A 72,089-nucleotide genomic window follows, 5' to 3' on the forward strand; every position below is an offset into this window, starting at 1 on the left:
TAAGCTGGGCTTCAAAGCTGCAGAAAGTGGTTTCACTTTCTACCACGGAAGCAGAGTATGTAGCAATGACGGAGGCAAGCAAAGAAATTTTGTGGCTTCACAGATTCTTAGAAGAGCTTGGATTCAAACAAGACAATTGTGTCTTGTACAGTGATATCCAAAGCTCTATCCATCTTGCGAAGAACTCAGCCTTTCATTCAAGGACAAAGCACATTGAGGTGAGATATCACTTCATACGCACTCTTTTGGAAGAGGGACATCTCAAGCTAGGAAAGGTGCATACAAGTGAAAATCCTGCAGACATGTTTACAAAGGTGGTCAACAAGGAGAAGTTGAGCTTTTGCTCATCTTCAATCGGCATTCAAGGATAAGAAGCCAGAATGGAAAGCAGTCACAGGTTTGGTTTGGAGATCAGTCTCCAAGTGGGAGATTGTTAAGTATGGAGCCTAATTTACCCTCGTAATTTTCTGTGGTAAAAGCGCACATTTGTAAGGCCCCCATTATGAGGAGAAGCCATCGTGCGTGAAGGAAAATCACTCACCGGAAACCAAAATTTTCACGGACAAAAATCAGGGGCAACTTTAGAGGCCTCAGGGGCGGAGGCCCCCGAGACTTTTTTTCATCGGAATATTCCTTTTCGCCGGAAAGTGGTCGTAAAACAACCGGTCGGTTGGCCGGTGGCCGGTAGTCAATGGCCGATGGCCGGTGGTCGGAAGTCAATGGTCGGTGGCCTGTGGTCGGAAGTCAATGGCCGATGGCCGGTGGCCGAATTCAAAAGCGGACTAGTCTTCTCAAGGGCGGCCACACATGGGCGGATTGGAGGGTCCAATTTGGACTTATTCGCACAAGGGCGGCTACACATGGCTATCTCTCATTAGAGAGGGCAGCCCTTTTGGCCTATAAAAGGAGGCCATTTCTACACACATTTCATAGTGTGAAGTTGATGCAACAAGGTGAGTGTGAGGTGGTGAGAGTGAAGCAAGGCGGGAGCTCTATCAAGGGTTTAATCCCTTTGTAAACTACTTCTTCTTTTGAAGTGCTAAAGCCATTGAGTGGCTTCTTTCCCGTGGACGTAGCCCACATTGGGTGAACCACGTATATCGTGTGTACTCTCTCTCTCTCTCTCTCTACTCTATAATCTCTTGTGTGTGAAATCTATCTCTCTCCATTAAGTAATCTACTCAAAAATCTATTTAGCTACGTCTTATTTTCTTACAATCGATTTCGAACGTGATTAGGCCTAAGGCTTAGATTGTCTCGCTGTGAACACGTAGATATATAACAATAATGAAACAGACACACGGATAGGGAGAAAACTCACCTTGAAGCTCGAGGAAGAGCTCTTCGTGAGGAATCGAGAACTGCACGTGCTTGGCGTTGATGCGTAGCTCTCGCTGTAGCTAATGCCTTGATGGATTCGCCTTAGCAATGTCTCTCTTGTAGCATACATAGATAGAGAAGGAAGAGCCACTCACACACGGCACACCGTACATAACATAGTTGAGTCCAAGATTGATTTAAAGAAAAAATCTATCTCAAGGTTACAAGGGTTTTGCTTATATACCTCAACCCTAAGTTGGGTATTTTAGCTAAAAGAGGTACTAATTACAATTATTGAGTGAATTTGACTCTCCATCCACTTTCATCATTACACGGGTTTTCTGAAATTTACAACATTAAAAGGACTTCCCGTAATCAGTGAGCTACAATAGCCGGTTTAGGCAAAATGATATAATTTATTAATGTGCCTTCGTTGACCGCTTGGATTTGGCGTGTGTTGGTCAACCGCTTCAACACTCCCCCTTCCCACATTCTTGTTGTCCCCAACAAGACTTGTTGTCTTTTGTTGGGGCGTCCTTTGCTTTGTTTTGAAGGTCACTATCGATTGTTGGAGATGAGCCTTCGCTTGTAATTTTTCACTCTCTTTAAAGGATTCTCTTGTGTACAAAGGGTAATGGCTTTTGTTGATGAGGCTTTTGTACAACTTGTTATAAATGTCGCTTTTCTGATGATTGTTCCTTGTGTCTTTGTCTTTGAGTACTTAACTTCTTGTGAGACTTTTGTTGAAGCTTGTACTTTAGTGTTTTGTGACCATAATTGGTGTGAAGAAGTTTGCACAACTTTGCCACTTTGTCTTGTGAGACAACCATTCTTTGTATCTCCTTAGTAAGATCCTTGTTACCTTTTGGGGTCTTTCCTTATTGTCTTTGATGGTGAACATCCGTTGAATGCTTGGCCACACATAGCCTTCTTGAAAAAATTTATACAACATGATCTTCATGGCAAAATGGCCTCCACAAGATCCTTCACGATTTTCTTCCAAAATCTTGTAGATTTCCTCTTTCCAGGGCACACGATGCAAAACAAATGACTTTCTTTCATGTAAAGCACATCCTCAAGCATTTTATATTTTCTAGATTTTCTTATAAAAGCATACTTTTTGGAGGATGGTAAACCTTCAGCTAGAACAATTGTCAACAAAAAATCCATCTTCTTTGATAACACTTCCCTCCCATGATATGAAGGGGCATTTGCCTTCAACCCAAACACACGTGATCGTTTCTTGGGCAGCATCATGAGCTTCTTCATTTTGAGACCTTTCAATGTGCTACAAACTCCATGCTTCAAACTTCTTGAGCAACAATTTCACCTTGAAGCATAAATTTTCCAGTTTAGGATTCTTATTCTTCCATACTACCAATACTTGTTTCACGACCAACAAGGCATCTCCTTTGATCCGTAAGCGTCTAATTCCCAATTGTAAACAGATGTGCAAACCACCTTCAAGAGCCATGTACTCTACTTCATTGTTACTTTTTGCATCGAGTTTTCCTTGTGCATCATAAATGACAATGCCTCCCAAAGCAGCATCATGACTTCTTTGATAAGAGCCATCAAAATATCTATTAGGAAGGGAATGGGGTCTAAGGGGGCCTCTATATTTGCCATGGGATTAAGAAGGAGATCATGGAAGGGGCAAATGGGTGGACACCATGTGGACTGAAATAGTGGGTATGGCAGGGCCTAAAAATAAGTGATCAAACTTGTACTCTTTTATAAAAGATAAAGAGAAAATCTCTTATAAATTCAAAACACAAAACTTTTCTCTAAATAGTTGAGTAAAAACCAATCCTTTCTCTATCTAGTGGCTGTCAGTTTCTCCCCTCCTCTCTCCTAAAAGGGGGTCCCTCCAAAACTGTGTTGATCATTCCCTCCCTCTCTCTCTACTGTACCATCTCTCACTTCTCTTCACTTCACCTTGCAAGAGTTTCTTCTCTTTCCTTCCTTTCAGTTTTCCCTCCTAAAAACTCTGCAGTAGAAGTTTGAACCTCCTTTCCCTCCTCAAGCTTTCTGGTCTCCTCAAGCTGAAGTTCTCCATTTCTCCATGAGCCTCACTAAACATCTCTACCTAAAGCTGAAGATCTGCAACATATCTTTCTGCTAGATCATCCCTCTTTCTTTCTCAGCAGGTTTTTTGCTCCTTCTCCATTGTGCTCTCTAGAGAGAATCTACATTCCTCTCAAGCTTTGCAACATTATCTTCCCCATTAAGCCAACAAGCAAGTGGAGCAGTATAGCAGTAAGTGGCATCCTTCGTCTTTGTGTACCATCAAGAATCTTGCTCTATATAGCTGAGAACATGGATGTGCAATGTCTAATCATAAGTGTTTGTATGCAGGTTGTGCCACTATTCCCCATGGCATCATCAGGTCTACTCGACGACCTAAGAGTGTCATTGACTCCATTTCATGAAACAATGTACAAGACAACAGTGGATGTTGGGTGAGGATGGAGTTCAAACAATTGATGTGGGTGACAATGCAACCCGGCTCAAGAGGTGCACACAAGGCCTCAAGGAGACACATGGCTTCTTGAGCACATCATTGGAAGGGAAGGATCATGGAGGTCAAGCAAACCCATGACGGCAAGCAACTTGCAAAGGTGCAGCATGTGTATGTTGCTTCACAACTGAAGCTAGAGACAGTAGTGGCTCCATCGAGTTTTCCTGCAAACTGTAATTTCACTCCTCTGTCAAGTTTTTAGATTGTATATTTTGTATTTTTGTTGTATATATTGCTTTGATGTCTATAAGTTATTCATTGCTTGTTCGTGTTTGCATATGTATTCCCATCCAATTTTGTAGAGTAGGAGCCAATAGAGTCCTTCACAGGAACTTTTGAGGCCATCCACGTTGACCTTGGCAAGCTGTTGTATGTTGGTTATCCATCCGTGGAGCTTGTCTCACGAGACTTTTTTTTTATAACCATACTTATGTAACGCCTAGGCAAACTGGGTATGGTAATCTTTCTTTGTTCATCCACCAACCTTGCAGAGTATGGAAAGGCCTAAGCCAGATAGTGCCTTGATCATAGTAACCAAAAGGAGCATTCAGCAATGAAGTGCATATGGTTCCCACAAAGATTCCCTAACTTGGTTTATGTCCTTCATGTGTTTGTGTTTGTGTTTGTGTTTATCTTTTGAATGCAGAGTGTTCACAAGACACCAACAATGTGGACTTGCAAAGGGATAAATGTGATCAATGGCTTCCTTGCAGTTCGATGGGAGACTAAGGTGGTCAACCACCAGGGAGATACAATCAAGTGCTCTGTAGTTGCTGAGAATTGGCATGTATATACCATATTGCGAAGAAAATCTTGTAAATTGTCTTTCCCTACAGAAGATGGAAGCTGACGAAGGGAGAATGGGAGGCACTAGACTCTGATGTTGCTACTAGAGAATCAATTGATCTACAAATATGCCTCCACGATAATGCAGTGCACGACATCTTGGTGAATAACGATTGGAATCTTAGTCACCTTCACGTGTATCTTAATCTTAGATATACCTTGCCTAATCAATATATTTTTGTAATCAATGAAAAGGTTGTTCGTTTCAAAAAAAAAAAAAGAGCTTTTTGTGTGAAAACATTGGTTTTCTGCGATGTACTAATGCAAAAGCTTGTAACTGAAGCGATTTCGCTCCCATTAATACATATGGCATTTTGAATCTCTTTTTCATTTTTAATTTGTTCAATATTTTGATTGAAATGTGCAAGTTTTTTAATTTGGAGCGTGAATACTTTCAATGTTGGTGACTTTCAATGGCTTGTCGCGTGATTTTGTTTATAATTATAGTTTTAAGTTAATTTGACGTTAATTTTAAATGCTTTTAAAAAGTGACATTGAGTATAAAAGTGACTTTTTAGGTTTTAAACTTCATTTCTCACATTCACAAAACACTAGCCTTCGGCTCTCTTCCCATCTTCTTTGCGAACAGACCTATGGCAACATCATCTGATGTACTTCTCACTCAACTAGAGAAGACAGGACTTGCAGATCATGCACATGAACTAGTCAGTGTGTTTGAGGGGACGATTGACATGCATACCACTTTTAACCTTCATGTAGAGGGATTCCAAAGTTTTCTTGACTACATGATGGAGCACATGGAAGAATATGCAATAGTCTTGGATCTGACATGGTGTGGTTGCCAGTGGATTTTCTCAAACACCTCTATGCAATCGACAAAAACTTTTGCTATCGCTTGTTGAGGTTTATAAAAGGGCTTACTGAGAGGGACTACAGGACAGAGGATGAGGATGACCTCATAGATTTGATCATGGGGTGCATAGGTATCCAATTCATCTCTTGGGACATGGTTTTGGTTTTGCTTGTGCTTGAGGGCATGGAGAAGGGAAAATCAAAGGAAAAGGCCAACCAAAAACCTCATGTAACCATTATGGAGGAATCAAATGAATTTATTGAAGACGTTGATGAGCACACTGAAGCATCTATGGCACTCGTCCTCCTGCAAGATCCCAGCTCCACTAGGGAGGAAGATCGGATGATAGAGGGAGACGAGGTGTTGGAGGAAGTTCCTGACCTCCAAATTCTCACTTTGCATACAGTGGTGGTGGATGGTCATCACTTCTTGTTCCTTGATGACATTGCAAAGACACTAGGACTCAGAGAAGATGAGTCGCTCTCAGTGCTCGCTATCTATGCGGGCATGAAAGATACCAGTGGAAAGCAAGAGAAGGTCAACTTTCAAATTGACTTTGAAGACCAAGGCCTCCCACCAAGCCTCTCTTCCCTCCCTAGTGAAAACGAACAAAATTTGGTACAAACCGTGGCAAATACACTTATGGAAATCAAATCATGTGCCTCATTTTATGAAAGCACCCCGGAAAGCACTTTTCATCCACACAAACCGCTGATCATTATGGGTGGAGAAGATCGCTCTAGCATCGACCTTACAAGGAAAACTCTTAGAGAGATGGATGAAGAAACTGAGGTAACCACTTTTGAACCTTATCGATAGTCTATTGTACCCTATAGCAAGTGTTGAAGTTGTTTAAAATGTTTTGCAGATCGCGTACCATGTTGATAAGTTTTCAATGCAAACTAGAGGTTCGCGTAACGTTTCTATGGGTAGAGATAGCTCCCTATGTGACTACCTTGGCCATCTGGGGCCATCCATTCTTCAAGTTGCTCACACAGAGTTCTCCAAGCATGGTTCTGTGGAGCTGCTCAAGTGCAAAGCATTAAGTGTCATCCTTGATGAAGATTCCCTTACCCTTAATGCTCACAAGTGTATTTTGGTGGACTGGGAAGCGGCATTGTATGCCTTTACAGGAAAGCACCCTGGGTCAATCCTCTCCCATTGTTCCTTAAGTCTAGGTCAAGGGGTGACAAACCCAGAGGATATTGTAAAAACCTTTGGTGTCAAGTCTGCCATTCGTCCTATATCTGCCGATATAATTTACAAGAAAACCAACCAGCCATGATGTAATATCTAAAGCAATATACAATAATTTTGTCCTTTGTATTTTTTTGTTTGGTCACTTCTTGTACTTTCTTTTTCTATCGCGCATATTGGCCAATAGATATATATTTTTTCAATGAGTTCACACCTCCTTAACCATCCAAGCATTTTGGCGATCCCATCGCCTCCGTAAGCTCCCAATATGGCTCTGTTTTGCAAAATGTTCACCGGTAGGCATCCCATGTCTGGCGGGTGCTTGGATGGTCGAGGAGGTGAAATCTAACAACTTGATTGATTCAAATACTTCAACAACAAAAAGTACACAATTAACTACTATAGTTACACCAAATGGTAGAAATTCGACTCATTCATATTATATGGAAAGATTACAAATCTCATAAACAGAGGTTACTTGGGGAAACTAATTCTTATGGAGGCACCGTTCATTCCTCAGATTGGTCGCTAGAGCTAGATCTGTGGCATCCTGTAAGGCCAATAGAGCTGCACGTTAGATACGTGTAACAGAATCTGAATATTCGTCCATTATTTCTCTCACCGCGCGAGAGAAAGCTGCCTTTGGTATTATTGGCTCGGTGCTCTTTTGATATTTTCGGATCTCACGTTAGAGCAATTGTGCTTGGCTTCCATCGCCGTTTCTTCTGCACTGTTGGCGGTGGTGGAGGAGCCTCTTGTTTGGCCCATTGAGGGTTATTTATGTACTTTTTTCTCCTCTCCTCTTGGGCTTGTTGCTCTTGTGTGAGCTTGTCCTTTTTCTTTTTTGCACATTGCTTTGCCATCTGAGGATTTTTTGAAGGTGTGGAGCTCCCAACCTTTGCTTGTTGGGTGGCCTGAGCTCTATCCTCTTCCACTTTCCTCTCTGTCTCTGCTTGTGCTTGTAAATTAGCCAAGTGAGCTCTCTCAGCCTCGGCGCTCTGCCATTCTTCTTGCTCTCTCTGCCTTCTTTGTTCTTCATGCAATCATTGTGCTTCTTTATCAAGTGCCTCTTTCTTTTCTATCTCTCTCATTCTCTTCCTCCTCTTGCTTTGCCATCTGAGGATTTTTTGAAGGTGTGGAGCTCCCAACCTTTGCTTGTTGGGTGGCCTGAGCTCTATCCTCTTCCACTTTCCTCTCTGTCTCTGCTTGTGCTTGTAAATTAGCCAAGTGAGCTCTCTCAGCCTCGGCTCTCTGCCATTCTTCTTGCTCTCTCTGCCTTCTTTGTTCTTCATGCAATCATTGTGCTTCTTTATCAAGTGCCTCTTTCTTTTCTATCTCTCTCATTCTCTTCCTCCTCTTGCTTTGCCATCTGAGGATTTTTTGAAGGTGTGGAGCTCCCAACCTTTGCTTGTTGGGTGGCCTGAGCTCTATCCTCTTCCACTTTCCTCTCTGTCTCTGCTTGTGCTTGTAAATTAGCCAAGTGAGCTCTCTCAGCCTCGGCTCTCTGGCATTCTTCTTGCTCTCTCTGCCTTCTTTGTTCTTCATGCAATCATTGTGCTTCTTTATCAAGTGCCTCTTTCTTTTCTATCTCTCTCATTCTCTTCCTCCTCTTGGCATCTTGTGCTATTGAAATAGGATCACGTGGTATTACTTTGATCACCCTTTGTTTGACGCGTGCGGGGGATTTTCGCGGCATAGTAGCGGTTGCTTGAGCTTCAAGTGTAGCCGTTGCTTCAGCTTCAGGCACTGTCGTTGCTTGAGCTCCAGATGCTGCCGTTGCTTGAGTTCCATGTCGTGTTTCTTATGTGGGTCTGTTTAGAGCTACGAATGGTTTGAGATCCGGCAGAGGTGTGCGATTCGCATGATGTAGTGGCTGGAGATTACCAAAAATCTATCGCATGGTGTTTTGATCCTCTGGATGTAAAGGTTAGGGGAGTGGTTGGGTATTTGGAGCTGGTTACTGTGTTGGGTTATCCACTTGTGGTTGAGGATGTGGATTTGAAGCGGTGGATTCTGTATGAGGTGTTGGTTGCGGATTTTCAGTGTTGTCAGTGGCGATCGTGTCATTGGTGCATGGTGGTGTGCTCTTGTGTATCGTCCATGTTGTGCAAGATATGAGTGCGTGTACGTTTGGGCTCGAGAGGATCTTCTAAAACATGCAAACAAGAAATGAACTTTAAGTTGTGAGTTTTGAATTATATAGTACTTAAAGTTTTAAAAAATTTTAAGAACTCAATAAAATCACTCAAAATTAAAAAAGACTCCAAAATAGACTAAACTTGACCCATGGGACTAATAATTGTCGCCTTAACAAATCACTTTGCACGACAATGCATGTTTACAATAGAAATGGTTAGTGTAGAAAAAAACTAAATTTCCACCCAATGCCTGTCATCACACCCCCTTGTCTCCAACCAGTGTCGGAATCGATCTTTTGCACTCAAAGCATGATATGATTGTGATCGCCTCAAGCTAACCACTTTTCCTATTCTACATTTCAAACTTCTTTGTTCTCTAGTCTTCTTTCTCTCTATCCCTGCTAAAACTCTGTAGAACCAATTCAACATCTCGTGAAGGGCATTGCTCTTTTTTCTTCCACCTCCATGTCGTGTATTTTTAAAATACATTGGTTTTGCTTGATAGTGTGAGCGCTCCATTTCTTGGCTGCTTCAAATGCCTAATGAACCATAAGTGTTGAGAAAAAATTCACTATGTGCAAAAAAAATGTGTTTAACAAAAAACAAACTTTAGTTTCACATACAGATGTATTTCGATTAAAAAAAGCAAATGTTCAACACACCATGTAATGTGTTATGTGTGTCTCCCCCCGAGCATCCACCATTTGTGCTATAACTATTGATTACAAACTTTAAGGTGAATATCTCATCATCGGTTAGCTTTGCCTTTTCAAGAAGACGAAAAATATCATCAGTAGACTGCCACACACAAGCACGCTTAATTCCTAGGGCTGCTTCATTACCTTTGTAGGTGGTAATGTCACATACATTTTTCCACAATTGAAACTCAAAGTTGGGACTTTGGGAGTCAAAATAGTTTGAAAGCAAATGCCTAGCTTTACTGCCACCTAGACATACTTTATTAGGGCAATCTTGTGTACTTCCAGATGCCTTCTTGTCCTTTGATAGCTCAACTGCACCCCCATGTAGACCAACGCTCGATAGAATAGATTCGAGTTCTCGTAAACACTCTTCTCTTCTATTTGCAGACTCCATATTCCAAGCGTAATTAATATGGAGCATAAGCAACTTGTCAAGAATTCATAGACGGGCATGAAGGGTGCACACATGCACATTTATCAGTGGTATTGGAAGAATAGGATCCCAATTTGGATCATCCATGTTTCGATTAGGGAGTACTTATTGCTGGTCACAACTGAGGATACCTTGAAACCATTGTTGTAGTGCTTTACCCACTGCTTGTGTAGTGGGTACACCTTTTGCGGAGTTGATTGTAACTTTGCCACCTTACCCTTACCACCTTTTGACTTGCTAGCCTTTGCACCCTTGCCCTCAGTTCCCATTGAGACTTTACTGTGGCAGCAATAAATGCATGGAAAGAGGGTCATTGCACCTTGCTTGCACCCTAACATACACTTGAGTGTTTTCAAGTCTCCTGCCAAATTCCACTCAACTTGGAACGTTCCAAGCCCTAAAACATGCAATCTCTGTCGTCTTATTGTTGCCAAATGATATCAACGATTGCGGTGTGATTGAAATACCATTTCAGGGTCTCATGTGTCTCATGTGGGAGATGAAAAGCTGTCAGCCACCAAATCTTTTTCTCTGACTGAACACCTAAACACGTGTTTCCCTTCTCATTGGCATTTAGCTTGACAGCAACACCCACCAAGGCCCTGCTCATCAACGTAACGCTTACCCTTTCGAGTCGTTGACCTTTAACAACTTGGCACTCATCAAGCTGCATAGCAATTGTCACTTTGCCGTCACACTCTTCTTGTGTCAGCCCATAAAATCTTGTCATTGAATCTTGGAGCTTCAACAAGTCAACATACACATTGTTGAACTCATTGTAGCGAAGAATTTGTTGTCTTCTGATGGCATGTCATCCTCTACATACTGAAATCCGCCCAACAAGCTTGCAACATCATTATTGGCACACTTTTTTGCAACGAAGATACTGTAAGGCATTGGCAAAAATTGAAACAAACCTTTTGTCTGATGACCGAGTGTGACACTTCCATACAAATCTTAATAGGCCTTGAAACTTATTCTTGCACTGTCACACACCTCCATCATCTCTTGAGGCAACCCAATGCTCTTTAGCTCACTGAAATACTTCTGCTACAAAACATTAGCAATGTCAGCATTGGATGGATCATCTAGTAGCTCAACCAGCTCCTTTGGCTTGATGATATGCTGCAGCTTTGAGCATCGTGATTGATTCCCATCATCATTCAAGCCAAGTTTCTGCATATTGAATTAGCGTTACACTAACCTGCATAACATGTAGGAAATCAGAAACTTGAATCCGTATACTTACCAAGCTTGACGGACACGTTTCTTTTGAGCTCCACCACTTGAGGATAGAAGGACATCGCTTGTCTCTTGCACTTACGAATGTGGTAGCCGAGGGGAATGTGTATGAGATGATCGATTCGCCGATGCATATTCCGTGAAGTGTGTTGTAGTTGAACATAATTGTCTAGTCGACGCTCCTGCTCTTTTTTTGTACTTTTTCATTGAGATTCGCCATCTCATTGGTCAATTGCTTTGTCTTCTTGTTGGCTTCCTCTCTAACTTGCTGGAGATCTTTCGCGGATTTCTCTTGCAATGATGAATAGGCAGCCAAGAGATGTTTACTTGCTTCCCTTTTATTGACAAAAGCTGAATACAATCTCGAGCAGTAGCCAAATAGTCTGTCTCTTCCATCTCCAATAAAATGCAGAAGCTCGGTGACACTACAAAAGGGTAGTGGTGCATTGGTCATTGGATCACCAGGGTAAACGTGGCCATTAACCCATAAGTTGATTGCCTTGCACCCAATGCTTTATAGCTGATCTGCAGCATTGGGATTCGATGTGCCAAGTTGCACAGTAGCGACTCTTGCTCCAAATCAGCATTTAATTGATATCGTTATGGCCTATTAGTAATGTCTTGTAGTGGAGAGCGATTGAATGACATGTTTGTTAGCTAATCAAGCAAATTAGAGAGAGAATATGTAATGATGACTGCTGCAAGCAGGGAAAGCTAGTTGTGGAGGAAAAAAGTGAAGAGTACTGAGAGATAGTAGAAAAGGATTATGTTGTGGAGGGAAGAAAGAGAGGAAGTGTAGCTCAATCTCCTTTGAATTCAAAATGTTGATCATGAGAGCTTTAGAGAGAGAAATGTTGTTGCACACAGAGGTAATGGAGTTTTCCATTGCTCTCACCTAGAGCTGGAGTGGGAGAAGCATGAGAGAGAGAGAGAGACATTAAAGGAAGAGAGTGGAAGAGAGTATAGATCTGCAACCTTGGAGGATCTGTACTTTCTGTTAGATGTAGGCAGCATAGAATGTCCTCTTGATGATTGGGAGGTGGAAGTGAAAAGAGAGAAAAGGGGGGAAAGAGAAAGACTTGGATCACATTTTAGAGAGAGAATGCAGTGAGAGAATATGCAAAATCTACTTTTTTGGCATGGGGAGCTGAAAAGTGCTTCTTTTAATGAGAACTAAGTGAGAGAGAGTGTTTTATATGTTAGAGAGAGAGGAGAAAGATGGGGAAAAGACATTTTAAAATTCAGTTACCCACCTCTCTTTTGAGTTAAAATAGCCTATTTTTAAAATACAAATATACAAATAGTATTTTTTTAAATGTGAGCATAGGCCTTTTTGCCCTCTCTTTTAGGCTTGGTCAAACTTGGCTTAAGCTTTAAGCATTTCCTTAAACTGCCAAATAAAGAGGCCCTCCTATACCCCATTCCCTTCCTAATGAGCAGTGAAGCATCAGATATAGCAAGAGTCTCGGCTTTCTTCTTTTGCACCACTGCCTCCTTAACCAAAACAGGAGTATCTTTATAAGTGAGTAAATCTTGTAGGTTAGCCCGAGTACTCTCTTCCACAAAAAGGTGAAATGAAACTCCTAAAGTTCAATAACCCATTTCATCATTGGTTTTTATATATTTGAATTATTGAACAGCTGAGGAAGCAATGAATAACTAGTGAGAAAAGTGAACAACTTTTGCAACAAGTAATGTATGAATCGTTTGCAAGCATAAACCATGCTCGTCACCACCAATTCAATTTCAGAGTAATCTCTTTCATGAGGAGTCTTCACTCTGCTAGCATAATGGACAAGCTTCATATACTAAGATTCCTTCCCCTTTTGAAACAACATGGCCCCAATGGCATCATCTCCCACTGATGGATTAACATAAAACTCTTTTTCCCAATCAGGAGCTTGCATAATGGGTAGTGTACTCAAAACTTCTTTGACTCTATCGAAAACATCATCATAGTCACGAGAACACTCCAAGGGATTATTCTTAACTACTTGTTGCAATGGATACAATAGCTGTGATGCCAAAGGTATGAATCGAGACAAATATTTACCTTCTGTATGAAAGTGGCGAACTGTGTGGTATCTTTTGGAGATGACAGCAACAACAAAACCTCCACTTTCTCTGGATCTGCTTCAATCCCATTTTTTGAAATCACATGTCCAAGAAGCTTCACCCTTGGCTGCGCCAAATGACATTTTTTAGGGTTCAACTTGACCCCCGCAAACATCATACCTTGCAAAAGTCATTTCAAGCTTTTGAACATGCTCTTTCCTTGAACTGTACAAACAAAAATCATATATGAATCCTTTGACAAACTTCCCAAGGAATGGGGTAAGGACCCAATCCACTTTTCTTTCAAAAGCTCTAGGTCCATTTGTCAACCCAAAAGGAAGTCAGCAAAAGCAAAAACAACCCCATGGCATAGTAAAAGAAGTCTTTTTCCGGTCTTCAGGAGCAAGGATAAGCTGAAAATATCATGAATAACCACCAGAGACATAGTATCTTTCAAAGCCAGCCATTGCATCTAAAAGTTGATCAATGAAAGGCAAAGGGTAAGGATCTTTCTTGGTCACTGCATTTAATGGCTTGTAATCAACGCAAACACTCCAACGCCCATCTTTCTTTGGAGTGACCACTACAGGGTTCACCCATTCAACATTGTCAATTGGCACAATGAACCCTGCATCCAAAAGTTTGTTCACTTCTTCCTTTAATGCATTCATTTGCTCCTTACCCATCCTTCTTAATTATGTCATATTGGCTTTGCTCCTTCAACTAGTTCGATTTTCACAGGATCTCCAAAAAAATCTCTTATTTCCTGATATGAAGTGATGAAAAGATTTGGAAACCTGCCCAACATTGTTAAGTACTCCCTTCTTTCTCCTTGCGTTAAATCAGTACTCAACATATTTTAAATCAATTCTTTCTTCACTGGCAATTCCTGTTTAGGTTCCATCAACTCCTCAAGTTGCTCTAAACGGCTTGACGCATTTATAATCCCTGACACTTGCAACATTTCACCCGTTTCTCTCTTCTCCTTGTCCAACAATAAGAATGACACTTCACCCTCATCACTGGAACTGGAAGCAGAGCTACTTTTTGAATCTTCAGAACTATCTTCACTGGTAACTTCGGATTCATCATTCTCATTCACATCTTCTAGTGCCAAAGGTTGCTTGGTAGTCATATCAAACTCCCTCTTTTCACCCTTCCTTCCATACACACAAATTGTGCCCTTGCCCCAATCTTGCACAACACCAAAATCTCTCAACCAAGGTCATCCCAAAATGAGAGGAAAGGCTCCCAGGCCAGCTGGCATAACATGAAAGTTTACTATAACCTTCACGTCAAAGACTTCAACTTCCAAATTCTTAATCAGCCCCAAACACTTCACTTTGACATGGTTTGCTAGTCGAATCTGAAACCTAGAGCTTCTGCATGTAATGAGACACAGTCTCTTGACACATGACTATGTGATCACACAAACTTGAGCACCTCCATCAATGTGGGCCTCTCCCATGCCCACACCTTTGTGCCAAGCGTTCACCATAGGACAAATGTCAAGTAGCTCTCCCAGAGCCAACACTCTGACTTGTCCATGCTTCGGCTATTTCTTTGGATTCACTTATGACTTCCATTGCCTTTAAATTTTGGGCACCATATTCATCAACTGTCCAAAAGTACAATCTACTCTCCTCCCAATTAGGTCTTCCTTCAAACTGTAAGTTGTTTGGCCTTCTCCCAAAGGTAAATCTACTACTTCAAACCGTCTATGAGTTCTTCTCTTCCTCTTGGCTTTTGCATCTTTACCCTCTTTCTCTTTCCCTTTCTTTTTGTTGGGGCCTGAAGCAGCATAGCCCTACCTCTCTCTTTTGCCTACGGGCAGCATATCTGCTTCTTTCTTTTCAGCCCGTATAATACCCACATGACCACCAGACATTGAGGGCTGATTTTCCTGTTTAGTACCTTGATCTCCCCATATATCCAATGCATAATTATTAGCCCTATTAAGAATCTGTTGGGGAAGTGGGAACATATCACCTCCCATCCTTGTTGGCTTTGAACAATAAGTATTGATATGACCAAGTTCACCACAATTATAACAAGTAGGGATGAACCTCAAAGACGCCTTGTCCATGACTCGCATTAGCATTAGACTGAGCTTCACATGCCACGGCCATTCCTCTACCACGTCCACGACCACGATCACCTCCATCTCCAAGAACACTGAGTCGCAATTCCTGCATCATGGTCATCATATCTTGCATATTTTGTTGTAACTATTTAGTAGTAGCAACCCTTTGAGCATGTTGTGCTCCAACCTTTGTCTGATTTTCCTCCTTTTGGCCACCATTACTTTGCACAGGGACCGCTTTCCCATACTCATTAAGTCTTTGAACCTTCCATTCTTTCTCCCTGGCGATAGTGGTTGCTTCCTCGAAGGTAACGGGCCTTTTTAGCTCAACTTTGAACTTCGAACTTTCTTTAAAGTTTGCCACAAAGTGGTCCTTCTTTAACATGGATGGAGGGATTTCATTTCTCAAAACTTAGGCCCATTTATCTAATAAATGGGTGAACTGCATATGACAAAATCATCAACACTTTGATTAACCTTTTGAGTGTACCCCAAAATTTTATGCCAAACTTCATCAGGTACTTCAATGGATTTGTATTGTGCCAGAAAAGCTTGCTTCACATGATTGTAGTCCAAAACCACCCCTAGAGTTTGTGCCTGCACCAACTCTTCATGATTTTGTAACCAAACTTTTGCCTCATCCTGTAAATTGTATTGCAGCAGCCACAACTATATAGCTTGGTCTAGTATATTTTGTAGTAAGCAATTGACTTCCAATTTTTCAATAAAAGTTTGTGCATTCTCATTAGGCAATCCATGAAACTGTAGGAACTCGTCCGCCATGTTTGATTGCCACAAAAACACTTACATGTGACGTTGAAAGCTCAAGGGATGTCGATGGATCACTCCAGTACCTAATTCACCTCACACTGGGTAACCCGGCCCACAGTTCTTGGATTCACAAAACCTCACGACCCTCCAAAGGCTGCAATCCAATTATACGACCGCCTCAAGTGCTATCCACAATTTGCACATACATAGGCGGTTGTCCATAAGGACCCACGTCTCCTTTACATCCTCTGCCTGCACAATAGACATATTTCACAAGAATTGGAGCATGGGAGCACTTGCTCCTTAGTGGGTTTACCAAAACGATGTTAGCGTGCAAACGATAAGAAAAATGAGAGCCTCTATAGCCTTGCACGAATCACACCATAAGAAGGAAGAATAATTACGCCGCTGAAAACACCTTGATAAACACCTATAGAGATTTATGGAACACACTTAAAATTAGAAGAAACTGAGGACATCATGACAAAGCTCGTCTTGTGGAGATGTCCGTAGAGTATCCATTTCCAAAAAACAGATGAAAGGAGAAAGAGTTATGGCTGCTCAAAACCGGGGGTGTACTCCTTCTTGCTCAAAAATGAGCTCTCTGGAAGTTGTGCAGGTGTTGCAACTATAAAAATGGGGGGACTTCTTATCTTTTGTCCCAAAAAAAATCTCTCTCTTCTCAGCTGACATGGCTTTCTTTGTAGACATTTTTTAATTGGCTCATTTTTTGCCTTTTTTGGGCATAAAATGAGGTGTTGGTGACCCTTTGGCCAAGGGAATGGGGTGGGGGCAAGTGGCCGGGGACCAAAACTTGAACTAGGCACCTGTCCATCTGGGGAACTCAAAAAATGCACCCTTTCTCCCCCATGAAGCCCACGATCCCCTCCATGGCAAGCCTTGAGAGCTCCTCACAAGGTGATACACCTAATGAGGGTTCCCCCTTTATGCTATATACCCCCCACTCTCCCCTTTTTCCTTCTCATGTGGGATAATCCCCTGCCACATGGCACTTCATCCTCAATCTTCCCAAACCCCTTGTGCCCAATAAATTTCTAGATTTCCTCCCAAAGCAGGAGAGCTTCTCGGACAACTTCCCCAAAGCATAACTTGCTGCTTCGGTCATCGAATGACACACCGTAACACATGGCTTGGAGCCCAAATCCTCGGCTACTTTTAAAATTTTCAAAACTTAACATTTTTAATTCAAATTATCAAGTTGACCCACTTTCCCTTGTCACATGCACCTGCAATCACTTTCTAAGTTGAGACTGCCCACTTCGGATGCCCATAACTCATGATGTACAAGTCCGATTCACGAGCTATAAAGCATGCCTAAAAATACTTATTGAAAACCATGATTTGGAGACTTGAACAACCAAAAAAATCAGCAGGCAAGCCTGGAAAAATCACACCTTTGTACATGAGTTTTTACATGGTCACTTCCAAGATTTGGACGGCTATGTACACATATATACATAAGGCTAGTGGGCAAGATTTTTGCCATGACCTAATGATTTTATGCTCATCCAAAAAATGCATGACAACAGGTATGGTGTCTTTTTTCTCCAAATGAGACAAATCTTGCTCCAGAGGTAGTCCACCACTTAAGGAACTCACAGCTACTTTCAAAATTGAATTTGAACCAATTTTGTGCAAGTTAAGATCAAATTGGGTGTGCAGTCTGCCTAGATTGTTTCTTGGTCTTTTCAAGCTCAGAACTTGGTCCAAATGCAATGAAATTTAGATTATGGACTCCTTTAATGCTCTAGGACACTAGGGAACACTCACTTGTACAAGTTGAGTCTATTCTGGGCCAAAACACATCATACGCATATGATGTCTTTTCTCTCAGATTGGACTTCTGTTTCTACCCAAGGTTCTCCTCTATGTGCACACCAAATATATGTGCTTCAAATCAGTGTTTGATTTCAATTTTACACCAATTCACAACTTTTCATTGTTATTGGTAAGAATCTGCAAAATTCTCTTTTAAATGCCAGATTGGGTGTCCAAATGATGTAAAATCTTGCAATCAAGCTTAGAACTACCTTCCAAGTGCTTTGGTGATGCCAGATATGAAGGTCAATACCCAAATCTAGGTTGGAGACATCATACACGTATGGTGTCTGTTGGACAATTTTACACTCTGATCATACCCAAACTGGTCTTCAAGGTCTTTATCCTTGTTTTTAGGCCTTACCAAGTGTTTTTGTGCTCTTTCCAGCTCAAACAAAGCAATTTTTAAAAATTTCCCACTTTGGTGTCTCTCTTTAGTGTTATGAGAGTTTTAGACCGACCAAAACCCTTGTTTAAAGGTGATTCTAGGGTAGAACACCCCTTTTAAACACTTTGGTGCAGTCAAATTTTCAAAATTTTGTCTCAAGATGGTGCAAGAGACATCATACGCGTATGATGTCTATCATCTCAGATTTCAGATCCGTTTCCATTCTAAGTTCCCCTTATCATAAGCAACATGTACATGTGTTTACAGCAAAATTTAAAGCTCAAAAGTGCTCACAAACACAAGTTTTTGCTTTTTTAGTCACAACCACTCCATCTTTTGGCTTTTGGTCCCCAAATCTATGCCAAAACTCCCCACTCAAGGTGTTCCTAGGGTAAATGATACCTTTTGAACACACTGGTAACCTTAGATTTCGCAATATTACCTTCCTACTACCCATAGAGACATCATACGCGTATAATGTCTACTGGACAATTTTCAACTTTTTGCTTTTCCAAACTGTTGTTTGTGGTCTCTATAGTTGTTTTGATGGCTTGTGCAATGTTTTTATCTTTTTTTAAGCTCAATCAAGGCTGTTTTCAGTTTTTGTGCTTTTGACTTCTCGACTCTTGTGTTTTGAGTGTTTCAAGGCGTTACTAGGGTATAATGACCCTTTTGAACACACTGGTACAGTCAATTTTCACAGTTTTGGTCTCTTTTTAGCCCTTGAGACATCATACGCATATGATGTCTAACTTTTCAAATTTTAGATTTTTATGTGCAGAACCCTCCCAAATGTCTTCTTATGTTCTCAGCAACCCTCAACCATGCAGAACTTTTTTTTTGTGAACTTTGTTTTTGCACTGTTTCGACTAAGAAGCAAATTCTTTTCAAGATTTCAATGCAAACAAACAAATCAAGCATCTTCATTGATGCACAGCTCTAGATCAAGATCAAATCATCTACCTAAAGCTACTCCTAAACATAAAAAAGGGATTTTGCAATTGTGAGTAGAAAAACACTTAACTGCCACACACTGACTAGCTAATGCTTTTATCACCTCATCAACCACTCAAACTCCAAAACATATACAAATCTAAACTAAAAACCATCTACACGGGTGACTCGGGCAAGACACTTGCTCCCTAGCACCTCTCTATGGATCCTAGCTAAACTAAGATAAAAAGAATACTCTGGCAAACCAGAGGGACTCTCACATCAAGGTCACCTCCTTAGGTGCTCGTCCCCCAGCAGCAGCGCCAATGTTGGGACGGAATCCGCCGTCTCAGATGCTAGCACATCGAGAACTAGACCAACATAATGTCAGCCAAGGATGGAGCAATGGCCCGCAAGCGCATGGAAACAATCAAATGGTTGTCAATCACCTACTAGACCTTCTAAGACAATCACTACAAAGAAATGTATCCTAACCCACTATGTACATGGCGGCTACCATATCTACAACACATCTACCTCTTGAAACATAACCTAACGATGTCCAATCATTACAAAACTTGAGGGCTGGTCTCTACACACCTAGAGGACACTACCCTAAAGTCTCTACCCCAATATAGTATCTACACACACATGCAATCACAATCATGTATGACGTCTGACAATAAAATTCAGGTCACCAATTTCGAACGTGATTATTCCTTAGGCGTAGCTTGTATCGCCGTGAATGCGTGGATATATAACAATAATGAAACAGACACACGGATAGGGAGAAAACTCACCTTGAAGCTTGAGGAAGAGCTCTTCGCGAGGAATCCAGAACTGCGCGTGCTTGGCATCGATGCATAGCTCTTGCCATAGCTAACGCATTGATGGAGGAAGCCCCACTCACACACGGCACACCGTACGTAACATAGTTGAGCCCAAGATTGATTTAAAGAAAAATTCTATCTCAAGGTTACAAGGGTTTGGCTTATATACCTCAAACCTAAGTTGGGTATTTTGGCTAAGAGAAGTACTAATTACAATTATTGAGTGAATCTGACTCTCCATCCACTTTCATCATTACATGGGATTTTTGAGATTTACAACATTAAAAGGACTTCCCGTAGTCAATGAGCTACAATAGCCGGCTTTACGAAAAATGATATAATTAATTAATGTGCCTTTGTTGATCGCTTGGATTTGGCGTGTGTTGGTCAACCGCTTCAACAATGATAGATTCTCTCTCTCTCTCTCTCTCTCTCTCTCTCTCTCTCTCTCTCTCTCTCTCTCTCTCTCTCTCCGTGCGTTCGTGTTCGATTGTTTCCTGGCAGCTCCCCCATTTATACGCACATGTATCATTGCTCTCCTTCAAAAACTCGCAAAATAATGATCTTCTTGACCATCAGACATGGGATCTCTCCCTCTGTCTCCGCGTCCGAGCTTAGATACACCAACGTGTTTGTCATCACCAATCTCCTCCTTGCATAGCAATGCACAAAAAACTCCCATCCTCGTTGTGCTCGCAGATGGCATCTCTCTCATCTCTCCCTCTCTCTCTCTCTTCCACATGCCACCACCTTTATCCTTCTCTTCTTCCCCTCAAAATTTTTTCCTTCCATTCAACCAACAGGATCTCGAAAGATTCCATCTAATAAAACCACTTTCTAAGATTGAGCAGACCTACTCAAGGCATCCCACAAGCATCTTGCTTGATTAGCTCAAAACAAATGTTTCAAAATCATACCACACATACTTGCATCCACAAGTTGTATGTATTTAGCCTTGAGTATGGATAAGGATTTCTATGCTTTGTGCAAAGCTTTTTTCTTGGGAGCTTTATAAATCGCGCTGAGAGCGGAAGCAATGCATGTAGGTGCACGTGCATGCAGAGTCATTGTGTGGGTGGAGTAGAGAGCAATGATCCCTTACTCCATATTCTCTATATCTACTAAAGAATATGGAGTCAGTGGCAGTCAGTGGGTGGCCAAATACTATGTTTGTGACCTGGGGAACAACACACCGCCTTTACCTCAACAACCTCCAACTTAAAGGCGAGTGTGCCGATGATAAGTGGATCTATGATAGGACTTAGTAGAATATAGAAGTTGGAGTGACCATTCTCTTGTGAGACACAATAAATTGACCCTCTTAGGATAGAGATGCCTTTTACTACAAAGATGGATGATATGGAGTTATTCAATATGCTCACGCTAGAGGCTGATATGGTAGTTAGGACATGTGACGAGTAGTCATGATGATGCAATGTATGCAGATAGCATGGCTAGTACAGCCAAGATTGCACAGTGTTCTCATGTACGACCTTTTAGAGTCAAGACACGAGGTAGCAGTTGCAGTGGGAGCATTTGCAGTTAGGGTTGATAAATGACTTTCACTAGCATGATGCATTATATAGTTGTACCACTCATCATGGGTTTTACCTATAAGAGATGCATGCACACCCTAGTGGAGAACGTGTTTTTGTGCATTGCGATAGCCTATATGATAGCATGCATGTACTCTAAGAGAGCAAGTGGGCATAGGCTAAGCAGATTTTGATACCAACCAATGAGCATACCTGGAGTAGCATTGATGGATGCGGGTGTGCATGTGTGATAGTACAGTGGGGGTGGAGTATAGGGCAATGTCCCCTCACTGCTTACATTTTCCATAGCCTTTGGATCTAAGTGCAACGTGGAAAAATCATTCTCTGTTAAATAATGACTCGTTTGACCCTTTTGAATGGTCAAGAGAGACTATTTCAAAGGAAAGGTCTTCTACCACAGGGCAACCCACTAGGGGTAGAAGTACCTTGCAAAAAAAGGTTCCAATGGGCCATGTATAAATTTTAGAGCAAGATGCGAAGGTGGGAATACATGCTCCTCCCTTTTCGTAGAAGGGTGAAGGTAATCAATTTGTTTATGATCCTGTATCTGCCCATCACCATGCCTCTCCTCAAAATAGAAAAATGCAATTGGAAGGAATTCCTAAAACCAGTGAAAAGATTCCTATGGAAAAATAACGCCAAAGATATGGTACCCTAGCAGTGGGCTAAATGGGAGTGTGTTGCTAGACCCAAGGAGCAAGGAAGTTTTGGGATCGTCAACCCTGCAATCCATGCGGAAGCCCAGTGTGCTAAATTTATGGTCTTAGTGAACAAACAAGACTATTCATGGCGACTATGACATGGGACATGATTGACAAGGTGAAGATGATTTCCCAAGGGTGCTCATGATGCAAAAATGTCGAGGTCCATGACAAACTGATGGCACCTCGATGGGAAAACCTGAAACTGGGATTTGATATAGGCAAAATATACCAAATCATTAGAGGCACTAGAATGGGAAGAGGCAACTAAATATTTTTAAAAAACCCAACAAGACCTACTAGCGTTTTCTGTTTGCAGATCAGCCCCATTGTCTTTTGTTGCAGATCCTTCTAGCGTTTTGCAGCCAAATCAGCCAAGTCAGGTAGCGTTTCCAGTTTTCAGCCCTTAGCCATTGCAGATCCAGTCCTTAGCTTCACAGATCTCACCTACCCACAACAGATCCTCACCGTACCGTCGAATCAACCAGCGTTTTTAGAATTCAGCATTTGCGTTTTTCAGTGCATCGTCGTCGAGTCGTCGTCATCGCCATCCTTACCGAGACAATGTCAGTATTCATAAAAAAGTCAACGTTTTTCAGATTTCAGCATTTCAGCCCTAGCATTTTCAATTTTCAGCCCGTCATTGTCGTTGACATCGTCAACAAGTCCATTGCATCTAGACCATTGTACCAGATTTGTGCAATCTATATCATAGACCTCTCTCGCCATAGAGAGGGGGGCCCTTGGAGGAGGGTTTGAGAACCATCTGGTGTCGTATTCTTCTCTCTCTCTCTCTCTCTCTCTCTCTCTCTCTCTCTCTCTCTCTCTCTCTCTCTCTCTCTCTCTCAACACTTTCATTCACATTAGCATTCACTTTGCATCTAGAGCAATATCAACATTGACTTCCGTCGCACCTTACATATAGAGCCAGAGACAGAGTTACATCACATATATCATTGTCCAGGATACTATGAGATACGAGGTCGCTTTCACTCCTATTCAGAAAGGGCTTTAGACCACTTGCTGCATAGAATTCAAGGAGTGAGTGCTTCTTGCCCCTCCACTCCCTCCATACTTTGTCTTGCTCTCTTGCAACACACACACTCATGCGCACACGTCGCATGCCCTTCAACAAGTATCAAACCAATGAAGGCAAAAGGTGGCTTCTTGACCCCCTTCCCTCTCGCGTGAGATGACCGGAGTGAGGGTTTGGCAAAGCTTTGGAAAGCTCACAGAATTGGGATCTGTAGAATTGAGCACAAAGCGAGAAATCAACAAAAGAAAAGGCTTGCAAAATGCAACGTTTTCAGGATTGGCAAAATTGGGCATTGTGTGATCTATAGAAAATAGACGTGTCCTGAATATAGCTAGAGCTTGTGGTGGGCATATTTTCAAATTGGATAATTCTTGAAGTATTACAGAAGCGTTGGACTAAAGCTTGGGAGGAGCCTTATCTAGTGCTAAATGAAAAACACCAAGTTATCACTATTTGAAGATTCTTTTGGGAGAGAATAGTCAGAGGTTGTTGAAAGTAAATGTCATGCTTGGCACTACCTTGGTCGACATGTATGCCAAATGTGGTGCACTTCATAAAGCATGTTAGTTAGTATGTATGTCAAGTGCGGTGCGGTCCTCAACAAGCTTCAGCGGATGCGGAGAGAGGACAACTCTCCAAATGCAATCACATACACTTGCACCTTGAAGGCATGTGTCATTACACAAGATGTTGATATGGGCAAAAGAATTCCTGATAATATTGATAATCAGGGGTTGTTAAAAGAAACCTTCGTGCTTGGCACTGTCTTGGTTGACAGTTATGCCAAATGTGGTGCACTTCATAAAGCACGTTAATTAGTATGTATGTCAAGTGCGGAGCGGTCCTTGACAAGCTTCATGTCCGTAATGTTGCCTCATGGAGTGCATTGATATGTCCAACGACGTCAAGGTTAGGAAGCTCTGGGCTATTTTGAGCGGATGCAGCGAGATGCCCTTGCACCTTGAAGGCATGTGGAATTACACAAGATGCTGGTATGGGCAAAAGAATTCATGACGATATTGTAAGAGAAAAAGTATGAGTGAGCATGAGTGAGTTCGAGAAAAAGTATGTTTGAGTTCAAGAAAAAGTACAGGATTTGCCATTTAAAACCATTGGTAAAAGCGAGTGAAATCCGCCGTAGGTGGCTTGTGTGAGCTCGTTGAGCACAAAGCGAGAAATCAACAAAGAAAAGGCTTGCAAAAGGCAACGTTTCAGGTTTGGCAAAATTGGGCATTGTGTGGGAAATTATGGATCTATAGAAAATAGACGTGTCCTGAATATAGCTAGAGCTTGTGGTGGGCATATTTTCAAGTTGGATAATTCTTGAAGTATTACAGAAGAGTTGGACTAAAGCTTGGGAGGAACCTTATGTAGTGCTAAATGAAAAACACCAAGTTATCACTATTTGAAGATTCTTTTGGGAGAGTGTGGGTGCATCTCTCTCTCTCTCTCACTCACTCACACTCACACACACACACACACACACACACACACAAAGAAAGGATCGACGGGAGTGTCCATCATTGACACACATCAGCAAGGGTTGAAAGTTCTCTGCAAGGAAGTGTGTGTGAAGCTTTTTCTTTGAAATCTTGGGAGTGTGTGCCAAGAAACACAAGCGGAGATTGTGTGTAGCTTGCTCGCATACACATAGACACACATTATCTTCAGGCAAAGGTGGTATGAGAAAGTGAGGACAGTGCAAGTATTGCCCAACGAGGGCAAAGCAAGGAAGCTATGGACTATTTTCAGCTACTACAAGAGAGGACGTCTCTCCACATGCAAAAAGGCATTGTACTTGTCATTGCCTTGGCCATATGTATGCCAATTGTGGTATACTATAGAAAACACACATAGTGCTTGCCGAGCTTCCTCTCTAGGACATCGTCTCATGGAATGCATGATTGCAAGATATGCCCAATGAAGGCAAGGCCAAGCAGCTCAGGGCTAATTTTAACGAATTTGAGCGAGGAGGGAGCGACAGTACTTTGGCTCTCTTCTGGCATGCATCATGGTGTTTTCAGCTTTGGCTTTGGGATTGTGTGTAGCTTGCCCTCATATACACATAGGGAAGGAGAGAGAAAATTATCTCCAGTTTTGACATAGAGAGAGAGGAAGAGACTCTCTCCACATCTCTCCAACACCCCACCAACTTCAACATCGATGGCTTTCCTCAATGTTCAACACCCCCTTTTTTGGCATTTTTGGCACTTCAGTCTAGCCAAGAAGACAACATTGGTATCCTCTTCTCAACATCGGCTATATATATATATATATATATATATATATATATATATATATATATAGAGAGAGAGAGAGAGAGAGAGAGAGAGAGAGAGAGAGAGAGAGAGAGAGAGAGAGAGAGAGAGAGAGAGAGAGAGAGAGAGAGAGCACCCTCGGCTTTCCTTATTGGCATCGACGGCCCCACCTGGCCTACCCTCCATCCAACATTGACTTCTCCGATCACATCATCTTTGGATTGTTCGAGAGAGCACCCTGCTCTTTTAAGTCTCTTGAGAGACTTTTTTCCCGAGCACCTTGCTTGGACACAAAGTTTTGGCATCAATAGCTGGCATTAATAGCATATGTGGAGAGCGTTGGAGTTTTGGCTGAGGTTCACATTATAGCTAAGTTGTAGATTTTTGCATCGACGTCGCATGTCGAGTCTTTAGTCTTTCAAGGACATCTTGTATCTGTGATTTGTGCAGTGCTTGCACACACATGTGTTCACAGTCTCTTCGCCTTTTTTTGAGAGCAGTTTTGTATTTCCATATGCACGCTGGCATGATGTATGGAACTTGTGGATTGCTCATGGGATTTTGATTCGATTTCCTCCAGCTTGTCAGCTACTCATACCCAGGTTAAATTCTATGTGTTTACTATGGCCGACACAATCATTCTGATTGAGGTTTTTTTGTTGACAGGTTGCACTTTTTTGCGAATAATATGGCATGATTTGTGCTCAAATTTTGCAAGAGGATTTTGGCACTAGTTTTGTGCGGATTGGCTACTGTATATGCATATGTAGATACACTTTGAGCTTTCAACAATCGGTTTTTGGCAGGTTTATGCGCTGTGAATTCTTTATAGGTTGTCTTGCACCTCTTCATGGTTTTGGAGAGATTGTTGGTCACGGTATTGGCCTGATGTATGGCACTTGTGGATGAGAGACCGAGTCTCTCATTATAGCTTAATTGGCTTCGGTGATGCTTTCATGCGTTTTTTGCGTTACCAATTTTATGGTTGAATTTTTTTGAGATTTTGCTCAAATTACAAGGAAAACTATGCCATATTTTTCCTAGGCTCTCGCCATAGTTTCTCATGTTTGTGTTGTTTACTCTCTGATGGTTTAGTGGTTGAATGTGACCCCCACTTTGACAGTGATTGAGTTTGACTCTCACTTTTGATAGGTTTTTCCAGTTCGGACACGGCTTTGTGTTCTTATTGTATACATGTAGTCACATGCTTTACAAATCCTACAAGATTTTATGCCATTGTCACATCATTGCATGCAGTTTTTGTGAGATGTGTTTTGAGCGCTTTGAGTGCTCACTACATGTGTATATGGTTATCTGCTTTATGCTTGATTGAGAGATATTTGTCCCTAGGGTGCTTGGAATAGTATGCTAAAACAAAGACTACCACTCCATGCAATAATTAGAAGTTATCAAGGTGGATGTCTCGTCTTGAAATCTCTCTTTCCAAGAGAGTGATTGTCATCAATATTCTCTTGTCCCTTACATTTGAGTGTGGGTGGATGTGTGTGTGTGTGTGTGTTTTGGACTCACTTGGTTTAGTGATGCTATTTATGCTTGAAAATCTCATGTTGGTGCTTGCTTATGCATGTTACTCTGTAGATTTACATTGAGTTGTGGATTTTACATTGTATCCCAATTGTAGAGCCATTTTACGCATATGCGAGCATCAATTTGATGTGGTTGATCAAGTTATGATTGTGTAGTGGTCGAGGTGATCTCCCACTTTGGAATCTGTGATGTGGTTTCTTGACATCCATCTAATAGATTTGTGTGACGCTTTGGACTATACAGAGATGAATTATGAGAGATGGAGATCTTGTACACGTCGATACTTACATTGTTGGCATTGTGGTCACATAGGGCATATTAAACATCATTGCTTTCGACATATGAGGCAATGGCAGCAATGTATGGAAGATGCAAAGACATTTTTGATACATGCTATAGAGGTGACTCAGTATGCTAGTGAAGGTGATGTCACATTTACCTCTAGCATTCCTCGTGTTTATATGTTTTTCACAAGTGACATTTCTTCCCGTTGGTTGTTAGATGAGGGTGCAGTTTTCCATGTCACACCATGTCATGAGTGGTTTAGTACTTTTTCTAGTGGGAGTTTTGGTTGAGTGCAATTGGCCGATGGTTCGACGTTCAATATTGCAAAAGCAAGAGATGTATGTATGTCATTGCCTAGTGGTGCATCATATACGCTTCAACATGTGCATTATGTTCCTCAGCTAAGACATAGTTTGATATCAATGATATAATCAACAGAGTGTGAATGTCAATACTAATTAGACACTAGTCTTTCCAGATGCATTACAGATCCATTCTATGTATATGAGGTACAAGACGGTTTTATCTCAATTTGGTTGTAGACATGTGAGCAAGAGACAAAACGAGTCTCTTTTGTAGATCTCCGGATTGTTGTGCAGAACATGTTTGTAGAAACTGAGTTGGAGTGGCCATGCTCTAGAAAGAGATTACAGATTTACCCTCTTAGGACAAAGATGCCTCCTACTAGGGAGATAAATGATATGGATTTTTTTAATATGCTCATGCTAGAGGTTAATATGGTGATGTTAGGACATCTAACAAGTAGCCTTCATGATGTAGATGATGTAGATATCATTGAGGTGCCTACCATGGAGAAACTAGCAAAGGTTTTGAGCATCGATACTAATACAAGGGATTGGCTAGCAGATATCACACAATTTTCATCAGTCTTTGAGAGTCTCATGTACGATCTTTTAATGTTAAGACCCAAAATAGTAGATGTAGTGGAAGCATTTGTGGTTGGTGTTGTCAATCGAGCGATAATTGACACTAGCATGATGCATCATGGAGCTATGCATGTCATTATGAGATACCTATGGATATGCATGTGCATGCTAGTGGAGATACATGCTTTCGCACATTGCTAGAGCTTATACAGTGACATGTATGTACTTTGAGAGTGCTAGTGGGTGTAGATTGAGAGAGCCGCTCACCTATCTTCATGTATATTCTACTACTTCTTATAGTAGGTCCACTTATTAGTATACGCCTTTAAGTGGGAGGTTATTGGGGTAAAGGCGTTATGCCTCACCCCAAGATGGTCACATATGTTACCATATACACTTAGGACCATCGGGACATTTTTTCCCTCACTAGGAGGTTTTTTCCCCGGTGCATTGTATATACATCCATCACTCTAGGGCTATCTCATCTTTCCATTGTACACTAAGTAAAACTATCTCTATTGTGTGCCTTGAGCTTCCTTCATCTTCTCCAAGTTGTGTGTGTTTTCCTACAACCCTAATTCCAACAATTGGGATCAAAGCAGGTTGCGTCCTCCAAGCTTAGTCTTCAGCAGCTCCCGCATATGCATGCTCACTTTCTTCGATTGCTATGAGCTTTGGCGAGCGTCCGCAGGTCAACAAATATTTTGGGTAAGCTTGCAGAGCTTGGTCTATTCAGATTTATGATTCGGGCTCATTTCGGCCTCCGTTTCCACTACAGATAATGCTCGCAAGCAATTTCGTCATTTTGTGTAGAACTTTTGTCAGTGCCGTTTTTTGCATAACAGGTCCCTTACAGTCTTCTACGGTTTGTGCTATATAGTACGTGCTGTTCTCACTTTGTTTCTCCTCTTTTTGGGCAATTTTCACATCAGGTGCAACATTGGCCATGGTTGACAACAACACACATATGTTCAAGATGATTGATGTTGAGGGTAGTTGCTGCGCATTCACATGTGTGGTATTTTGACAGTCATATAAAGAATAGGGTAAAGGGGCCAATAAGGGGACGGGTACCACAACAAAGCTGCACCTCCCCCCAATTTAGAGCCAAAAAATTGGGATATGCTTGGAATCTTGGTGATGTGTCCTTCTTTGATTTGCTGAAAAACTGATTATTACTGGGTCTTGCCTGTCTTTAACACGTGAGAAACTTCATTTTGCATTGGAACATGCGCTACGCTATGTATTATTCTTCAATCGAAGGCAGATTGCGCTCAGATTTTTGCTATGAAACCCTCTCTTCAACGCGCATCTTTTGCACCTCCTCCGACTCAAATCTGATAACGGGAGAGGGAGCTATGGCCAACGCCTCTTAGTTGGTCCACCACTGGCCCCTTTACCCTAAGGGTAATGCAGTCAGTGGACGGTCGAACACCAGACATCCGGCTTGGGCAAGGCACATGTTGCCTTTACCCCAACACTACATGTTGCCTTTACCTCAACATTGTGTAGTCAAACTAGGCAATATGTGAAGAGATAAAGAGAGTACAAGTGAGTGAGTAGCTGGGTGCCTCTTGCTATGCCCCTTGCTCCTTGAAAGTTACCTTTAGCGATTATTCTTGCATACACATGTTGTAGCCACATCCACCCTCATGGTCTATGCCTTGGTGCTCGATTTTGCATTGTATGTGCCCCAAGTCACTTGTAGCCCATAGTTGAAACATCGCCCTCACCCTTGCTAGTTTACATTGGCTCTTCTTGGTGTATCTTTTATGGGGTACTACCTTAGTGGGTCTCAAACCCCTCCTTTTTTTCATTGTAAAAGCCACAAACACATGAGGGATAGAGAGTGCTTGTTGTTGCATGGAGAGAGACGCTATTTCATTTTCAGAGGTGAGAGATTTAGCAAGGGTGGCCTTGCAAAAGACGGAATAGCTATACTCGGCCAAAGTTCTTAATACCACCACACACACACACACATGCACTGAGCGTGCGCACGAGCGAGAGAGAGAGAGAGAGAGAGAGAGAAAATAGGGGAAAGGAGAGACAAGAATTGGAACAACAAGAGAGGCCTAGGTGGTATCCTGGCTGGACAAGGCCAATACTATGGAAGCATGACAATTTTTAAAGAGAAGCTAGCAAAGTGAGAGGAAGGGAGAGCAAAGGAGGGAAATGTTGCCACCTTGCAACCCTCTTCATGGAATTCTTCCGACCGCAGATTATACATAGATAATAGAAATAGATTATTCTATGGGATTTACGGATTAAACAGCCCCCTTGTTTTATATTTTTTAAAAGCGCTTGTAGAGTGTGATTTTTTTTTTTTTTTGGTGCAAAACTCACAATGGTGAATTTTGCAAGCAAAAAAGATCACACTCTACAAGCGCTTTTTATATTTTTTAAAAGCGTTTGTATTTTAAATGTGTAACGTGGTGTTTCCAATAACATATCTAAAAGTCCTATAGGCTACGAATCTTGACGGTTCTTAGTGTAATTATATTTATTAGGGTGGAGCATGGCTCAAGTGCATTGGATGTGATGGGTAAATTTAAATAGTTTGGATGTTGTTAAGTGGTCATGTTTCAAACAGCATCCACCTCATGTGGCTTTGAAAAAGATATTTGTTCTTTATGGACTTTTCCATGCAAAAACCCATATCTTTTTTGGGTCCCCCCATTGAGCAATTTTGATTCTTCTAAAAGGTCAATCCGTGTCTCCCTTTAACCTCTCTCTCTCTCTCTCTCTCTCTCTCTCTCTCTCTCACTCTCACACACACACACACGGCGAGAAATAGCTAGATCGAGGGGATTTTTCAAGAGCTATGTAGTTTTAGACGAGTTATGGAGCTCTAAGGTTAAACATTTCTTACATTAGTAGACAATCGACTAGGGTAAAGGGGCCAATAAGGGTCCGGGTACCAGTAGTGGGACAAATGTTGGGTACAAGGAAAGGCCAAAAAAAGTTCCTATTAAAACCAAAATGGGAACACTTTTACAACGTGGCCTTCTGCTTTTATTATAAGCAGCACAGGAATAAGAAAAGTTTTGGGCCACCACTGACTTCACGCTCCACCGCACGTCATAATCCTCCACAACTCCCAAGGACTCATGAAGACCTATGCCGAATCCAGAGAGGCACCCACCTTCGTCGTATCCACCACTGTGCCTTCATAAGCCACAACCTGATAAGCACTCTGTCAGCATTAACCACAAATGCAAATCGGCCACCCCGGGGTTAAAATTATAACATCTCAATTACGTACAGAGAGTAAGCAATCTCAGGAACAAGCAAACACAGCCGATCAGAAGCATCCAAATCAGAAAAGTCAATAACCACATCCTCTCTTTAAGAACCCCAGCCCTCTCTTGAACAATCCCCTTTCACTACCACCTCACAGAGCAGTCTCGCCCTTCTTTATCCCAAACCTGCAAACCATCCATAAAACCCTCCTGTGTAGGACACACCTACAACCATGTGAACAGGTTAACCTGCACAAGCTGAAAACATTAGAAACCCTGCTTAAACTGCACCAGCAAGTCTCCACTTGTTTAACCAGTGAACCAAGTAGTCTTATTCCATGAATCCACAACAAGCTTACAAGGTGGCTTTGCAACAGGTACTGAAGCCATGTATCACTAGAGGTATGACTAGTTATGAGGCTCTGCCAACATTTTGCTAATAGACGTAGATTTTAAGGTGATTTTATGAGAATGGAATGACTTAAAGGAGCAAGAACAGGTGACTATACTCATCAAATCCAAGATTTCGCAATGTTAAGGAGCTCCCAGTAATATGCAGGATGTGCCATGTCCTTGTACGGTCATTTTAAGCTTGCAAATCAATCCTTGTATGTTCAGTTAAAACAGGACAACTTAATCAAATAAGGTAGACAAAGAAACATGCTGGCAAGCGTAGATGTCACATCTGATCCTTGTTAAATGTATGTCATTAAGACTCTCGTATGCCTGGTCTTTTTCATCTTACAAGAAGTGTTTGAGCACTTGAAGTGCACAGAGAAGTACCCCTTTTGTAAAATCCTACTGGCACAAGCATGCCCATGCACAGAAATCTTGAGCATTGTACACTGCTGACTCTGCTAATTTTTTACCGATACAATCTACAAAAGCACTCATGACTGGCACTTAATTCTTTTACCTATTGGCTGTTGATTTTTTGAATTGCTGTAATGAAGCCTGAATCCTATATATATGAGGAATCAACAAGTCCTATATATGCCACAACTCCCCTAACAAGGTGGCTTTGCAACAGGTAATGAAGCAGAACTATTAATGGCTGCTCCCGCACTTTGCGAATGCAAGGCATGTCTAATAGAGCGACATCCGACACTTGAAGGCTTGCTTTGTACATCACTCTTGCTTCACAAGAATGGAGCCCGTGTTTGCTTTTGTTGGTGGGTGCATGTAATGCCCGTTTTTATGTGCAACCTACCACTCAGGAAAGGTCGATTCGTTTCCCCCAAGGCTGCAACTTCATCCACCCCGAAGCCAGCTCCAACTCCAACTCCGACACCAAACATTCCAGCAATAAATCCTTCAAACTCAACCCCCAAGCGCAAGTTCTCATTAAAGGAGTACGCTCATCTTCTCCAAGACACTCCCGAGGAGCACAACGTCTAACTGACCTCATATGTAAGTTTCCCGGTTCATGTATCATGCATCATATGTAAGTCTTTCACCTCATTATCATGTATTGACTCCCTATCAACTTTCAATATACAGGAGTACTATGGCACTCCGAAGCCAGCTCCAGCTCCAACTCCGACACCCAGTCTACTTCAAACATTATGAACAGCTCTTGCTAATTTTGCAGCCAGATATTGGCTATTGAAAGCAAACTATCCATAAGTTTTTGGGCACCCCTTTGTAATCCTTCACTTTGATATAGTAGTGCTAGGTATTTACCACGGATAATGTTTGACTATACTCATTACAAGAACAACATTTTTCATATCTTACAGCATCTTTTAAATTGTTTATGTGTATTAGCAGCAAGCTTCCAAACAATTTGTATTTACGCTGACAAAGAAGGACAAGCATTATGATTGCTGAGTGAGAAACAAATGTTCTCACCATGTCAACAATAGGTTTTGTTGTCAGCACCTGCATCTAATCTTGTCCACCAGTGCATCTAATCTTGTCGTGTAAAGGGACTCGTTCAGAGGCCTCAAGACCTGCATGCAATGTAGAGAGAGCGCTGCATTTGAGGCTTCATGATCCATATCTGTGGGACTAGCACAGTTAAGATGCAGGCCTCCATGTTGAGAATGATTATGCTGTTGCAAAAAGTCAAGGGGATGATGCCTTGCTCCAGCACTTTTATGAGTCTCTTCAAGATGATGATGCTGATGATCAACTGCATTTACTGGTGACACCGCACTAATCTGTCGATCGTACTCATTAGAATCTGTTTTCCTGCTTGCATTGCTTGTTGCTGTCTCCAACAAGCTGAGCACAATTTGACTCTCATGTGCCACAGCACCCTCTAGCATCCAATTCTCCCTTTTGATTGAGTGGTGATGGTCTTGCCGGGTATCTGCCATTGAAGCTTTGCATGTATGATGGCAAGCTCGAATCCAGCTGACCACTGGTGATTGAAAAAGGACGCAAAAATCAAAGGCGATTATGCAGGTTAGGACGCAGCATGAGAGCAGGGTCAGTACACGGCCATTACAGCAGCTCGAAGATTGAGGCTAGGTAGGTAGTGGCCTTCATTATCGGATGGATGCGCATAAATACAAATATGTCCGACACGTGTGCCTTCGTTAGTGGGTTTTCACTGATCCTTTAAGGAGATATTAGGGGCAAGTGTCCATCCCACTACTGGCCCTAGCTTGCACCCACATCAGAGTAGCTTGGCACATCACTGGGGATTACTTATCTCCCCATTCAACCCTCTTTTTTTAACAAAGAAACCAAAAAAACCATCATTTCATCCACATGTTCTCACCAGATTGCCATTAATCCACCCCCACAGTTAGAGGAGCACTTAGCCAACCTAGTCAATACCCTAAGTTCCCCAAATTTTTCCATTTTGACACCTCAACCCTCCTAAGACCTTAGGTTGCCCCTTACTGGCCCCTTTACCCTATGCATGAAACAAGAAAGCTTTGCATATTCTGACATGCACTAAGAACAACATAACAGTCCTACTAGCCCATTTTCTTGGTGGTGGTGGCGTTGTTTTGGGGGTGGAAAGAGGGGGGGGGGGGGGGGGAGAGAGAGAGAGAGAGAGAGAGAGAGAGAGAGAGAGAGAGAGAGAGAGAGAGAGAGAGAGAGAGAGAGAGAGAGAGATGTGTAAGGAGTAGTATTCTATCCTTGGCATATTTCTAGTATATATATACTGAATTTTCTACATTGATATATTTAATTGTCTAATGCATAATGCATATGTCCATATCCATTTGTCTAGCCTAAATATCATAATGGAATAGTAATAGGTTTCCCTCTTACTTTGTGGGAAGAGTGTGCAAACAAGAAATATGAGACAGGCTCTGCTACTGGCTTGTAATTAGCAAGTTCCATCCAAATTGGTTGCATGCACAAGGTGCTCGACAACAGATGTCATTTTCCGATGAGTCCAGGGACCTAGATGTCTCTAGCATTAACAAAATGTGGATAGGCACTAGCCAGGGCTATGGTTTTTGCTATAGACCTTTTCTCAAAGAATCTAGTTAGGGTTATTGTGATATATATTTGCACATGGCATCACATTATATTTGCACTTGTGACTTGAGCCACAACCCTCTATGGTACCATGTTTTCCAAATTTAGAGTTAGTGTTTCATCTATGTCTCTCCTTCTTTTCCTTGAACACATTCTAGTGGCATTATTACATAACCCCTTCTAGTTAATGGCCCTTTTTTTGCCATACAATTGTCAATGGATGAGTTATATTAACTTAGAAAGGAATGTAAAAATATTCAGGTTAGATGGTTTGAGGGGTCATAATACACGTTTTGGTGCTACACAGTCCCTAATAGATGAGAGCTACTTAGATAGATACATTTTGGTGCCTGGTTAGTATCAATCCTGAGATGACTTTGATTGCTTGATTCTAGTCTTCAGAGTTCCTATTTTTTTGGTAGAGATTATCAATTCCTTGATACCAGTCCTAAGATGACTTTGATTGCTCGATTCTAGTCTTCAAAGTTCTTGTGTTTTTTGATAGAGATAATCGCTTCCCTGCTTTCTTGAATAATTTCATGGAAGTTGGTCGTCGAGTGGTCTTTCTCAAAGATATGCCAATTCCTCGCCTTTCAATCTTGTCTGAAATAGCAAGAGCAGACAACTTGTGTGCAAATTAGAATGGCTTAGATTTTCCAAATCTTACCTCCCGGGAGTAAGTTGTTTTTGAAGATGAGGATCTTCTAGGTCTTTTGTATCCATTTTGATAAAATCCATCTCCAAAGCCTACATATTGATAGGCTTCTTATGAAAAGCTACAATCTTTTTTTATCTGTGGAGATATTTAATCTCACAACCAAGGGTATTTTGGGAATTTTGGAAAATTTGAAGGGCATTTTGGGAATCCATGACAAAATATTGAGGCTAGTTTGGGAATTTTTGAAATTTGACGGGTATTTTGGGAATTTCCACAAATTAGGGGTATTTGGTAATTTCTTTAAACCGTAAAGACCATCACTTTCTTGAGCAACTTTTCCTCCTCCACTCACTTTCCCTCTAAGAAAACAAAGCATCTCTTAAGATTCCGTCAAATCAACCTGAAAGCAAAATTGGCAGGGCCTACTAGAATATTCAAACTCTTTTTTTTTGCCTTTATGAGAAATTTGTGGGTGCTTTATAGAGGGTGCAATCAAGGCATGGGCCTTTCCATCTTTATAATCCCCCAAAGAGCTTGCTTAGTGCTTGACAAAACACTTCTAGTAGTAAAATTACTTGAATATGCACCATCCTCATACCTTTTATACACAAATGGAGGGCTTATTTAGGGTCCTACTTAATGTTCCAAACATCCTTTGCAACGGACTTGAGATTAGTTCCTATTGCATCATGTAAGCCCATAGTGGGCAGTTGTCTTCAACAAAATTTGTCCTCAATAGACAACACTTTTGGAGAAAAACATTGTTGTTGTCAACCTTGGCCAATGGTTCTACCGGATGCAAAAGCTACTTGTACAAAGGAAAAACTACATAAAACCAATATGTGTTATCAATGTCCAAAACTTTGCACAAAAGGAGGAAAAAAATTGCTTGTAAGGTGCCCTCTGTAGTGGAAACAAAGGCCAAAATGAGCCCCAAATCAGTGAGTCAAAACCACAAGCTCTATGAGATTATATGAAGGTTAGGTCCCCTACAGATTCTCACCATAGGTCTCCTTAGTATACACCCCTCATGACCAGTGTGGGTGATTTCATTGTAAGGCAAATAAAAAAATAAAGCATAAGGATGCTAATAGGTTCCATTTTGATATTTTTCAATAGCCTTTTGTTTGATCTAGTTAGTTGAGGCTCTCTTGCTCTCTCCATCAATCTCCAAGAAGCACAATGAATTGACTTAACTTGATTTCCCAATTCATGGCATGAGTGGGTGAGAGCAAGGGTAGAGGAAGGGCTAGTCTTGTGCATGCTTTCTCTCTCTCTCTCTCTCTCTCTCTCTCTCTCTCGTTGCCCCTAGTCCTCGAGGTTGCTTTCTTTCCTTTGTACCTTGACAAGGACCCATCTTGGCTTCTCAATCACATGCTCTCTCTCCTTCTCACAATGAGCTGCTCACTTTCTTCAAGTCTTTAAGTCGTCCTTCAATCGAGTTCTTCTTACTCTAGTGAGAGCTGTGCATTGAATATGCGTATTCAAGGATCGCTACTAACCTCACAATCCAAGAGTCTAGGAGCAGAAGGAGGATAGAGGAAGATCTTTTGAAATACCACTCTCAGAGATACAAGCAATGCTACAACTAAGCAACATATCTTCTCAAGCTGGAATCTTATTCACAATTGGATCTTGAAATAATCTTCTCTCTCTATGAACAAAAGAGAATTATGTCCAACACCCCAAAAAAGGTTGTCATATTAAGTTTTCTTTGGTTTTGAAACAAGAGATCCCTTACTTTGAGGCTCTCTTAGTTTATTCATGTCATCTCATGAATTAGTTTCTTAATAGTTAGGCCATGCTTTCTTGCTACCACTAGCAATGAGGAGTGCATCCTCTATTCTTTGAAAGCCATATAAGTGGATTCTAAAATAAGATCAATTTGTGGGGTGGTGTCCATTCCTCATGTAATATTAGAAAATGAGACAAGATGGACTTGGCCATGCTGTTTGGTTTGTTGAAACCTTTCATGATACCAAATGCTATAATGAGGGTTGCAAAACTGCACAAACAAAACTTGGAGAAGAGACAGAAGCTCAACAACATACATTGAGCATGTGAAGTTTTAATATTTAGTGTGCAAGTCCTATGATTTAAGAAGCCTTAGGGCTATGAGCATACATAAAAGTTGGGGGTGAAAATATGCCAGTGATGAAAAGGTGCTTCCCAATTCCTCAGTGTGTTTACTCACATCATTACCATATCATGGTAATAAATGGGAATCACGAGTTTCATTATGACCTAGAAACAATGTAAGTACATGTTATTGTAGGTATACTTTTTGTTCAAACTATTGTAGTTTTGGTACTGATCACTAGCTTTGACCTACGCAAGTTCCATCCCACCCAATTGTAACCGAATGCTCTTTTATGTGATACATTTCCGTGGTTTATTAGGTGCACGTACATCTGATGCTGCTTTTGCCATCTTAAGTGAAAAAATATAGCCCGTTTAACATAAAATGCAATAAATTCATAAACTTGTATGTATCTTTGCCATTCCACTAAATATGCACGAGAGTAAAAGCTGCAAGTCGTGTAGCACATGCAATGACAAATTAGGACTGGAAAATCAAGGCCATAGCCCATTTAACAAAAATGCAATTAATTCATGCGCTTGTACGTATCTGTGCCATTCCACAAAATCTACGGGAGAGTACAAGCTACAAGTTGTGTATCACTTGCAATGACAAATTAGGAATGGAAAATCAATGACAACATTGTTTGTACATCACTTGCTCTAATGTGCGTATTACTAGTGGATCGGAGATGAACTTTGCGACATTGCAAAATGCTCCGTTAACCCTTAGTAACAAGTACATGGCACATCGTAAGGCCCATGATGGATAGTTCATGCTATCCAAGTTGTTCTCAAGAGACAACATTTTTTAATGACACACTGTTATGGCTAGTGATAACCCACAAATGACTATATCGTAAAACTTTGTAATGCCAAATGTATTGCACAAAAGGCAGCCTATATTTTTAGTGAAGATGTCGAGTCGAGATAAATTCTCATATGCAAAAACTTTGATGGGGTTTGAACTCTACACCCTAAGGCTGGGTTTAGACGAGCTTGGAGGAAGAAAAGTATGGTTCGAGCCTACCTCCGCCTTGTCTGAACAAGGTTATAGGTGGAAGAGCGATAAAGTGAGAGGTGTTGAGGGAGGCAATAGCTCTTCCGGGGGGGGGGGGGGTCAGAACAACTTTGGCGGGCCCAAAGGAAGAAGTGCTCAAGTTTCAGCCAACTAGCTCCAACCATGCAGAAATAACGCCCTTGTGCATAGGTTTTCCGTCAGTTGGTCTGAACCCAAGCTCTAAGAGAGAGAATATATTATTTCTATGTGCCTGGAGCTATATATTCTCTCTCTTAGAGCTAGCTAGACTCTCTCTTTGGCTGGGTTCAAACCGACTGACGAAAAACTTGCACACAAGGGTGTTATTTCTGCGTGGTTGGAGCTGGTTGGCTGCAAAAATAACGCCGTTGTGCGCAAGTTTTCCATCATTTGGTCTGAACCCAGCCTAAGAGGGAGTCTAGCTCTAAGAGAGAGAAATGGAAATACCCCTCTAATTCGTGGAAATTCCCAAAAGACCCCACAAATTTCAAAAATTCCCAAAATACCCTTGTATCTATTTTGGCTGGATTGTTCAAGATATTCTAATCTTTATTCTTTTTTGACAAGTGAGATCCGTTTGTGAATGCTTAGTATGTAATTTGTCACAAATTACCTCACAAAAAGGCAATTATGTCTAGAAATAATGAAGCAATTCGTCTCCAAAGCCTACATAACCAACTCAAATTCTAGTTTTAGCATCTCGTATTGATAGAGAATCCGTCTTCTTGTGAAAAGCTACAAAATTTTTCATCTCTGGAGAAATTTAACCTCACAATCCGGGGCATTTTAGAAAATTTGAAGGGAAATTTGGGAATTTATGACTAAGTGTTGGGGGTATTTTGGGAATTTGGAAATTTCCACAAATTAAAGAGGTATATCTATCTTTACATAATATATAATATATTCTTTCTCTCTATATATGGAGAGAGAGAGAGAGGACAAAAGATCAAACATCACCAACCACCTACCCATTACAACACTCGTGATCAAACTGGGCATTAATCTAGTGTATTGAACGACTAAGACTAAGAACAACTAAGATTTTAATAAAGAGATTCCCATTCTCCTCCAGCAAGCAAGCCACAACCCCAACAGTCCTTTTTCAATCGCAGCTTTTTGGCATTCGAGGAGCTTTGCTTCTCTAGAGCTCCTTCTCTCTCACTCTACACTCACCTTGCGCTCAAGCAAGCTAATCACACTGCAGCATTGCCTTCGGAAAGTCCTCTCTGGCTTCCACATGCAAGATCGTGTGCGGCCAGGCGAGCTTTACCATTCCTGGAAGACAGGTATTCAAGCTCTTCTGCTGCTCGATGCTAATTGTTTACCAGGAAAACTGACACTACACACATTCATGCAGATGAGCAGGTGCGTTCCAGTGGGGTTAACGTCTAGCTCTTGGGCTTGGATCTTAGCCTCCACTATCAGCGTGTCGAAAAGCCTAACTCAGAATGGCTGATCTTACCTTGCAAGAGTGAGCTTGCTTACTGAACAGTTCCCACAATAGATTGCTGCTGTTGATCTTGCGTAGTTGATAAGCCACATTTCGGTGCCTTTGAACAGTCATTGGCCCATATATGCAGTTTGGATCAGGACTGCTGACCACATTTGAATGCAGTATCTGTCCAGCCAGGTGGGCATGTTTTTTTTTTCCTAGTTTCGTCATCCTGTTATATACATACAAAACATACAATTTGTGCTACAAAAGCTGTAGCTGAAGCACCTGCTTTTTGGTCTCACCCCTATTGCTTTTGCCATCCACGACTCTCTCATTTGTCCACTCATTTTTTTGATGTATTGCATGCCCTTATGAAGCAAAGAGATGGGAGGCATTATCAGTATACTCTATGTGATTTTCTCTTTCATATTGTCAATCAGAAACTCATTCCAAGATTCATGTGGCCAAACTGGGAAAGTTACTCGTTTATGATGTTTTAAAATTGTTATAGCAAATATCAGTTTGTTGTGGATGTGCACAAAATTTGCTTTGAGTTGGAATCCGGGATCAGTATCCCCAGATCAGTTCCCAGTGTGTCACATGGGATCTGCTATTGAGAAGGTGCAATTCGGTGTTTGCTGCCTTACCCTTCACAAAGTTGCATTTCTTGTGCTTGCACATTCAATCTTAACAGACATAGTTTCTTTCTGCTGCAAAACTGAACCACCTGCACGTGTACTGGCATACCTTTTGACTTCTAGAATATTATATGGAAGGCAATGCAGTCTCAAGTTTGATTTCTTGGCTCACTGGTCGTTTTGGAAAGCCTTGTTTTGTTGTTCATCAACATGAAAATGTCGGCGTCTAGTCATATCTTCTGGTCAAACAGGTGACTTTGTTTCCAGCAGTCTTTCAATAATGTTTTTGCACTCATATGTTGTGAATTTTTCAGCAGAATATGCAGGCCTCAAGCTTGAAGTCTGAGCCAGCAACTCCTCGTTCTACAGCCGGGGCTCGAGCAAGGTGTGGCAATTCAAACTAATGTGCATCAATTCCAGGGTTTAGGAATTTTGTAAAACCACAGCCAAACATAAAAACTACAGTTTTATTGCATTGACATTGTATGCCAAGTAATCTCTTTACTGGGCTTCCATGGCAACTTTTTTCAAATTCTTGAAGGGGTGCCCTGGTTTTGGTGCTGGTGCAACTTTGCTAACACAAATGTAGAGGAGTTTGAGTGGAAGAATGCTTGTTCTGCTTGTCCTCATCAGAGAAATTAACAAATGAGCTAGGTGAGAGGTAATATTGAGGCTGAGGTCAGGGTAATACTCCTAACATCAGAGAAGTGCACAAAAAATGCCAGCTTGATAATGCTGTGCTGTCCTTACTTCTGATTTTCTAGATGTTACGAGAGCTAATATTTGGTTATTGCTTTTGTGTTGTATATGTATTAACCAATTTGTGTCTGAGAGAGATTAATGAACTAGTCTGTTTGAGATAAATTTTTCGTTGACACTTAAGTGTAATATGTAGGGAGCGAAGTGGTGCTCCAAATATGGATGATCCAGATGGAATTTTTGCAAATGTTGCACAAAGTATTGAGCAATTGCGCACAAATGCTTCTACCCCTAATCAGAAGGAATCCATATCGAGGAAGCTTCTGGAGCTTACCGAGACTAGGAAAGAAGCTAGGACTGCAATTGGAACTCACTCACAAGCCATACCATTGTTAGTAGCTTTAGTCAGAACAGGGACACTAGCTGCAAAGATGAATGCTGCAGGTATTTTAGGGGTGTTATGCCAAGAAGAGGAGCTCAGGGTCAAAGTTTTATTGGGTGGATGCATTCCGCCCCTGCTTGCACTATTGAAAGTTAACTCTCCTGATGCCCAGCTTGCGGCGGCTCAAACGATATATGCAGTTTCACAGGGTGGGGTCACAGATCAAGTTGGCTGCAAGATTTTTGCCACAGAAGGCGTGGTTCCAAAATTATGGGAACAGCTGCAACCCAAGCAGAATCTGGACTGGTCGGTTGAGGGCCTCATAACAGGAGCATTGCAGAACCTCTGTAGCAACACCGAAGGCTTTTGGCCTGCCACTTTAGATGCAGGAGGTATCGAGATTCTTATCAGGCTGTTGTGTAAGGGAAGCTCAACTGCACAAGCAAATGCCTCTTCTCTTCTTGCAAGCTTGATGATGGCTTCTCAATCAAGTAGTAAGCAGGTGCTCAGTAGTGGAGCTGTGGAACCACTTCTCAAACTTGTTGGCCCAGGTAATGACTTGTCAGTTCGAGCTGAAGCAGCTGGTGCACTAAGGGCTCTATCTCTATCTTCCAAGGAAGCCAGGCACACACTCTCAGAAGCTGGTGCAATCTCCATTTTGATTGGTGCAGTGGTGGCCCCTTCAAAGGAATTTATGCAGGGTAAATTTGCCCAAGCCTTGCAAGAGAATGCAATGGGTGCCTTAGCTAATGTTTTCAATGGTATGTCTTCAGTGATACTTAGTATCGCAGACAATATCAAGTCCAGCAAGGCAGATAATCACATGGCTGATATAATAGGTGCACTCGCCTATGGGCTGATGGTCTTTGATGATAGCGAGAAATCAACTGACAGTGTGGATGCAGGAATGATAGAGCAGGTTCTTGTGAGGCAGCTGAAGCCTCAAGTTCCTGAGCTGGTTCAAGAACGTTCCATTGAAGCTCTTGCTAGCCTTTATGGTAATTCTGCTCTGCAGAAAAATCTAAAGCATGCAGAAGGTAAAAAGATGCTGGTTGGATTAATAACAATGGCGAATGTTGATGTCCAAGAAGACCTTTTAAAATCCCTTAGAAATCTATGTAACGGTGAGATGAACCTTTGGCAATCACTTCGAGGTCGTGATGGGATCCAGCTTCTCATCTCCCTGTTAGGATTGTCCTCAGAGCAGCAACAGGAATACGCTGTGTCTTTGCTTTCAATCCTCACGGAAGAAGTTGATAGTAGTAAATGGACTATCACTGCTGCTGGGGGTATACCTCCTCTAGTTCAGCTTCTTGAGACAGGATCTGTGAGGGCTAAAGAAGATGCTGCCCTTATTCTGGGTAACCTTTGTACATATAGTGAGGACATCAGAGCTTGTGTTGAGACTGCAGAGGCTGTCCCAGCTCTTTTGTGGCTATTGAAGATTGCTAGCTTAAGGGGTCAAGAAATAGCTGCAAAGGCCTTGACACAGTTGGTAAGAAATTCAGATGCTGGCACTATAAGTCAACTGGCTGCACTACTTTTGGGAGATCATCCACAGTCAAAAGTTCACATATTGAACGTGCTTGGCTGCTTGCTTTGTGTTGCTTCTCAGGATGAGATACTAAGAGAAGGAGCTGCTTCTAATGATGCATTACATGTAGTGCTTCGACTATTGAGCTCAGCAAATGAAGAAACCAAAGAGCATGCTGCTTCAGTTCTTGCCAAGGTATTTGATGCAAGGAAGGACCTTCGCGAAAGCCATCTCATTGTGGGTGGCCTTTCGTCATTGATCAGAATCTTGAATGTGGAGCCTGAACATATTGCCATGCAAGCAGCAAAAGCTCTGGCTGCGATTTTTCTGTCTATTGACAAGAATCAGGAAATTGCTAATCTTGCTAAGGAGTCTACAGCACCATTGATTACATTGGCAAAGTCATCTAATGTTGCAGCAGCAGAGATGGCAGCTACGGCATTGGCTAATCTTTTGATAGACCAAAACATATGCAAAGGGTTTCCTGCGGAGGAGATGATTATGCCATTGACCATGGTACTTCGTGAAGGCACGTATCAGGGAAAAGAGCATGCTGCATGTGTTTTAGCATTGCTTATTGGATCTCATTACATAGATGACATTCTGTTTGACAGCATTCAGAACTGTGACACTGTGGTTGCACTAGTTGCACTTCTAGCTAGCACCAATGTCGAAGAATGTGCAAAATCAGAAGCATTAGAGGCACTTGCAGCATTGGTGAGGGCTAGGTGTGCAGGTACTTGCAGCCGGCCTCCATGGGCAGTTTTAGCAGATGCTCCTTACAGTTTTGGTCCACTTGTCACTTGTGTAGCTGTAGGAAGGCCTTCAATGCAAGAAAAGGCGATTGAAGTTCTTTCCAAGCTTTGTCGAGATCAGCCTATTGTTTTAGGAGACTTGATTGCAGGTACACCCAAGTGTATTGCAGCCCTTGTTGAGCATGTGATTAACTCTCCAAGATCAGAAGTAAAGGTTGGGGGAACAGCTTTGTTAATTTGTGCGTTTAAGGAGCACAGGCAGGAGGCGATGGAAGGATTAAACAACTCAGGGTTTTTTTCTGCACTATTACAGTCTCTTGTAGACATGCTAGCTGTGAAGGGTTTGGAAAATTCTGTGGATAAGAGTTTTAGTGAAGCTCAAGAGGGTTCTTACTTCAGGAGTGTAGAGAAAAGTACTGACGGTCAAGTCAATGATTTTAAAATTCCTCTAGATCAGGATCCTGCTGCAATGCTAGGAGGCACAGCAGCCCTTTGGCTGCTGTCTTTAATAGCTTCACAAGATGACAAAAGCAAGCTTGCAATCATGGAAGCAGGTGCTGTTGAGCTTCTTGCTGACAAGCTTGCAAATATGGTCTCCAACTTGTCTCAGGTGAATTAGACTAGTGATTTTCTGCACAAGCCCTTATTTTTTGATGATGCCTAATTTTGATCTTGTTTCTGACAGGTAGAGCTGGAGGATAATGGAAGCATTTGGGTTAGCATGCTATTACTTGCTATTCTCTTCCAAGATCGCGATGTCAGTCTCTCCCCCGGAACCATGCGTGCAGTTTCGTCTCTTGCTTTCTTTTTAAGATCAGAGGAAGCTATTGACCGATATTTTGCTGCACAAGCTCTTGCGAGTCTTGTTTGCAACGGAAGTCGAGGAACAATTCTGGCCGTTGCAAAGTCAGGGGTACCAGGTGGCCTTGTCCCACTGCTCGGAAGCCTTGAATCAGAGATAGCTAACTTTGTTGCTCTCTCTGAAGAGTTTTCGCTTGTTCCTAATCCTGACCAGGTTGCTCTTGAGCGGCTCTTTAGAGTTGATGACATCCGAGTTGGCCCAATTGCCCGTAAAGTTATTCCAAGTTTGGTTGATCTCTTGAAGCCCATCCCAGATAGACCTACTGCACCTGCTCTGGCTCTTGGCTTACTGACACAAATAGCCAAAGGTAGTAACACTAATAAGCTTGCAATGGCGGAAGCTGGAGCTCTGGATGCTTTGACAAGGTACCTTTCACTGGGCCCTCAGGATGCCATTGAAGAGGCTACTGCTGATCTACTTCGAATTCTTTTTAGTAGTAATGAGCTCAGACAACATGATTCTGCACTTGGGGCTGTAAACCAGCTGGTTGCAGTGCTTCGCCTAGGAACCAGGGGCTCAAGGTACAGTGCAGCAAGGGCTTTGCATGGACTTTTCACTGCAGACAACATAAGAACTGGGGAGGTAGGAAAGCAAGCTATTACTCCATTGATAGAAATGGTCAATTCAGGCTCTGAGAAGGAACAACGAGCAGCAATTGGTGCACTTATTAGTCTTTCTGCAGGTAATCCACCAAAGGCAATAGCCATTGCAGATGCTGGGTCCAATGCTGTTGACGGTCTGTGCAGACTGCTCACAACCGACTGTTCTGTCGAATTGAAAGAAGATGTGGCAGAGCTTTGTCGAGTTCTCTTTGGCAATGCAAGAGTTCGAACAATGCCTGGGGCTTCAAATTGTATCCGACCTTTAGTGGCTCTGCTTAGTGCAGAATCCAGTGGGTTGCAGCAAGGGAGTGCTTCTGCACTGGACAACTTACTAGATAATGAACAGCAGGCCGAGCTGGTTGCTGCTGAAGGAGCTGTGCTTCCTCTTGTTAGCCTTGTTGTTGGTGATAATTACTCATTGCATGAAGCTGCAGTCAGTGCATTAACAAAACTTGGGAAGGATAGACCTCTGTGCAAGTTAGACATGGTCAAAGCAGGCATTATTGATAGTGTTATTGAGATTATTTTGGTTGTGCCCGATAATCTGTGTGCTTTAATGGCAGAGCTTTTGCGAATACTAACAAATAATAGCAGCATAGCAAAAGGTGCAGCATCAGCCAATGTAGTGGAACCTTTCTTTACAATTTTGTCACGCCCTGGACTCAGCGCTGCTGGACAACATAGTGCTATTCAAGTGCTTGTCAACATTCTTGAGAAGCCTCAGTGCTTGGAAATGCAAAATCTGACCCCAAGCCAAGGCATAGAGCCCCTTGTCCCACTGCTTGACTCTTCCTCTCAGACTGTGCAACAGCTTGCTGCTGAATTACTTTCACATCTACTAGTGCAGGAACAGTTTCAGCGTGATACGATTACTCAGCAGGCTATTGTCCCTCTTGTCCGGATTGTTGGACTTGGAGTGCAGAGTTTACAGCAAAAATCAGTAAAGGCCTTGGAGAGAGCATCAAAAAGCTGGCCAAATGCTGTAGCTGATGCAGACGGTATCATTGAGCTGTCGAAAGTTATCATGCAAGCTAATCCTCAGCCACCACATGCCTTATGGGAATCGGCTGCCTATGTAATTTCCAACATCCTACGGTTTAGCTCACAGTACTACCTGCACGTGCCTCTTGCTGTGCTTGTCAGGTTGCTTAAGTCCACCTCTGAAGCCACAGTGGTCGTTTCCCTCAATGCACTCCTTGTTCTAGAGAGAGATGATGCCTCAAGTGCTGAGGAAATGGCTCAGGCAGGTGCTGTAGAAGCACTGCTTGAGCTTTTGCGATGTCATCAATGTGAGGAAGCAGCAGCACGGCTGATAGAGGCGTTGTTTAATAATGTGAAAGTGCGTGACACGAAAGGAGCAAAACTTGCAATCTCTCCTCTGTCTCAGTATTTGCTTGATCCGCAAACACGGCCTCAGCCAGCTCGAATACTAGCTGCTCTTGCTTTAGGTGATCTTTTCCAGAATGACAGTCTATCGCGCACAACAGATGCTGTGTCTGCTTGTCGAGCCTTGGTAAGTCAGTTAGAGGATCAGCCCTCTGAGGAAATGAAGATGATCGCAGTCTGCGCACTACAAAACCTTGTAATGCACAGTAGGTCTAACAAGCGTGCAGTGGCTGAAGCTGGTGGAGTCCAAGTGCTGCAGGAGTTACTCAACTCTAGCAATAGTGAAACTGCTGGTCAAGCAGCAGCATTGATCAAGTTGTTATTTTCAAATAATACCGTGCAAGAATATGCGACAAGTGAAATAATCAGAGCATTGACGGGTAAGCTTTATCTACTTTTGTGGGTGCACCATTTGCACAGAAGTGTGCACACATGTAAACACGGACATAGAGAGCCATCCAGTTTCCCCGAAAGAGTAACTGTTTGATCACATATCACAGCACGCAATGTTTTTAACATGGTTATTAAGGTTAAGTCTGGGTTTCTCTTAAGAAAAGTAGGACAGCTCTAAGTCTTGTCACTTGACTACTTGCATAGTTGTACATTTAGTGAAGTGGTGATGACTATTTTCAGCCTCTTTGGAACGGGAATTTTGGGCTACTGGAACTGTAAATGAGGATATGCTGAAAGCCATTGAGATTCTGTTCTACAACTTTCCACGTCTGAGAGGCACAGAGACAGCAACACTATGTATCCCGCAGCTAGTTGGTGCCCTCAAAGCTGGCACTGAACTTGCCCAAGAGGCAGCACTGGACGCTTTATTGCTATTGAGGCAGGGTTGGCCATCTGGTGGGAATGCAAATGAGATAGGGAAAACACAGGCAATGGCTATGGTAGAGGCTATTCCTGTGCTTCAGTTGTTGATGAGATCAGGCCCTGAACCTTTTCAAGAAAAGGCGGAGGGATTATTGCAATGCTTGCCTGGAAATCTTGTGGTCACGATCAAACGTGGTGTTAATTTGAAGCAGTCGATGGGTAGTACAAATGCTTTCTGCAAGCTAACACTTGGGAATGGGGCCCCACGGCAAACGAAGGTTAGTTTCGAAGCTCCGTCAATAGAATTTATGAAGTTGTTTGATCGTTATCAAATCAGCTAACGATGTCGCAATCTCTTTTACAGGTGGTCTCAAGTAGCAGCTCTCCCGAATGGAATCAGAGCTTTGCATGGGCTTTTGATGCCCCACCCAAAGGCCAGAAACTTCGCATATCATGCAAGAGCAAAAATACTTTTGGCAAGGTAATCTAGTTTTCAATTTGAATGCCAATTATCCTATTTATAAAATGAATGTATCCAGAGCCTGGATGCTTGCTCAGAGTCTGGGATGTTTTCCATCCCAAGGTACATCCGTGATATGCAAAAGGCTAGCTAGCTCCATCTGGTTCCAAAACTTAGGGTGTAGTATGGCATGTATAGATGGGTGGGGAGCCCTGCAACATAGCAACTTGGTCTGAGAAAGCCCGCTCTATTTCCCTCCTCATGTTGTAGGCGAATCTTTGGGATGGCCCTATGATATACTCTCTGGGCTTGGTATCCTGGTGCTCTGGGGCGTCTTGAACAATTTCTGCCTGCTGTAGTGTGACCCATCTCTGAATGTCGATGGGATGTATTAGAGCAGCTCTTTGAAAGAAGCCCTTGATCTGCGACTGTCTCCCTCTGTTGTGGTATGCAGGTGACTGGAGGAGAGTCTCCCTGTCTTGGCATCTCTAGTAAGAAATGACCCAGCTGTCTCTGGTCTCTCGACTCTAATAGTACTTCAAAAGCTTCAGGAACATCTTTGAGAGCCGAGAGGTCGAAGTCGGTTATGAGACAGAACGAGGTCCATGTGTGTGTCCTCTGGGTATCCAGAAAAAAGGACAGACATGCCGAAAATAAACCTGTCACAAATTAAAATAAAATAGACTGGTTCTTACTTCACTGGATGTGGAACAAACAAACAACCAAAAAAAATTAAAATAAATAAATAAATAAATAAATATATAGATAGATAGAGAGAGAGAGAGAGAGAGAGAGAGAGAGAGAGAGAGAGAGAGAGAGAGAGAGAGAGAGAGAGAGAGAGAGAGAGAGAGATGAAATGAAATGAAATGTTATATTAACGTCTTCAAAAGGCCATCGTGACCTATGAGAGAGTGACGTTTTTCCTCTTGCTCAGGGTTCTCTAGGAAAAGTGACCATACAAATAGATCGGGTCGTGCTGCTCGGCAAAGTCAGTGGACAATATACTCTTGCTCCAGATACAAATAGAGATGGCACAGCAAGAACCATTGAGATTGAGTTTCAGTGGTCAAACTGCTGAGTTGGCTGGTTTATTGAGTGGTGGTGGCTTATTACTACCCATGTACTATGTAACTGTAGTGTACACAATAAGACAATTCTGTTTTGGAAGGGTGTTGAAAGCAGTTCTCAATCAAAATTCAATTTATTCTTTTAACGGTCTCTCGAAGAATGTCACATCGATCAATGTCTACATTACGCCTGCAAGAAGTAAGCAGTGTTTCGATTTGAAGTCATGCATATGAATGACGTGTTAATCAAAGAAGATGTTGTGATTATGTGGTTACTTTGTATCGTTTTTCTGGATGTCAAGAAACTTGTGTGGTCATGTTGTATCTCTTCTTGCTCCTAGGTTCTGCAACTAACCACACTTTTCTCAATACCCCTTCTTGATACTAGGATTTATCATGCTTCCCTTAAATGCCCAGGGCTATTTTGACTTTGATACTAGTGCGCCTTGATGACACAGACTCTCTCAATGTGCACATGATGTTTTTGTAATGCACATTTGAAAGGGGTCTTATTGCAAGTGCAACTTTAGTGTCTCGGGCAATGCCTTATCCTGTGCAATGTGGAATGCAAACAAATACCGATGTACGAGGAATTTGGGCAGTCTCATAGGCACGCACATTGTCTACACCCACCAATGCAATAACTAAAAGAAAACCATGCACCGTGACAACATCCAACAGCATGGAGACATGATAAACTCCTACATACGATGCTTGATTTCAACACCATTTATTTTGGCTAGAGCATATTTATTGAAGAAAAGTACATTGCGTTCACACATGGGCCACTTCATTGGAGAAGATGGCTCTTGAGCTTGCCCACTTTGAGTACATCCTAAAAGGAGATGATTCTGAGTCATGAACTCTTGACAGTTTCTCAAGGACACTTTGTACTTGGTGAAGAGTGCTCAGGTTTTTGAAAGAAATATTTAGCAAATTATGATGCTTGAGTAGCCTCAATGTCATAATCTCATCATGGATGAGATTCCCCTTGTCCATGAACAATGCACTAGTTGTGTCAAGTACGTCCCACGGATTGACAATTATGTTCTTGGTTCTCACTATTTTTGCAATAAGATAAAGTGAGCCTTTGTAGCCCACCAACATGGTGATATCACGTAGAAAATGGTAGGGGGACATGTATTTTGATCCCTTCATTATGTCATTCTCCCCCCCCCCCCCCCCCCCCAACACACAGAGCTTGAGTTGTGTTGCGATGATTCAGAAGGACCCTTTGAGAGAAAAGGACCCATCGGACCCTATTTAAAAGCAAATCCATGTGTAAAAAAGCCCTAAAAATTGAGAATTTTCATTTTGGAAATTTTGAAAAGATACATTTTTCCTTCTCAAACTCCCCTCAAAACTATCATAATATCAAAAAAGCATATTTTTCCTTTAGAGATCCTTTCTCTCTCTCTCTCTCTCTCTCTCTCTCTCTCTCTCTCTCTCTCTCTCCGCAAACAGAGAGAAAGAGAGAGAGAGTCTGATGAGAGGAGAGACTAGCCAATCTCAGAGACGGATCACAGACTTCTTTAGAGCAGACATTGGACAACCAAACGAGCTACTACCACAGCAGAGCTCACATTCCCCTCGTACTAGAGGCACACTGAATGATCGAGCGACCAAGCTAGGGAGATCCAAATGCAGAGGACTACAGAGCATCGAAGGAAGCTGTATCAGAGGATTTATATCACTTTGGCCCGACATGCATGACGCTCGGTCAGACTACCACCCATGGAGGAGATTGATGAAATCCACCAGCAACCGATGCTGGATCTCCTATGATTTAGCTCTTTTTGAGATTACACCCACATTGTGTTGTATTAGCTCCCCATTTGCTTCACCCCCCCCCCCCGCCCCGCCCCGCCCATCCTGCACAATCCCAACTAGTTGCTAAGTTCACATCTAGCAGCTTAGGATTCCATAGTATTTTTTATTTTTGTTACTTAGACTACGTATCAGATTCACCACATTGTAACTTTCTGGTCTCATAGGTCACTTTGGCCTTTTGAAGACGCTAATATGACATTTCGTTTCATTTCATTTCTACCATTCTCTTTCACAAACTTAAGGTTTCCATTGCTATAGAGTAAAGATTGCCACCACTCATAGAAGACCCAAACAAGAGATAAAAGAGCTTCTATTTCACAATACCAAGGCTCCCAAGGGTTGTTGGGTACCAAAAAATTTCAAGAAGCATTGGGACCACATCAAGTGCAGTGGCCAGATGTTTTGGACCGTCACTAGAAGGGGAGGCTTGTTGATTTCAAGCAAAAGGAGGGTATAATTGCTATTGTGCAACATGTCTATACCCTTGCTTGCATCTGAATATGCTCGCCTTATGTAAGGAGCTTTCTCCAAATTTATGGTTTTTTGTCTAAGCTTTGTACCTACTTTGAATGTTTATCATGTCTATTCAAGTATGTTCGCTTTACGTAAGGAGCTTTCTCCAAATTGTATTTTTCTTTGGTTTTTGGTCCAAGATTCATACCTACTTTGAATGTTTATCATGTTTTTACTAATGCTTGTTATTACTACCATACTTGTCATTGTAGACACCATCCCTTCAAACCTTACTTACAACCACTTCAATCCCTCTCTGCTACCTTCATGGCTATGAATGAATACATTGGTGAGGTGATGTTTGCTGAGGTGTCCACAAAGAAACTCATCAATTGATGTTCATTCTTCTACTCCCACAACTATAAGTGATACCTACTAGGGCAAAAGGGTTTGGTAGGCTTGAAGCCATTGGTTCCCCTCCGCTTCAAGTTTTGAATGGACAATTCTTGATGTATGTTCATTGCTTAGATGCAAGAAAATGGCGGTGAATGATTTGTAAGATTTTCTTAAGCTTAGCAAATCTTGGAAGTTGATTGGCTTAAGTTAGTGCTGCTCTATTCATGTATTCATGTCATTAATGCCTTACCATTTCTCAAATACCTACTATGTTTTGGCACATAGATATACCATCAAACGATCTAAGTGTTATCTTAGGTTACAATTGGGGGTATGCGAAGGCTTCCATGATGGAGATCATTACAAATGTATTGTGTCCAATCACCATTTTTGCATAAGATACATAAAAACAAGGTCCACTCTTTATGTATGGTTTAATTATGATAAGTGGGTACGCATGAAGGAAAAATGGATTCCAATAAAAGTCAAAACATCTACTTTTGATTTGAATATTCTCTTGCTCAAACATTAAATTGAAAACGTGCCAGCAAGTAAGCATTGGAACTTTTCTAACTTGTATGATCATTTTCTTATTATAGGTGTTGAAGAGGTTCGAAATGTAGGCTTCATCCTTAATTTTCTGCTTGACAGAGAACCACAACTACTCCTAGGCTTTACTTATTGCAAGATGTCATGTTCTGCCTCTGCCTCTGAGGCTTGTTTGCCTTCGATCCTGTTGACCCTCAAGGCTCTGTCTGAGCTTGAGGTTGAGGTTGTTGTATATTTCTCTTGTTCTTAATACTATCCACTCACAATTGTGAGTTTTGCAAAAAAAAAAAGAAAAAAAAGGGCTTCATCCTTAATTGGCATAAGGCGACTTCACATTTACAAAAAACGTCCTTCTGAATTGGTTGATGTCTAATTATTCGGTTTGATTAGACGACGTGGTGCTGCTGCTTTGCGCACCTCTCCAAGCCTTCCTTCGCCATCGCCACAACGCCTCCTCCCCCTCCCCCTCGGTGCCCACAGCGGAGCCTACCCCCCATTGCTGCCTATCCCCCCGTGAAGTCACCTTCATCCTTAATTGGCATAAATTAGACATCAACCAATTCACAAGTTGAAGTCGCCTATTAGACGACGATCGATCGCTGGTGCTGCTGCTTTGCGCACCTCTCCCAGCCTTCCTTTGCCATCGCCACAACGCCCCCCCTCCCCCTCGCCTTGCCGCCTCGTTGCCCACCCCCCTCTCTTGTTGCCCGCTGCCCTCACTTCACTTCCCTGCCCACAGCCCAGACTACCTCCATTGCCCTTCCTTGGAGTCACTCAACGTGCTCGTTCCAACAAGAGAACATTTTCTCTTCTTTGCCCTCACTTGCAGTAGCACACAGATGCAAGCTCATGCTCCGACCCAGAGGGACTCATCACCCGACCCCTTCGAGCCCACCATCCGAATCGCTCTTGGCGCCAGTAGAGCAAGCGAGCCTTACAACAAAGGTGGAGTGTCTTCAACCCACCTCTGTCGTTTGCGAGATCATTGATAGTCGATCCATCGGAGGTGAGACGCATAACCTTCTTCAACCCGTCTCCTAGCAGAGGTGAGAAAGATCATCGACATATAGCTTCTCGACCGGGGATACTACCATATCAAGTTTGAGACTCCCGAGATGGTTGCCAAAGCCATCTCGATGAGCCCACTAACTATCTAAGCGGTCAAGGCTGATTTTCGACAGTGACGCCATGGTTTTGACCCAACTTCGAATGTTCTTGTTGAGGAAGCACATCTGTCCATCTCTGTCTGCTTCCCCAACCTGAGGAGAGAGTATCTCCCGCTTCTTTTTAGAATTGGTTTCGAGATCGAAACAGTCTTGGAGACCCCGTGTGTACGACAACTTCAGTTACTGCCAAGGCGATAGGTATTTCTACAGTATGCATTCTGGTACGAGACACTCATACTCTTTCAAAGGTGGTCCTGTTACCTAGGGTGAGTGGTGGGTGGCTATGCTAGAAGATGGAGTATTTGGAACTCCCAAACTAGTGCTTCATTTGCAGACAGATAGGCCACTTAGCAAAGGCCTTTCCTCGCAGGAGATCTTGACTTGCAGCACAGACTTATCCCCCTAGAGATGAAACTACACAGCAAATAGGTACCGAGGATACACACGTTAACACTTCTTCAATGGTTAATGACCTGCCAATTGATGGCTGTGAGCAAGTGCACGACTGTCGTCGATAGGAGAGGGCTCGCCATCCCCCCCCGTGGCCGACCTCTTGTAGCCTAGCAGCATTGGGTTCCCATTGGGAACAGTTTCAACCCTTTGCATCACGATCCCCCTGAGGAGTCTTCCTCCACTTCAGCTTCACCACCGTCAGCCTCCCAACCCCCCCCTCCCCCTCTTCCACCTACGGAGTCCTCTATTCCACCCCCTCCTCTTGCTCCCCCCTTTCCCTAGACACGCCCTTAGCCTCATCACGTGACCCATGCCGTACTCCCCCTCCGACACATGGGACTGTACATCAATAGCTCGCCACTCACTAGGTAGTGCTTTTGTTATTATGAGCCGAATGGCTCGGGAGGGTCAGCCCTACTTGAGAACGCCACTTCTGGTACATGCTTTTGCGACAGTCCCTCGTGGATTGACCAGTTTCAACATTGGCCGATAGTGGCCCTTCTTTGACTACAGCTTCACCCGATTCCTTGGTGACCCATCCCTTGACCCAGAGGTGGCTTGCTTTCTGGTTCACGTCCTCTTTCTAGCAGCAAGAGGCACAGAGGCTTTGTATATAGCAATCGACTACTCCTTCCTGTTGTGTGGCAAAGATAACATAGAGTGGTCCTTGCACTTAGTCCTTGACTGGCTCCAAGTCTATGCTCTAGACTTCTCACACTACACAAGGGACTTGGGGGTGACAGATTTGATACAAACACTTTGGCCTTTAGCCAAGTGCGATGCCATCGAATGCAGCATGATGTAGGCACACTGTGGTTCACTTTTTGCTGACACTCAAAGCCCTCCTCGCTATGTATTTGTACATGAGGATTAAGAGGATGTAGCCATACAGACTACACGCTCTGCTTGGGCCTGGGTGGGGTAGTCAATTCAGACGCGTCTATCTAGAGGTTGCTCAGGTGTGGATTACTCTCCATCCAAGCCGGCCTCAAACATAGCGAGGTTTGCTGCTGCTGCTGTTGCATCGGTCTTTTATCACTTATCTATGAGGATTGTCTCATGAAATGTTCACACTTTAGGTGGGCCCCAATTTCAATGTCAGAGGGGTCAATTGCCTCAAAATGCCTTGTGGGTGGTATGATTATGCTTCAGGAGCACATTTGTGTTAGAGCCGTATTTGGTGATGTGGTCATGCAGCAGGCTTGATAGGAGCTAATCACCATTGAGGAGAGAAGTCATGAGTTTGCCTTTCATTGATAGGCACCTCAATGGACTCCGGTGGGTGACAAAGTTACTTCGGAGTTATTTTATAATGTGGGGCCTGGCCATCTGCGCACCAATGTTAGTCAGTTTGACGAGACCAGATGGGTCAATTGCTTTAGAGCCCGAGGATATGCGTGCAGATGCTACCGATTTTTATCAAGAGTTGCTTTCAACGGAGCCATAATTAGAGCATCAAGATGCATGCCTTGCCTAGTTAATGAGGAGATGCGTCAGAGACTAGAGATGCCTCTCCAGCTAGAGGGGCTCCATGAGGCCCTCAGGGCACTCCCTTGAGGTAGCTACCCACCAAAGGAGGATGGTTTGACTCCTAGATTCTTCTTGGAGTATTGGAAGGTGCTTGGTTTGGACCTTTGCAGTGCCTACAAGCACATCTTGCACACTGGTGAGATGCCTCACAACATGAGCAAGGGTCTGATTTACCTTAACACCAAGAAAGGTGGCTTCTTGGAGGAGATTCGACAATTGTGGCCCATCACCATTCTCAAATCAACCTACAAAATTTTAGCAAAGGCTTTGAGCCTGAGGATTCAACCACTTCTTTAGAGCATTATTCATGAGACCTAGAAAGGATTTGTTAAGGAGCGCAGTATCCTTGACATCACCTTTTACCTTTTGGGAGGCTCGCGTCTTCAAGGCAAGGATCTTGTGATACTCCTTGATCTTCAGAAGGCTTATGACAGAGTTGACTGGGACTTCCTGGAGGGAACTCTGAGTAGGATGGTATTTTTAGATGCTTGGATCAGCGGAGTGACAACTCTCTACAGATGTGCGCACAACTAGGTGCTCTTGATAGGGGGAAAATGGGAACTCTTCATGCTCACGCGCTCGGTTAGACATGGTTGTCCTCTTTCCCATTTCCCCTTTCTCTTCTATGCTGAGGCAATGAGCAGATTTCTGACTTCACAAGAGGGGGGTTTGCGTGGTCTAGAGCTTCCTATTAGGGGATACGAGTTGCTAGATGCTGAGATTGCTAACGAGTTAGGCTTGTACTTGGAGGGCCATGAGGCCAATCTTTATAGGTGTGAGCAAGCTCTTGAGGTGTTTTGTTGTGCATTAGGGGCACTCATCAACTAGAGGAAGTCTGTGGCTTTCTAGGTTGGCAATGCTCCTACACATGATTGTTCATCGGAAGAGGGCAAGGCTTCAGGTTGATCCCCCTAGGGACTTTTGTACGTTATTTGGGCTATCAGGTTGGCTTGGATTTGTCTTTAAAGTAGCCAACTATCCCTCTCCTTCTCTTCATTAAGAGAAAACTACTTCATAGGAGTTCGACATGGCTCTCTCTGGCTGGAAGAGTTGTATGGGCCAACTAGGTACTTTGGGCTACTATGTGCTACATTACATTTTGATGGATCTTTTCGAGTTCTTGCATCAACACATTGGAGAGGCTGATCATGAATTTGTGGTCAGGGCGTGACACCTAGTTAGCTTGGACCAAAGTGCCCTTGTAGGACATCACCTTACCATGTTCTCAGTGGGTGTCACGATAGAGCAGGGCCCTCCTTGGGAAGCTTGTGGTGGTCATAGGACTTCTTCCAGGGGAGGACCCTTGGAAGGAGCTATTGCAACATCGGATCCGTGCTGGAGCCCCTCATATGGGTGGCCCTTGGAGCCTATCCATCACATGGATTTTTACAAAGATGCACCGTGCTAGCGTTGGTGCAGCCAAAGTTTGTCGATGTTGGAAGACGTGTTGTACAGTGTTATAAATACTACTAGGTGTAGGGAAAAGGGCTAAAGCAGGTACAAGGATCCTGGGCAAATGAGTGATAGTGGTTGATAGAGAGGGAGACGGAGAGAGATAGAGAGGGAAGTAGATAGATAGAGAGAGAGAGAGAGAGAGAGAGAGAGAGAGAGAGAGAGAGAGAGAGAGAGAGAGAGAGAGAGAGAGAGATGAGGGTTTTTAGGCCAAATGGGCTAAATGGGGTAGCAAGTAAAGTATGTTCAAAGTGCATGTTCTATGCTTGGAAATGAAGAGCTTGAAGTGCTAAATGAGCAGGGCCAAATGGCTCATCAAACGGAGCTAGAATGAGGGAGATATTGCCAGTTGAAGGTTTTTCAGGGGCTGGTTTTGAGGGAGTCAAGGCGCCTTGGTCAGTGAGCCATCTGGTGTTTTATGGAGCTCGACAAGGTTTGCGGGGCTAGTTCTCAGCATGAGGAGTTAGAAGAAGGTGATTGCTCGTCAATTGGATGCTTGGACAGAGAGTTATGGCTCGTTGAAATTGGGCGGCAATTACAAGCGGTGTGATGCTAGGAGATTTTCCCCCATTTTCGGGCGCTCGATTTGAGGTAATGCAAATAGTCAAAGTGTGGAAAGAGCAGATGAATTTGATGTCTAGTATGCAAGGTTTCAGATGGGTCTTGACAGCTTGAGCACGAGGTTTATGAGCACGAAACACTAGGGCTCTAAAGTTAGGGGGAATTTTTTTTCTCTTGAAATGGATTTTTTTGAAGGTTTCTAGGTGGCCTTAAGGGCTTGAGAGCCCGAAGCAACAGGAGACTTTCACGTGTTGCAGGTGTTATCCCACATGCGCCATCCAAATGTTATCCCACGTGTTGCAGGTGTTATCCCACATGCGCCATCCAAATGCAGGAAGCTATGATATATATAGCACATGCATGCCCCTCCATAAACAACGAGTTGGAGAGCTTTTGTGGAGCTTGGTGGCTATGGCGGTTGGGTTTCCTTGCTCGCCTGTGGGTGGTGCGTGGCATCTTGGCGGCTTTGCTGGGTAGATGACGACACTGGTGGTCGCACACACAATTACTGATGTGGCGGCTAGTTTGGGTGGCATTCCCGCATCCATACGGGCCCAAACCTTTTATTGAAGATAACTGGTCTCCCATGGGATGTCACGGAGCCGTGACAACCAAAATGGGCCTCAGAGATGCTTCACATGCGAGTGAGAGCTGGAAGCTTGCCGAGGTGGCACCACTGTATCAAATGTGCTAAGATGGTGCCATGTATATGTAAAGTATGAAAAATGCCTAAAGGGAGCTCCTAGTGAGCTGCACGGCCAAGTGAAACCCCCTTTTTTATTTTTGTTTTTTGAAGTGGAGGCTCCATATAAGAGTCAATTTTCCAAAGTGTAAGGGGATTTTTGGAAGCGGTTGCTTTTTGGAGAGCTAAGACCTGGGAGCCTTTTGAGTGTGGAGAAGAAGTGGTGCAAGAGGAGTGTGCTATTGTAACAAGTTTTTGAATGCAAATCTCACCATTGCCCCCCTTTTTTGTGTCAATTCCCCGCTCCCCTTTCTCATCTCTGTTGTGTCTTTCTCAGTGTTGCCGATGTCGGTTTATACAAAGTGAGTGAGTGAGAGAGAGAGGTTGTTGCGTGGTTGTGGTGTGGAACAAGGGTTGTGTGGGTGTGGAATGTGTTAGAGCTTTCAAGAAGTGTTTGTGTGTGTTGGTGTATCAAAACACGCGTGTGTAGATTTTGAAGGCGAATCCTAGTGGATTGGGGTGCTGTGTATATCTTGGTCAATGGGGAGGCATTGTGTTTGTGTTTTGGGTGTGTTCCCCTTTCCCCCTTCTCATATTTTGGTGCCCCTACAAAGGAGCAAAATGATTGCTCTCCGATGTTGAGTTCGTGATCAAAGATGTCGTAGAGTTCGAGTCCAATTTTCAATGGTGATGAAGATGAGGACGAATGGCTGGCATATTTCGAGCTGTTTATGCTATCATTGCAAATGTGGAGTGATGAAGAGAAGGTGCAGACGGTGCTATTGGTATTGCGAGGTAAAGCAAAGGCATGGTCGATGGTACAAAAGTTGTAGATAAGAAGGATTGGGTTGGTTTTAGGGAGCAGTTTCTATGTAGGTTTCACAAAGTGGTGTCGACTGCTGAAGCAGATGCGAGGATCAAAGGGCTCCGACAAGATGTAAGTGGAGATTTCAATGCTTTTGTTAAGTTTGAAGCTTGTTGGAGCGATTTGGTGGCTGTCACCCAAGTGATCAATGCAGATTGTTTCAAGCTGGAGAAGTTTCTAGCTCACATGCATCCTTGTGTTTGAGAGAAGGTTGATTATGAAGAGTGGAGAAGCTATGCCAAGGCTATTAGAGTTGCTAGGGTGAAGACCAAGAAAGTGAAGAGAAAGATGGAGTTAGGTTTGTTAAAGCCTACATATTATGTGCCTGTTGCGGGAGCATGATGTTCTATGGACCAATTGAGGATGGTCCCAAATGTGTGAAGTGTGGAGCCTACTAGGGTAAAGCCTTTGATTGATTATATTCCTTGGGAGTTGCCTATTTGTGAGATGCCTATGCCAAATATGGAGGAGCTCGTCAATGAAGATGAGCCTTTTGTTGAAGAAGACATGTGTGTGGAGGAAGTAGCCAATGCCAACTGCCCAGTGTAGCTTGAAGCCTGTTCTTGTGGAGTGTTTGCATGAAAGGATAATAAATTGTAGATAACTTGTATGTGCTGAAGGCTTGGAGTTGGATGAAGAAAGTGGGTAGATCCAAGAGGATGGTCAAGTTTTTGTGGAGTAGATAGCGGATAAGGATGTAGGTATTGAGTCCACCTATGGAGAAGATGATGAGAGGATAAGCTTGAGCCTTTGGGAAACATGTAAAGAGGATAGCCTCGATGATGAATCCACATTCTATGGCAAGGAGACAAAATCCAAAGAGCTGGTACTGGTAAAGGTAAAGTTACCTTGTTATATGCCCATAAAGATGTGGTGTTTTCCACTATGAATGAAGAGCAAGTAAGAGTGTCAGAGATTGGGAATGAAGACATGCAGGTGAGGGTGCTATGCGGAACCATGTTGATGAGATGCTTGTCAAGTTAGCTGTAAAAGTGCTTAGGTTGTACAACAGATATGAAGGTTTTCCAAAGAGGAGAGAGCTGCTGTGGCTATTGAAGGAGAACAGGTTGAAGGAATGGGCCGACAAGAGGGGTTGGTGGGGCAGTGTGGCTCTATTTGCTTGGATGGTCGAGGATGCTACATGTATGGAAAGGGAGGAGGAGCTAGTGCAGATAGGAGAGCCTTTGGTAAAAGAACATGTGATTTTGGTGGTGGAAAGTAAGGAAGAACAGGCTATGGGTGTGACAAGGCCGTCAAGAGAGGTATGTGCCTTGTGGTTGAAGGGTATGCTTATAAATGGAGCACTGCATTGGGTCATCAGCCAGTTGGAGGAGTCCGTGAAGGAGACCTCCACTCTACATGGTTGGGAGGGAGGTTCATATATGTTCAATGTGAATGATGGTATGTTTGATGAGATGCCTGGGCAGAGAGTTATGGCCTGTTGAAGTTGGGCGACAGTTTAAGGCAATGTGATGCCATGAGATTATTCTGCTAAAGTTTAGGCATCTCAAGTGAACTGCCCAAGGTGATCCCATGTTTTAGTTTGGCTTTTAGGTATTTATTTTCCTTATTTGTCAAAGTCTTGGGTAGGGAAATTTACTGGGATTGCTATATAAGAAACCCCTTGCCTCCATTGTATACACATTCAGTTATTCATTGCCAAGGTTGATTGGTTCAAGAGTACCCACAGAGCTCATTTGGGGGATTATGGCAGTGTACAGATCAGTAGTAGGGCATGTACGCACCTCAGAGGGAATATGTACACAGGTTTGCTCCACTATTGGGGTGAAGCAGGGATGCCCGCTCTCTCCTACTCTATTTGGTATGTATGTGGATGAGGTTTCTGACTACATTGAGAGAGATGGTGATAGAGGTGCACCGCTGGCAGGGACATGGATTTTGCTATTGTTATATGCTAATGATATTGTGTTGATCTCCGACTCTCCGGAGGGGATACAACGTCACTTGGATGCTTTGCATAGGTTTGCCCATGAGAGTGGCTTGTCTGCCAACCTTGGTAAAACCAAGGTCATGGTATTTAATACCACCCCACAGTGGATCAGGAGGTCAGCGCCTGCATTCACATATGGCCATGAGAGAGTGGAATATACAGATGCTTACACTTACCTTGAAGTGGTTTTTAGTGGACCAGCATTTTCTTTGAGGAGACCAGCAGAGACTAGATTGACCAGAGCCCATTCGGCATTGGGGAAACTAGAGAGGATATGTTCACAAGTTCAATTTCAGAAGCCTCGGATGAAGCTCTGGCTCTTTGACACCTTGGTGGCTTCTGTATTGCTCTATGGAGCTGAGATGTGGGGGCCTTCATTGGATCATCATGGGAGAACAGGTCGTCCTGATTGATGGGGGGACATGGAGAAGCCTCATGTCTCTATGATCTCGTGGCTCATTAGAGCCAAGCTGTGATGGAAATGGCCTATGAACTTAGAGAATAACGGAATTAAGAGAATTAGAGTGAGCAACTTTGAGAGCATAAAGGGTGAACTTAATTGGTAGTATCAACTTAATCATAGCACTTAATTAACTAGGCATGAGAAATACTTTTGCAAGAGAGAGAGTTTAGAGAATACGACAACAGTTGAGGACCGTATTTATGTGGAGACGGTCCCCCCTTCAAAAGGCATTTGTATTATAGGTTCTCTCATTAAGAGAGACATGGTACAATACAATCTTTGTGTTCCTTGATACCTCTTTGGCGGTATGAAGATGGAAGCTTCATACACCAAGCTTTTGCTTAATAGCAACAATCAATCTTAGCTTGAAAACAATCAAGAACTTGTGAGCATTATCAATCCCCGTGTTCCCTAAATCATTTGGGTGCATGAAGATGTGAACTTTTATGCATCAACTTGTGTTTAAAGCAACAATTAATCTACCTTGCAATACAATAATCTACTTGCAATAAACCATTAGCTTTCTTGAAATAGGCATAACATAAACTTGTGGAAAGCATTGACTATCCCAAGCCTCAATCCCAAGATCTCAAACACCTTCAAAGGTGGAGAGAGCTAGCAGGGAATGAGGGTAGGGAAGAGGAACAATAAGTATTCCATAGGAGAAAGAAATAGTTCCTCACTTATCATCACTCCTTTTGCTTAGAATACATAATAGCATAGTAATGAAGATGGAGAAGATGGAAAGCTTAAGCATTGAAGCATATCTCTTTGTTGGATTTGCATTCCATAGCCAAGAGTGTTGGTGTAGGCTCTCAATTTCTCAAGGAGCTTGGAGAAGGAGATGGAGCTCTTGCACCTTGCATAGCACACCATGAGAGTGTTTGTGTGTGTGTGTGTGTGTGTGTGTGTGTGTGTGTGTGTGTGTGTGTGGGTGAGTATACCCCCTAAGCAACCCCCTAGCTTGCTTGGTCGACCCCCCCTCCCCCCCCCCCCCCCCCCCCCCCCCCCCCCCCCCTTGTAGCTCATGCTTGAAGCTCATTGGACCCCTCCAGGCTTGGCCAATCACAAGCAGGAGGCATTACAAGCAGCAAGGGTAGCCTTGGGACAAGTGGCCCCCTTTCCCCTTGAGAGAGAGGACTTGATAAATTCAAAATTAATTAATTAAATCTCCTAAATTATCATTGGACCCCTTGGGTGGCCAACCAATAGGCTTAAGGCACACCATGAGGGCAACATGAGGAGGAAGTTGACAAGTGTCCCTTTTGCTTTCTTTGTATCATGCATGCCTTGTGTGAGTGTGTGGGTGTTCTCTCTCATTCCCCCTCATGTAGGGCTCGCCCCCTCCTTGTAGGGATTGAATATTTGACTTTTTGACACCTCAAGTCCCTCATGCATAGGCCCAGTTCCCACCACAAGCTTCGCCTTTAAGCACTTTAAGCTTGGGCTGGGTTCTCACCTCAAGTACAGCCCTAGTATCTCAAGCATGTCAAGCACCTCAAGCATCTAAATCATCAAGCACCTCAATCATCAAGCATATCAAGCAACTTAGTCATCAAGCATGACAAGCAGGACAAGCACCTTGAGCTGGGTCGGGCTCTCGCCTCAAGCTCATCAGCCCTAGCTTACCTAAGGTCAAAGGACTTTTACACACATTATTGGAGGTCTTCAATGAAGCTAACCCTAAGGTCTTATGCTCCATTGGTTAGCCTTGCTCTTTGATAGAAAATCTCTCATTGGGGACCCTTTTCTATTGGCCCTGTGTTGAGATAGATCTATAAGAACATCTCAATATCTTAACCCTTGTTCCCGTTTATTCTCCCACATTAAGTGATCAGTTTAATATGAGAAAATCATTTGGGTTTGTTAGATATTAGTTTTTATGACATTACCTCTCTCTTGAAATCATAGTCGTCCTCGACTATGAGGTAAAGATGGTAAAGTCTCACCCATTAGTCCATTGGTCTTAGCGGGTAGAGGATCCATTTTTACCTTACAACATCATTCCAGAGTGGATGACTAATCCACTTGGTGCTGGAGAGACACTGTCTGCCGCAAGCATGTCTGCTCTTTAGTCCATATCATACTTCCAAAGTAGAGTGACAAGTTCTACTTGGTGTTTGGAAGACGTAGTCACCACAAACATGATCCTAAGTATGCATACTTCTTAAAATTTGTGCAAAAAACATAAAAAGAGAGTCTTATAAGACAAAAACATTGATCATTTAAAATGCATTTCTTTTACATTTGCTTACTCTTCTTTGTCATTGTAAGCATCATTAACAAGGTTCATATTATCATTAAGCTATGTTCTTTGCATGCATTTAGCATCTTTGAAAGGATAATTCTTAACTTAAATAAGATACTGTCAGTAATCTTACAATTTCTTAATACCTTGTGTTCTTGTCGAAGGATGAACCTAGGTTGGAGCTCGTTTGCTTCATCCTCGATCTCTGGTGGGTCTTCATTTATGGCATTTATTGGTGGCTCTCCTTAATAAGGCTCGAATAGGCTCTCATGAAAAATGATATATATGAGCCAGTAGTTGGGCAACTTTAATTGATAAGCCATCTTATATATGGGATTGAAAATTTAGAAGGGGCCATAGTATCTTTGTGCTGACCTAGCATAATACCTTTAATGGCCCGTAGGATTCTTGTGTTGAATTTGCCTTAGATGAGCCTTGGGGAAGTTTAGTAAGACCCAACTTTTTTTCTTTTTCTTTGAAGGATAAGGCTCTTTTGTGCCTAATGGGCAGGAGCCTATTTTGCCTAGCTAATAGATGGATATAGCCTGTTTAATCTTCTAAAAAGATTCGTTTTGATCTTGGCTCTACTCCTTTGCAATGAAGATCTTCCGAGGTACCTTAAGCTACAAGGGACTTTTGGATCTTCCGTCTTTAGCCTCGAAAGGTATTTTCCCCTTCGAAGTATGTTCACGTTATTAGAGACGTATTGTTAGGTTAAGTACTTCTCCCATTTTGAGCATTGATCTACTTCGAATCACAAGCTTTTAGTAGATCAAGGATCATTAGTTTTGTGATTTTCCTTTTGGCCATCCATTGGAATAGTAGGCCGACATAAGAGGGCTACTCTAGTTCTGATAAAGACTCTATCAGAATTAGTGGTGTAAGGTGCATCGGAATGAATGTTTGAACTTTTCTCAAGATGAGTGCTCTAAACTGTGCTCAAGGGTTCCTTTTTCTTATGGAAGGGAGAGCCTTCCGTCCTAGAAGATAGAGAAGAGAATACGACACCAGAGACGTTGTAAAACCCTCCTCCAAAAGCCCCACTCTCGTCGGCGAGAGTAGTCTACTATTGATTGCACAAACTGGTACAAAGTGGATGCATGTGACTGATGCAAGTCTACGCTAGATCGATGACGACGACGGGGATGGCGAGACCGATCTAAGGGCTGAAATCTGATGCTCTTTATCTGTTGTCCAAAAACACTAGTGGCTGAAATCTGCTACTCCTTATCTGTTGTCCAAAAACGCTAATAGGCTGAAATCTACTGCTCTTGAAAATGCAAGAGAAAATGCTGATTTTGATGGTCTTTATGGCTGAAAATCTGCTGATGCTTGGCTAGGCTAAAAACGCTAGACAAAGGGGGAGCGATCTGGGGATTCTGGAAAACGCTAGGGGCTGGGACTGTTTGGCGATGAAGTTATGATGAAAAATGCCAAGGCTAAAATTCTCCAGCGCTAGTTGCTTGCTGATGAAAACGCTAGGGGATGGATGTCTTGCTTGGAGGAGAATCGCCACCAAGGGTTCTTACTGAGAAGTTTAATAAGTGAAAAATGTCAAAAATAGGGAAAAAGGCCTACACAATGTAAAAATGCTAATGATGGGATCTGACTGGAATATGATGGTCATGCTGTGTGCAACCAAGGGATATGCATCTAATCTAAGTGTCTGGACATGCACGGTCTGCGAACAGACTCACAAAAGTGCCATATCACTTCCTATTCTAGACTAACTTGACTGAACTGAACCCTGATCATGCTATAGCTTGTCCACGGACACATGGGTTGGATGTGTCACGTGACAAGTGGTCATGGTAGGATTTCTATCCGACAAAATTAGATGTTGGGCAAGCCATGGTCCCTCTATCATACTTCATCTTTTGGTATACCATACATTTTGAAACATACTCTTATATGTTCTCGTTTCTTGGTAAGCCAATACAAGTATGCTTTTACTCCTAGCAGAGTAATTCGAATTCCTCTTTGCCCCGCATATGGAACGAGCATGCGAAGTGAGGAAGATATAGCCTATTGAGGTATGGAAGATAACCATCCTCTAACATGAGTGGTTCTTTTTTCTTCCATTTGTAAAGGCTATTATCATATCCCTAAAGTCTGGGTCAGAAGCATATTTAACTAACATAAAAGATAGTTCATTGTAAGTTGCTATTGATACCCTATCTACCCTTGGCCATCGTGAAAGTGCATCAGCTACATGATTGTGCTTGCCAGCAATGTGAGCAATGTAAAAATTAAATTGCAAGAAGAAACTTGCCCACCTCATTTGTTTGTCAGATAGCTTGGTTTACATCATGGATGGAGTCCTCATCAAGAAGTACTTCCATGTGTCTATGGCATGTAAAACAGCTCGTAGCTCCTTTTGTATATGTCCAACATTCGCTCATTGGATTTGAGTCTTTGAATCTCGTATGCTATGGTATTCCCTTCTTGAAGCAAAGTTTTGCTCGAAGGCAATCATCTAGGCATTACATTGGACCTCAAATAGCTTTGAGAGATCCTGTAGTGGTAAGCATAAGTTGAGAGTTAAGTTTGTGTTTGAACTTTTCAAAAGTATTTTGCTCTCTTTGTAGTCCATGTATACTTAACGTTCTTTTTTGTTACGTCATGTATTGGACCTGCTATAAGCATGAATTTTTCCTATGAAGCATCTCTAGTATGCACTCATACCTTTAGAGCTTTGCAACTCATGTAGACTCCTTGGATTAGGCCATCTTTTTATTACCTCTACCGTTTGTGGATCCATACAGATACCACCTTTAGAGATAAGGTGACCTAATTATTGAATCTGTTGAAAAATTCACTTTTCTTTTGGTTAAAAGAAAGCCTAATCTCTCTCAAAACTACTAGTTCATGCTATTTCCTTTTGAACTCCTCTTGTGGAGCTTATAAAGCTCAATAAGGAGGCTTATTAGGCAGTGGCTCCATTGCATGGCCATTGTCCCCTCATTGTGGAGATAGCTCACGGGGGTATCATCAATAAAAACATTTTGGAATCCATTTAGGAATTTACTCGTTGAAACATCAAATTCATTTACAGACTTTCTAACAGAAATCATGTATATGAAAATATAAATTTTCATTAACTTGTGAAAATCATGCACACTTACAAGGGATAGGATGCTATCCGACTCATAAACATGTATGTACATATCTCCTAGCATAGGAAAACGAAAGCCTTTTTCTATGAGCATCCTCTTTTGGAGTTTGCAGCATAGAAACTCAAGGCGGCTCGTTGCGTGCATTTCTTTGGGGACAAGCACGATAGACATGCCCTTGCTGTCCACACTGGTAGAATTTTTTATCCTTACGAGAACACTCTAGCTCTGTTGGAGAGAGTCTATTCTTACCTTTGTAGACTCCTTTCTCCTTAGCTTTCTTATCGTTGTTGCTAGAGTTGCCTTTGGAAGAAGTTTGAGCATTATTCCTCCCTCTAGGCTCATTTTGATCCTTCACTTCCATAGGCTTAGAGTTTCTCTTAACCCCTTGTTGGAAATTGACTTGAGAGGCGACCATAGTATGGTGTATGACCACCGTTATGGTACTAGGCCTTTGCGAGTTAATATACTCGGCCATCTCTTCAGAAAGTCCCGCACAGAATTGTTGCTTTTGCTCCCCAAAGTCTACCTTTTTGTAGACAGTGGCTTTGAGAAGTAAATCCCAAAACTTATCTACATACTTCTGGATAGACTCGTAGGGAGAGAGTTTCAAGCTTTGCCATTCTGTGAGGACATTGTCTTTAGTGTTGCTTGCTAGAAAGTGTTTCATGATGGAGGCTCTTAAAGCCCTCCATGTCCTTGGAGATTTTCTTTGGGCTCGTAGGCTAGCCCACCATTGACGAGCGGAGCTCTGGAAATGCATAGATAACCGATGCAGTTTAGAGGACTCCATGAAACCCTCATCACCAAAGACCACATCAAACTGTTGGATGAAGGCCAAGATCTTGTCCATAGCACCAAAGGTGCCATCATAGGTAAGGAAAGTGGTGTTATTTCCTCCCTCCTTGAACTTATTCAGCTTCTTGGACCTTCTCCATACCGGATAGGACTTGCGATGGACTTTCCTCTTGGGCTCTTTGAGAGAAGAGCCGCTACCTTCATTGGAGTATGAGGAAGGTGTTGAAGATGGAGAAGAGGGTGACCTCTTTCTCTCCTTTTCCTTCTTTTGGTACCTCTCTTCCTTTTTGTGATAACCAGGAAGAGGACTTTGTGGCGATCTTTCCCTCTTGGGGGAAGTTGGATATCGTTGAGGCCACCGTCTTCTTGGAGCCATGTCTTCGGAAGTATTGGGAGACTCACTTCTCTCTCCTTCCCTTGGTGAAGGCACTATAGTAGAGACTTCGCCTCTCTTCTTGGATGGAGGTAAGCCCTCTAGTAAACGTTTAAGCACTTCGTATGGGTTATCCCCTTCTCTCACCGTAGAGAGCCATCTCTTGGAAATCTCTCGAAGAGACTTCTCAGTTGCTCTCTCTTTTGGGGGAGTTTAGAGAATCCTATAACTATGAAGTTGTTGGAAAACTTCACCTTGTAGGGCTGGGTTTCCCATAGCTTGTTGCAGCTTAGAAAAAAGACAATTGATAAACATGGGAGCATCATCATTAGCACCTTCATGTGCAAAATCAAAGTTATCAATTGTTCATTCTACTCTCTTGATTATTTTCAGCCATGTTAACAAAATTTATATATGTACTTAGTGTATGCTTTGGCAATTCAAAACCTTAGTTGCCACTCCTCTTAGCCTTTGAAGATCAGCTCTTAAGTATCGACACCCACGGCTCAAAGTGGTTAATTATAGAGAGTAGAGGAGTAGGTCTAACATAGCAAGGTTGCCGAGGGCTAGCTCCTTTCGGACTTCTTATGGCTCAATAATGGTAAAGCCATACGCAACTCTAAAACGACTCCATTATTAAGTCCAAAGCTCCCGAGGTGTGCACCATATCCCACATAGTGCGCTCAACAAAACCGATAATAGATCCCAGTTCCACTTACCCTAATATAATTAACAACATCAACAATTTATAGGCTACTTAAGGACCTCTCTCCTTAAGCAAGAAAAGAGAAACCAAATGCTCTGATACCAATGTAATGAAATGGCCTATGAACTTAGAGAATAGTGGAATTAAGAGAATTAGAGTGAGCAACTTTGAGAGCATAGAGGGTGAACTTTATTGGTAGTATCAACTTAATCATAGCACTTAATTAACTAGGCATGAGCAATACTTTTGCAAGAGAGAGAGTTTAGAGAATATGACAACAGTTGAGGACCGTATTCATGTGGAGCCGGTCCCCCCTCCAAAAGGAATTTGTATTATAGGTTCTCTCATTAAGAGAGACATGGTACAATACAATATTTGTGTTCCTTGAGACCTCTTTGGTGGTATGAAGATGGAAGCTTCATACACCAAGCTTTTGCTTAATAGCAACAATCAATCTTATCTTGAAAACAATCAAGAACTTGTGAGCATTATCAATCCCTGTGTTCCCTAAATCATTTGGGTGCATGAAGATGTGAACTTTTATGCATCAACTTGTGTTTAAAGCAACAATTAATCTACCTTGCAATACAATTAATCTACTTGCATGAAGTAATCAAGGCATAAAGTAAACTTGTGGAAAGCATTGACTATCCCAAGCCTCAATCCCAAGATCTCAAACACCTTCGAAGGTGGAGAGAGCTAGCACGGAATGAGGGTAGGGATGAGGAAGAAGAAGTATTCCATAGGAGAAAGAAATAGTTTCTCACTTATCATCACTCTTTTTGCTTATAATATATAATAGCATAGTAATGAAGATGGAGAAGATGGCAAGTTTAACCATTGAAGCATAGCTCTTGGTTGGATTTGCATTCCATAGCCAAGAGTGTTGGTGTAGGCTCTCAATTTCTCAAGGAGCTTGGAGAAGGAGATGGAGCTCTTGCCCCTTGCATAGCACACCATGAGAGTGTTTGTGAGAGTGTGTGTGGGTGAGTATACCCCTTAAGCAATCCCCTAGATTGCTTGGGTCGACCCCCCCTTGTAGCTCATGCTTGAAGCTCATTGGACCCCTCCAGGCCTAGCCAATCACAAGCAGGAGGCATTACAAGCAGCAAGGGTAGCCTTGGGACAAGTGTCCCCCTTTCCCCTTGAGAGAGAGGACTTGATAAATTCAAAATTAATTCGTTAAATCTCCTAAATTATCATTGGACCCCTTGGGTGGTCAACCAATAGGCTTCAGGCACACCATGAGGGCAACATGAGGAGGAACTTGGCAAGTGTCCCTTTTGCTTTCTTTGTACCATGCATGCCTTGTGTGAGTGTGTGGGTGTTCTCTCTCATCCCCCCTCATGTAGGGCTCACCCCCTCCTTGTAGGGATTGAATATTTGACTTTTTGACACCTCAAGCCCCTCATGTATAGGCCCAGTTCCCACCACAAGCTTGTCCCTTAAGCACTTTAAGCTTGGGCTGGGTTCTCACCTCAAGTACATCCCTAGCATCTCAAGCATGTCAAGCACCTCAAGCATGTCAAGCACACCAAGCATCTCAATCCTCAAGCAGCTTAAGCACCTCAATCATCAAGCACCTCAAGCACCTTAGTCATCTAGCATGACAAGCAAGACAAGCACCTTGAGCTGGGTCGGGTTCCCGCCTCAAGCTCAACCCTAGCTTACCTAAGGTCAAAGGACGTTTACACACATTATTGGAGGTCTTCAATGAAGCTAACCCTAAGGTCTTATGCTCCATTGGTTAGCCTTGCTCTTTGATAGACCATATCTCATTTGAGCCCCTTTTCTATTGGCCCCGTGTTGAGATAGATCTATAAGCACATCTCAATATCTTAACCCTTGTTCCCGTTTATTCTCCCACATTAAGTGATTAGTTTAATATGAGAAAATCATTTGGGTTGGTTAGATATTAGTTTTTATGACACAAGGCTTCAATACCACGTGGCATTATCCGAGCATAGCTAGCTGCCCCCCCACTAGTAGTTGAGGCGTTGTTTCCTTCCTACACTGCTTGTGGAAACTTCCCAGAGATAGATACGCCCACGTTGCACTTGAGTCCTCTCAACAGTTAGCCAGGCAGGGAGACACAGCCAGTTGGTATGGGGAGAGGATGTCATGGTTCCAGGCACATGGATTCAATATAGATAGATTTCCCCCCTTCTAGTAATCACTGGATGGACCCTCTCTTACTCTTACACAGTCCGAGACCACCAGGCTCATCCGCCAGGACCTGATTCAGCTATACACTAGGAGGACATGGGTACAGCCAGCACAGGAGCTGGGCACAAAGATGGCTTTCTACAGAGAGCATCTTCTCCAGCTTACGGATGAAGGTTTTGTGATGAGGCTTAGATACATGGACACCCACCTGTCTCATGGGATACGGTGTGCCATTGGCCAAATGCGCACATCCTCACACCAGCTGCTGCAGATCGAGACTGTGAGATACAACAGAGTGCTAGAAGAGGCTAGGACATGCACCCTGTGTGACATGGAGCCTGAGATAGGGTTACACTACACATGCCACTACCTTGTCTACTACGAGATATGAGGCCGCTTCCACTGCTTGTTCAGAGAGACTTTGGACCACTCTCCAGAGTCATGAGGTACGAGGATCAGAGATGCCTGGGTTTGTTCTTGCTCAAGTTGCACATACACAGAGAGATCCTGATTAGAGGAGAGGCTAGCCAGTCTCAGAGACACATCACATAATTCTTTAAAGCAGACACTGGACGCCCAGAGGAGCTATTACCACAGTAGATCTTGTCCCTCACACCAGAGGCACATTGATGGATCAAGCGACTGAGCTGGGGAAATCCAGATGCCCACGACTGCGGAGGACTACACAGCATCGACGAAGGCTACATCAAAGGATTCGGATCACTTTGGCCCGACATGCACGACGTTTGGTCAGACTACTGTCCATGGAGGAGATTGATGAGATCCGCCAGCGATCGATGCTGGATTTCTTGTGACTTGTGACGTAGCTATCCCAACTAGCTGCTTAGTTCACACCT

General features: G+C 42.7%; 1 protein-coding gene across 4 annotated transcripts; it reads left to right on the forward strand.

The window, feature by feature from the left end:
• The first annotated feature begins 40,198 nt into the window (after positions 1-40,198).
• On the forward strand, positions 40,199-49,628 carry LOC147443224 (protein CELLULOSE SYNTHASE INTERACTIVE 1-like). 4 transcript variants are annotated; one of them, XM_086529134.1, is made up of 8 exons: positions 40,199-40,312; positions 40,402-40,471; positions 41,229-41,299; positions 41,810-44,894; positions 44,970-47,514; positions 47,768-48,228; positions 48,315-48,431; positions 49,345-49,628. In XM_086529134.1, exons 2-8 carry the CDS (start codon positions 40,451-40,453, stop codon positions 49,486-49,488), a joined length of 6,444 nt encoding a protein of 2,147 aa, XP_086385260.1. In that variant the 5' UTR covers positions 40,199-40,312; positions 40,402-40,450; the 3' UTR covers positions 49,489-49,628. The 4 variants fall into 4 exon arrangements, with proteins under 4 accessions (XP_086385260.1, XP_086385262.1, XP_086385259.1 ...); XM_086529136.1 differs by having other exon boundaries at positions 41,232-41,299; XM_086529133.1 differs by having other exon boundaries at positions 40,229-40,471.
• The last annotated feature ends 22,461 nt before the right edge of the window (positions 49,629-72,089 follow it).

Source organism: Adiantum capillus-veneris, chromosome 14 (genome assembly GCF_014529385.1).
Source record: "Adiantum capillus-veneris isolate H3 chromosome 14, ASM1452938v2, whole genome shotgun sequence".
NCBI classification, from domain to species: domain Eukaryota; kingdom Viridiplantae; phylum Streptophyta; class Polypodiopsida; order Polypodiales; family Pteridaceae; genus Adiantum; species Adiantum capillus-veneris.

Bases quoted from the DNA above. Each gene is read 5' to 3' on its own strand.
- LOC147443224 (XM_086529134.1), top strand. From the start codon at position 40,451: ATGCAGTATCTGTCCAGCCAG. The intron at 40,472-41,228 runs GTGGGCATGTTT...TGAATTTTTCAG, and splicing joins TGCAGTATCTGTCCAGCCAG to CAGAATATGCAGGCCTCAAG. The intron at 41,300-41,809 runs GTGTGGCAATTC...TGTAATATGTAG, and splicing joins ACAGCCGGGGCTCGAGCAAG to GGAGCGAAGTGGTGCTCCAA.